General features: G+C 44.6%; 1 protein-coding gene across 1 annotated transcript; it reads left to right on the plus strand.

Annotated features, from left to right (window-relative positions):
* The first annotated feature begins 8,478 nt into the window (after positions 1-8,478).
* Positions 8,479-46,695, plus strand: LOC121557104 (uncharacterized protein C16orf52 homolog B). Its single transcript, XM_041870973.2, has 3 exons — positions 8,479-9,518; positions 31,192-31,404; positions 43,188-46,695. Exons 1-3 carry the CDS (start codon positions 9,413-9,415, stop codon positions 43,370-43,372), a joined length of 504 nt encoding a protein of 167 aa, XP_041726907.1. The 5' UTR covers positions 8,479-9,412; the 3' UTR covers positions 43,373-46,695.
* The last annotated feature ends 17,368 nt before the right edge of the window (positions 46,696-64,063 follow it).

The following is a 64,063-nucleotide window of genomic DNA, read 5'->3' on the forward strand; positions in this document are numbered from 1 at the left end:
GAGCTGCTACATCGGAAAAAATGTTGCATCTAGTGTAGCAGCCAGGTATGTTAGAATGAGGGGAAATTGTGGGGTATTGTTTTTTATACTGAACAAAAATATAAACTCAACATGTAAAGTGTTGGTCTCATGTTTCATGAGCTGAAATAAAAGATCCCAGAAATTTTCCATATGCACAAAAAACGTATTTCTCTCAAATGTTGTGCACAAATTTGTTTACATCCCTGTTAGTGAGCATTTCATATTTGCCAAGATAATTCATCCACCTGAAAGGTGTGGCATATCAAGAAGCTGATTAAACAGCATGATCATTACACAGGTGCACCTTGTGCTGGGGACAATAAAAGGCCGCTCTGAAATGTGCAGTTTTGTCACACAACACAATGCCACAAATTGGGGGAGGGGGCTGAGGAGTATTTATGTCTGGAATAAAGCCATTTTCTGGGGAAATACTCATTCTGATTGGCTGGGCCTGGTTCTATGAACTGTAACTAAATCAAATCTTTAAAATTGTTGAATGTTGCGTTTATATTTTTGTTCAGTATATTATGCAGAAGTGATCTGGAGTTTGGTCAAACACGTTATCAAAAATATGGCACAGCAAAAGCAGCCAGGAAGAATAACAGCTATGGCTAGAGAGAGAGAGAGGGGCAAAAAAGGCCTTGATGACTAAACATGACAAATCAACACAGATAACGACTGGATCGCAGTGCTAACTGTGCCACTAGAGATCCTGGTTCGAATCCAGGCTCTGTCGCAGCCGGCCGCGACCGGGAGACTCATGGGCGGCGCACAATTGGCCCAGCGTCGTCCAGGGTAGGGGAGGGAATGGCCGGCAGGGATGTAGCTCAGTTGATAGAGCATGGCGTTTGCAGGGTTGTGGGTTCGATTCCCACGGGAGGCCAGTATAATTATTTTTTTTTTTAATTCACTAACTGTAAGTCGCTCTGGATAAGAGCGTCTGCTAAATGACTAAAATGTAATGTAAAATGATGTCAGTAGTGAGAGAACAATAATAGCTACATATCCATGTGGTTCTATTTAGGTTCAAAATGCATTGCCCATTGGACATGGTGGAGTGGTGCTTGAATCAGTGATTGACTGCCTGTGTGGTAACAGGGAAATGAACTAACATACCTCCTGTGCCATAAATGCCATGAAGGCTATAGTGCACTTATATCAGTGGTTCCCAAATGTGGGGACCCCTGAGAAAATCAAATTAATAACTGTTTTCTCTTCAAATGGGTATAGATTGTATTTTATTTTGTTAGGATCTCTTTTAGTCCTCATTTGGACTAATCTTCCAAGAGTCCTTAAACATTAATACAATTTATAATACAATCACATTTTCACATATAACACACTGTCAACTAAGGACCTCTTACACTATTAGAATGCGTGTTCATGTCATTATGACTGGTCAGCCGGTGGGACCTACAATTGAGTGAATATGAACACACAGCATTAATAACTAAGGGATATAATTTTTCTTAAAGTTTTTTTTAAAAAGTTGGGTCTCCTGCATATTCTAGTGTCAATTTAGGGCCGTGTGCTGTAAAAGCTTAGATCATACAGGCAAGCAATATGATATGAGGACTGGGTGATCTATATATTATCTCCAAAGCAGAAACCCATTGGGCAAAAACTGGTTGAATCAACGTTGTTTCCACGTTATTTCAACCAAAAAATTAAATGGGATGACGTTGTGGAAAACTGATTGGATTTGCAAAAAGTCATCAACTTAAAGGTATTTCGTATTTTTCACCCAACTTTTAACCTAAATTCAATGACGGTGACATTTTTGGTTGATTTCACATTGAATTCACGTTAGTTGACAACTCAACCAAATGTACATCAAAACTAGACGTTAAACTGACGTCTGTGCCCAGTGTGAAGACTCACATTGCTGAGACTGCTGTGTTGAGTGGGTGGGTGGTTACTTTCTGCTGATTGCTTTGCTGCTCTAATGGAAATAGTGGAAAGCGCTGACAAGCAAAGTACTGCTACTTTGCACACTCCCTTGTTAGATCAGAGGATTTGCTTTGACCATGAAACTACAGCATGTGTCTGTGAGAATGAACTAAGGCATCTACAAATGCCTTTGTTGGAAAAAATGTGTCACCAAAAGGTCATCATACAAACATTTCAGATTGTAGTTTTTTTCACCCCCGTAAAAAAATAATAATAATGTAATGACCTGACTAGATCATAAAAGAACAACTGTCCAGACAGAGGATTGAGTTTACGAATGGACGGTTTATTAAACCAACTTTACACAGGCTACTGTTTGGCCGTAGCCCACGCCAAATAAATGAAAGATAACCCACAAGCCAATCGCGACCTTCTCTTGTGAAGCCCAGACGTAAAAAGAGAGAGAACAAAGGCTAAACCTGGTCTTAACTTCCAATGCTCCATCCCCCTGCCCAACCCCCCTCCACGCCACTCCGCCAACCGCCAGGATGCCCGGCATCAGAACATTCCAGGCATTCCCGTGATTGGCAGATAGCAGGTTGATTGACATGTCGGACCCCGCGAACACTGGGTACTGGTAGGTACAACACAACCATCTACTAGCCTAACACATAACACACAGCTGTCTGTGCGGGTCGCTACACAGCCCCCACCACAAAGTCCCTCGTCCCCGAGGGAACAAACAAAGTCTCTGAAGCGACCCGGAGGTCTCCTTTGCCTGCGTGGCTGTGATGGCCGCAGAGTGCCCCTCTGGGAACCAGGGGATGAAGGCAAGGACATGGGGGACAAGGAAGCGGGAACGGGTAATACAGTCCGTGGCTCTGGGGAACCACGCGGTGACACAGGGGGAGTGGGCTGTCTGGAGCCTTGTCTGCGGCACCTGGGGGGTGGGTGCCTGGAGAATGTCATTGCCAGAGAGGGGAATTGTGGGGGTTCCTGGGGTTTGAGGAGAAGAGGCCCCTCTATATGGGGCTAACCTGTCCCGGTGCAGTGTCACCTTTCTCCCCCCTGGGAGGAAGCTGCACCCGGTAAACAACCTCCCCTACCCTCTCCAGGACACTGCAGGGTCCCTCCCAGTGACTGTCCAACTTGGGGCATCTGCCTTTTTTTCCTTAGCGGGCTGTAGACCCAGACCAGCTCCCCAGCCACAAAGTGCCTTCCCCGGGTGTGCACGTCATAGTTCCTCTTCTGCCTCACACCTGCATTCAGCAGCTGCTCTCTGGCGAAGGTGTGGGCTGTCTCCAGGCGGTCCTGGAGTCTCCGGGCATACTCCGGCCCTGGGGAAACATGAGGGCTATCCAGGGGCCGACCAAACGCCATCTCCGCAGGGGTACGGATCTCTCTCCCCAGCATGAGGAGGGCAGGCGTGCAGGAGGTGGAGTCTTGGACAGCGGAGCGGCATGCCATGAGGACCATAGGCAGGTGCTTGTCCCAGTCACGCTGGTGTTTGGAAGAGACGATGGCCAGCTGCTGTCCAAGCGTTTTGTTGAAGCGCTCCACAAGGCCATCACTTTGAGGATGGAGAGGAGTAGTGCGGGTCTTGTGCATACCCAGCCTCTCACACATGGTGGCGAACACACGGGACTCAAAGTTTCTGCCTTGGTCGCTGTGGATGGACTCTGCAGCTACAAACCTGCTGAACATCCCCGCTGTCAGGGCGTCGACGATGGTCTCTGCCTCCTGGTCAGGCAGAGCATAGGCCTCGGGCCATTTTGTGAAATAGTCCATGGCCGTGAGCACCCAGCGGTTTCCACTGTCTGTGGTGGGGGATGGCCCAACTACATCCACTCCCACCCTCTCCATGGGAGCCCCCACTGGGAACTGTTGGAGCTGAGCATGAGAGCGGCCTGGGGGGCCCTTTCTCGCTGTGCAGTTGTCACAGCGGCGGCAAAAGTCTTCCACATCCCTCTTGTGCTGCCCCCAGTAAAAGCCCTGACGGAGGCGGCGCAGTGTTTTTGTGACCCCAAAGTGTCCAGTCCCCACCCCCCCATGAGTACTCTGGAGCACAGCCTCCCGCAATGCTTTTGGGACCACCACCTGCCACCTCTCCTCCCCCGTAGCTGACTCCTTCCATGCCCGCTGTAACACGCCATCAGCCAGCCGCAGTCGCTCAAACTTTGACCACAACCCTTTGGTCGCGAGTGAGAGCGCTGTCACCTCTTCCCATGGTGGCCTCACCTGCGCCTCTACCCACTGTAGCACTGGCTGTAGGTCTGTGTCCCGTCCCTGCTGCTGCCCCTTCTCAGCCACGTCGACAGTCTGCAGCTCACAGCAGACAGGCCCGCTCGCCCGACACACTGTGGCACAGACCCCCTCCTCTGCACACAGCTCTCTCTCCCGTCCCTCTCTCCGTTCACAGTGGCGGCAGCCGTCTGCAGTACAGGGCCGACGGGACATGGCGTCGGCGTTGGAGTGGCGTGCCCCTGCCCTGTGCACCACCGTGAAGTCATACGGCTGAGTTCTCCTCCAACCAGCGTGCCACCTGCCCCTCTGGCTCTCTGAAAGACATGAGCCACTGGAGAGCAGAGTGGTCAGTCCTTACAGTAAAGGGCAGACCACCCAGGTAGTACTTGAAGTGTTTGACGGAAGCCACAACAGCCAAGAGCTCCCGCCGGGTGACACAGTAGCGGCGCTCATGTTTGTCAAATGTTTTGCTGAAGTACGCCACCGCTCTCTCCCCCTCTGGCCCCACCTGGGCCAGCACCCCACCCATGCCCACATTGCTCGCGTCTGTGTCCAGGATAAAGGGCAATGTGAGGTCAGGGGGGGCGAGCACGGGGGCCTCGATCAGTGCACGTTTGAGGGTGTTGAACGCCTCCTCACACTCCACTGTCCAAGTGAAAGCCTTGTCTTTCGGCAGCAGGCGGTTCAGTGGAGCAGCAACGCTTGAGAAGCCCCGTACAAACCTCCTGTAGTACGAGGCCAGGCCCAGGAAGCTCTTCAGCTGACGCTGGTCGGTGGGGGTGGGCCAGTCTCTGACAGCCGCTACCTTGTCCTCCATGGTGCTGATCCCCTCCTTCCCCACTCGGTGGCCCAAGAAGGACACCTCTCTCCTCATGAAGTGGCACTTCTCGGGGTGGAGCTTCAGACCTGCGGCAGCCACCCTCTCCAGCACACACCGTAGCGCCCCCAGGGCTGACTGGAAGGAGCTGCCATGGGCCAGGATGTCATCGAGGTATACCAGACACTGCTGTCGGGGGATGCCATCCAGCACCCTGTCCATCAAACGCTCAAAAGTAGCTGGAGCGTTGCACAGGCCAAAGCACAGGACCTTGAACTGCCAGTGTCCTCTGTTAGTGGAGAACGCAGTTTTGGCTCTGGCCTCTGGGGAGAGGGGCACCTGCCAGTAGCCACTGCGGAGGTCTAGTGAGGAGAACCAGGAGGACCCCTAACCAGGTCCAGCGACTCATCGATACGTGGTATGGGGTATGAGTCCTTCCTGGTTACCTCATTCAGCCGCCTGTAGTCCGCACAGAACCTCAGCTTGCCCCCCTTCTTCGGAACCATGACGACTGGCGCCGCCCAGGGGCTGTCTGAGGGCTCAATGAAGTCTGCCCGCTGCATCTCCAACACAGCCTTGTCTGCCGCCTCCTGGCGTGCCAGCGGGATACGGCGGGGACGCATCTTGATAGGTCGAGCATCACCTGTGTCGATCTCATGCTGCACCAGATGAGTCTGACCCACCTCTTCCTCACTCAGTGCAAAGCTGTCTCTGAATTCAAACAGCAACTGCCTCAACCGTTTCTGCTGCTCGGGGTCAAGACCAACACAGTTCCTCCCCCATATCTCCCTCACTGCAGACAGTGTCCTCTCCCCTCCCATCTGGGGTAGCTGGGCTGGGGGGCGCGGCCCGGGCTCACAGAGGACTGTGTCGTGGAGGTAGCTGGGGGAATGTAACGCAACGCCGTAGGTGACAGGGGGCTGGGGAAAAGTCACACCCAGATGTGGGGGGAGGGGGGCAGCCATGAGTCTCTGCTGCTTTAACTGTTGGAGTAAAGGGTTTGTTGGGTTGAGTGAATGTGACATTAGGGGCCATGGTGACCTCCGGCCCTCCCTGGAAGCTCAGTGTGCCCCTATTTAGGTCTAACTGGCAGCCTGTGCTCCTAAGAAAGTCCAACCCCAGGATACAAGGGTCCTGCACAGCCGCCACCCACACAGGATGACGCACAGTCCTGCCCCCTACTGTCAGAGTCATTATTCCCTTCCCTTTCATGGGTGCCAGCTCACCTGTGACTGTGCGGAGCTGCACAGTTGTAGGCTCACACTGAGTCCAACCTGGCACAATATCTGGCCTCACCAGGGTTACTGTGGACCCAGTGTCCACCAGGGCGGAGCAGGGCACCCCCTCCACAGTGACAGGGACATGACAAAAGTCCCCAACACAGGTCCGGCCCACCACAACAACAGGCTCCATCCGCTTGCCCTCGTCTGCTTCTGGGGGAAGTGGAGCCTTGCTTCCCCGTCTGTGCCGGTGGGCTCCTCCTGAAGAAGATGGTGGTTGGGATAGAAAGCCAGGGGTCCGCACTACCCGGTTTATGCGGACCCCGAGCCGATTTCCCTGAGCTCTGGGGACATGGGGCAATCTCGGCGCAGATGGCCTGGCTGGCCACAACCCCAGCAGACCCTGGGACCAGGGCGTGTGTTTCGTGCCGCCTGTAGCGACACAGCACGAATGAGTTCTGTCATTTCAGCCACCCATGCAGGCTTTTCCGGCTCCGGGCTGCTCTGCCCCCAGCTCGCACAGAGGGTCTGTCTCCCTGCACCCCCACCAAAGCCCCAGCTGAAGCCCCAGCCCACACCAGCTCCCTCTCCAAAGACATCTCCAAGGCTACCTGCAATGACTCAGGATGAGCCAGCTGGGTCTGTATGCGCAGCTCCGTAGGAGAGAGCGCCTGTATGAACTGGTCCCGTGCTAGCTCGCTCTGCACGGAGGGGGGCATGTGAGCATATGCCCGCCGAGAGAGGCTCTCAATGTCATTAGCTAGCACCCGTAGAGGCTCTCCAGGCTGCCTGCGTCTATTACTCAGTTCGGAGCGCAGTAGCCCGGGCTGTACACACTGTCCATAGTGCCTCCTCAGTGCTCCCACTAAAGCACCATAATCACGTCTGTCCTCGGGGCTAATCAATATCAAACAGGCCAGAGCTTCATCCGTGAGGCATAAAGCCAACTGCAGTGCCCTATCTTCATCCGACCACCCCCTAAAATGAGCTAACAGTTCAAACTGAGCATGAAAAGCTTCCCAATCCGCCTTACCGGAATACTTTGGGGTCTTAACGGATACGGACGCAGCCGGGAACTGGGCGCCGCCATGTTTGTTTACATCCTGAGCCCCAGATTCCTCGTCCCGCCGCGTCGACGTCACCCCTTCGGTCCGCCCACCAGAATCTGCGCGAAACACAGTCGACGAAGCACTCATGCCCGCTTCAGCCGCCATCACTCTAACGTCCTCCCTCAAGCGGCCTCTGGGCTCCGATGCCCTGGCGATCTCCTCAGCCAGAACCCCCGACGTCCATGCACACGCACCTCCTTGGCCATAATCGTCCCCTACCTCCACCTTCACTTTCGGATTCCCTCAAAGCATCTTCAACCCCCGTTCTCACCTACGGTAGCTAGCCACAGAAGTCAGCTAGCTAGCTGGCTAACTTTTATCAACGTTTTTACTTCTGACACCAATGTAATGACCTGACTAGATCATAAAAGAACAACTGTCCAGACAGAGGATTGAGTTTACGAATGGACGGTTTATTAAACCAACTTTACACAGGCTACTGTTTGGCCGTAGCCCACGCCAAATAAATGAAAGATAACCCACAAGCCAATCGCGACCTTCTCTTGTGAAGCCCAGACGTAAAAAGAGAGAGAACAAAGGCTAAACCTGGTCTTAACTTCCAATGCTCCATCCCCCTGCCCAACCCCCCTCCACGCCACTCCGCCAAGATGCCCGGCATCAGAACATTCCAGGCATTCCCGTGATTGGCAGATAGCAGGTTGATTGACATGTCGGACCCCGCGAACTGGTAGGTACAACACAACCATCTACTAGCCTAACACATAACACACAGCTGTCTGTGCGGGTCGCTACAATAATATACCATTTAGCAGACGCTTTTATCCAAAGCGACTTACAGTCATGCGTGCATACATTTTTGTGTATGGGTGGTCCCGGGGATCGAACCCACTACCTTGGCGTTACAAGCGCCGTGCTCTACCAGTTGAGCTACAGACGACGATCACTCCTATCTTGGGCACCACTTTTATCTGGTAGAATGGACACTTATTCTAACATGGGATAAGGAGCCTTTGAGTGTTAAAAGGAAAGGCGTTACTTCTTCCTCTGATGAGAATAATAAACGGTTTCATGAACGTCATGTCCTTCTAAATGATTGGTCTCATCTACCTCCTCTGCATGGTCCCATCTGGCTGAAACGTCCCCTCACCCCAACGATCTCGCGAGACGAGAGCGGATGCCCACTGAAAGTGTGTGTGTGTGTGAGTGGGATGTTGTATCTGTGGAACGCACTGCGTGAGGGACAGTGTTCGCTTGATATGGGGCAGAGCTAACGTTAGTGGGGTAACCGGGGAAAGCATAACCACAACCTTTCCTTCACTGTTCGGAGCGGCTTTATTAATATCGTATTTCCATATAAAGATTCTGCGAAAGCCACCGAATCTGCTCGAGCTGCCTTGGTTCCTACTTCGCTATGTCGGCGCCAGAGCTTGCTAGCTAGCGGACTCTTTACAGATGCCATTCCACCAGCGGAGAAGAAGGCGGCATGAATAAGCAAGAGGGAGGATGGGTTCTCGTTTTACTGACGGCTAGCTAACCTTAGAGCTTCGCTGAAAACAAGGACATATTGAAGGCACAGCATTCTTAGATTATTTAGCACCTCTGTCTGGCGGAGTTTTGTTCGTAAAATGGTTTAAAGTACTTATTCAAATGGGGGTTCGGCCGTCAAGCACCCTCTCTGGGTTGTTGTTCGGCACACGGAGTCAGAATGTGGGAAATAGCTAACTAGGTGGCTAGCTATCCTGCTAGTCGCAATAACCAAATGCTGCTGCTGCTACCGTGCGGATCCGAGCGAGAACACAAGCGGCTGGAGACTTGGGCCCTCACGTTGCCCGAGCTCCTCTTGCTTTATCGGAGGAATATTCGGGGCGAAAAGATTGTCGTTTGAGATGTGATTTTTTTTCTCCGTTTTTAGCCATATGTAAGGTTTGTTGATTTGCTGTTGCTGCGATGTCCAAAGGAATAATGACCGGCTGAACCTCCAAACCAGTTGAGTCTCATTTGAAGAGGGTGAGGTGGACTGATAACTATCTAACGTAAACGGATATCTAAAAACGGTATCTCTGAGGATTAAACTCCTTGGTCTTACCTGGAACTCGAAGCCACGTCTTTCATATCTACTAATTTAAAGCACCCAGACTTTAGCTGCAAATATGGATAAATTAACAATTATATCAGGATGTCTGTTTCTGGCAGCGGATATCTTTGCCATCGCAAGTATTGCAAACCCCGACTGGATCAACACAGGCGAATCTGCAGGTAATATGGGAATTATTTAACTCTTATCTTTGACATTGACCACTGTATTTTCATTTTAATGTTACAGCATTACTGATGCAATGATTCCCCTTTGCAGATTGTAGGGCTATACGTTATATATTAATTGAAGCCTTTACCTGCTGCTGCATTCATAATCCACCCTCTAGCAATGTTTACATATCCGCAGAGGAATATTTTACCCTATGCAACTCTGTTTGTTCTATGTTCCTCTGTGATTTGAAACACTGGGCTACTAATCCAAAATAGTGATGCATAATAAACATATAATTTATATATCACATGTAGATATGATTTTAGGCCTATATAATATTTTATTGCTGATATATTGGGGACACACAGAAATTATTTGATATATGTTCTATTCTCTACTTCACTCGTTTACGTAAGGGTAGTGTTGTAATATTCATATTTGCACTACTCAAGAAGCACTACTCAGTAATTTCTTGGCCGCAGTTGTTTATTTAGAAGATTGATCTGTCATCGGAGCAATTCACATTTTTGTAGTAGCTACGTCAGTGACCACTTCGAGGTCAATCATATGGGTCAATCGACAGACTTGATCAACTGTAACAAGTGTTGAATACAGGCTTCCCGCTTGCCTACCAAATACCAGTTGGTATTTTTCTGTTGACAATCCTCAAAACAGATCCACATGCCATTGATAGGCTGATGCTCTTCTTTGTCCCCCCCACGACAATGATGGCTTATAGTAAGAACTGGGTCAGGGAGGGTTCATCCACCAATGTGAAACCGGTGTAGCTTGTCAGCTGCTGCAGCAGAAGCGATTTGTTTGGCTAAATGTTGCATTGCCCTATTTTCTAAGAAGAAAAGGGATGGATGTTTTCAAAACACTGTTTATCATGTGTGTTCACTGTCTTTATCTTTCAATCAGACAGTAAGCCTCAACTCAAATAAGCCTTCTATGACAATAACATTCATGTTTTGGCTTCAAAAACTACTTGGCGATATTGACACCCTTACTGGAAATGAAGAGTAGCTAACTCATGTTAGACAGTAAATAACATTGTATGCCTACTCAGCAATGGCCTCAGTAACCTATTCCTGGTAGTAGTAGGCTGTGCCATCTGCCTCACTCCTGCTTTGTTGATAACGTTCACACCTGCAATTAGCCTACCACAGCAAAAGTGCTGGTAAGTGTAGGGTTGCATGCATTGCATACCACACATCATACAGTGTTTCCCCTAGGATTTCTGTTCAGCAGTGGTGGCAAGGGTAGTGTTAGGGCAATGACATGCAAGCTGTTCCCATAGACTTCCAGTCATTGAGCCAACGACTATCCATTTAAAAGCGAGTCTCAGCAGAAATATATATATAGACAACAACATTTTTTGCAGTCGTGGCAACAATTAACAGTGGTGGGCCACCACTGCTAAATGAATATAGGGGAAACAATGTCATAACCAATTCCAATTATATAATGTTTTAATCCTGGACAATTTATTAGAGTTTCCAAGTGCAACTCTGGCTGCAATTGAATGGAAACCTCTCATTTGTGCGTCCGGCTGCATGGCCAAAAGGGTTTGTTTTGGTTCGGCTGCTGGTTTTAGTAGAGTGGTGCAAACGACCAGCCTCTCATATCTCCCACTGCTCTCACTTCCTCTCCCCAGTCTCCCCTGCTGTTTCTTTGATGATGATGGTGGTTCTTTTGTTGGGCTGTGTTTATGAGATGGAAAGACCGTTCTTAACATCCCGCCTCTCTCCCCTCTCACCCAGGGATTTACAGTTACAAAGTCTGCCTTTGGTTTCCTGTGCCTTTCATCATGACCTCCTGGTTTTGTGACAGGTTGCGGGCATTATGCGTTATCAGTCCAATTCCTTATAGAAGTAACTCAATATAGAGAAGAAAATCGCCAGCACATTGGCAGTCTTTTAATGGATCGCAGAACAAGTCTTTTGGTCAGGGTTGGCCTTTGTGACACAACAGAAGAGTTTACCACTGTCATCATGGTTTGATTGTGATGTTTTTATAGGGATAGTGGTTAGCCTAATTGCTCACCACAGTCTGGAAGATCATTTTAGATCTTACACTCCCAACAAAAGTGATAATGTTATTTGTTGGGCTGATTATTTTTGGATGGCTTACAACAAGTGAAGGAAAAGCATACAGACTGCAAACATACAAATGCAGTTTGTTTTGTCAAATTTTTTCCTTCTGTTCTCTATTTATACTGGCATAATTGGCCTAACATAGCCTCACATCTATAATGCCAGTACAAGTAACAAATAGGCTATGCGCTATTTGCCCCAAACAACATTGCTATAGTAGAAAGATTTTAACATGAAAAAAACAGTAACAAGCAAAGAGCTCTGTCATCAGTCTTGGTTTTGATTAAGTCATCTGAATGTAATTTATGAGACTGAATGTATAAAGATGCACAGACATGAAATTTAGCAAAGCATTAAATCATCATATTTGCTAATACCAAATATCTCTGTAATTGTTAGTCATTTGATTACTCTTCAGAGAAGGCAGGTTCATTACTAAGTGATGGACAGATATGATTCTACCTGTTTGTCCATGGAAGACGTAAATGTTTGACAGGGTGGAATCTCTCTCTTCATCTCCTGCTGATGCTGGCAAGGCTACAGTGGGTGTATCTCAATAGTCTAAAGTGGCTTCCTCTCCTCGTCTCCTATCCTCGACCTGCATTGAACAGGTGAATTCCTGGATGGCTGTCTTCCCATATGGCTTTAACCTAGCCCAGAGGGTCCCAAACTTCTTTGGCCTGTGACCCCATTTTGATATAAAAATAATAATAATTGCGACCCCACCATGTAAAAAAAAAAGAACACAAACAAGTTGCCATTGTTTACTTTTTTAATCTGGGCTATGACAGTATGAAGTGACTGAAATGCATCAAAGGTATTGGGAAGTTCAGAAGATCATCAGGCAATAATGTTGTATGATCTTCTGTGTAGAAAAGAACATTGTCATTGATGATGTTCTTTACCCACAGTTGGATTTAGTGCTTGGTCTTGTCCACTCGGTTCTAACGGCTTGTGGGCATAGTACAGGGAAACCGTACGTAAGTGTTCCTGAGAGTCTTATCTTTTAGTGACAGGGTCATAATATTTAGTAGCTTAAACCATTCAAAAGAAAGAGCCACATTACTAGGAAGAAAACATAAACCGCTCTGTTTATTAAAACCGCATCTAGGTTAATGACGTAACCCTGGTTCTATGAACCAAGCACACATTTTCTCTTGCGACCCCATTTTCAAATCAGGCGACCGCACATGGGGTCGCGACCCCTAGTTTGGGAAACCCTGACCTAGCCAGTGCTCTCAGTAAAGATGAGGTAGAGGAGACCAGCAGAATTGGTCACTTTAGACCAGGGGTGTCAAACGTCCGGCCCGCGGGCCGGATCAGGCCCGCAAACGGGTTTAATCCGGCCCGCGAGATGATTTTGTAAAGTATAAAAATGCGCGGCAATTTTTCAATAAAATAAACTGCTGTTCCAATTGCGTCCACTGGATGGCGCAATAGCAATTGTGTTAAGCAAGCAAACTGTTTATACCGGGGCAGAGCAAGTAGGTCAAGTCTGTGTTTACTCACAGCCGAGACATCAGTGAAGCTGCAGTGAAAGCTAGCTACCTCATTGCTAATGAAATCGCAGTGGCTTCAAAACCATTTAGTGAGGGTGAATTTGTAAAAACATGCATGATGAAGGCAGCTGAGATTGTGTGCCCTGAAAAGCGTCAGGCTTTTGTAAATATCAGCCTGACAAGAAACACAGTTGCAGACAGGATTTCCGATCTTTCAGTGGATTTGGACAGCCAGTTGAAGCAAAAAGTAAAGTCATTTATTGCGTTTTCGGTTGCAATTGATGAAAGCACGGACATTACAGATGTTGCACAACTGGCCATTTTCATCCGCGGAGTTGATGACACATTGACCGTCACGAGGAGTTCGTGGAGTTGGTGCCGATGACAGATACAACGACAGCAGCTGATATTTTTACCGCACTCGTCGGCGCGCTGGACAGGGTCGGAGTGGACTGGTCCCGCGCTGTCAGCCTGGCTACAGATGGTGCGCCGTCATATGTTTGGAACCACATATCTTTGTGAGCAAGTTTTCTCTGTAATGAGCATAAATAAAACAAAACTGCGCTCAAGGCTCACGCACAAGCACTTGAATCACATCCTGAAGTTGGCTGCCACTCAGGATGTGACGCCTGATATTGATGCGCTGGTGAAAGCTAAAAGATGCCAGGTATCAGGAGTCAAATAAACTATGCAACCCCACTTAAAGTGCTACATGAGACACCCTGATATAGTTCTGTGATCTGTGATATACTTCTGTGAATCACTGAGGCATTGTGTGTTTGTGTGTTCTTTGTCCTCAGAACTTTCAAATAACTTGAGGTGTTTTATGATTAATAGTGATGTTGTGCTTTTGGACACTGTCCTCAGGCTCCGGCTTTATGTTATTATGTTGATGTGCTATTGTTTTTAATTGATTTTATTTTATTTGTATATTTAACCTATTCTTGACTCTGTGGTTCTTGCACTTGTTTGGGGAACAGGATTTCATTCTTTTTATCTACATTTCTGCCTGAGAAATGACCCCCTGATATAGTTCTGTGATCTGTGAAACAGTTCTGTTAATCACTGAGGCATTGTGTGTTTTTTCTTTAGAATTTTCAAATAAACTTGACGTGTTTTATGATTAATAGTGATGATGTGCTTGTACTATTTTGGACACTGTCCTCAGGCTCCAGCTTTATGTTGTATGTTGATCGTATTAAAACAAAGAAAACAATCTGAAGTTGTTGTTTTTAAGTTATATATATACCATGATTTTTCCGGTCCGGCCCACTTGGGAATAGATTTTCCTCCATGTGGCCCCTGAGCTAAAATGAGTTTGACACCCCTGCTTTAGACTATTGAAATGCACCCTTTGTGTGTTACCCACACACATTCCTCAACGCGGGGAATTATGGATCGGGGTGAAATGTCACCCAGACACAATCCTTGCGGAACTTGCCCCTAAGCTCAGATCTAGGATCAGATGACCCTACCCCACCCGTAAATCTGAACCATTACTATATAAAGACAAAAGGCAAACCTGATTTGGGATCAGTGGCTGAGGACCTCCTCATGGCGTCTCTCTAAGGTCAAAGCGTAGAGAAACAGACATGCCACCCAGGCCAATTAGTAGGGATGAATGAAGAGGTTGCCCATAGAAACTGATCTTAGGTCAGATTTTTTAACCTTCTAATTAAGTTAGCTGTACCTACATCAGTTATCTGTTTTAGCGTTAATGGAACCAGGGTTTAGATTTTGAGCTACTCATTGACTCTTGGGGTGGTGCCCTTATTACGGTGCCTTAATTTGCTACGGGAGAGCTTGGCAGCTCTAGGCACCCCTGTAATTCGAACCTTGAGTCCGATACCTTGAGCGTATAATATACAGAAGAAGGGTTGAGTCTCCTCACTCAACACAATGCCACAGCAGTGTTTCCTAAATGGGTTACTGTACACCTGTCTTTGGTCACGGCTAAAGATGATTCTAACGAAGGAGATAACATTATAGATTTGTTGTTGAACAAGACCAATTGAAAAGCCTGTAGGTGAATAAGTCATAAGTAGAGCCTGGAGTTTCTCCAATCCTGACTACATGGCCCAGGACAACACAGAGGCGCTTGGGGACCACGACAACCACTGGCACAAAAGGAGGAGAAATGTTGGCTCTCCAGCTGAAAAGACCATGTCCTCACCTCTGTGTTACGCCCCCAGTTCCCAGGCAATCACAGCTAAGTTAATTTCCTGCCTGGGCTTCTACACAAAGCCCATTATTACTGGCAGTGGCAGTGTCACAGAGACAACTGTGAATCTGCCCGCAGCCCTCTGCCCTCCTGCAGATCCTGTTGTCTTCAGAGTGTCTCTGTCACCATCTGAATGAAAATAGACGCACACACAGGGAGAGACAATGAGATTAAAAAGGGTCACGGTTCAATGTTTGGTGTTATTTTGTTTTCTTGACTGATTAGCAAATGCGATATGCCATCTCTCACCATGTTATCCTACAACTAGACTTAATTATGAGATCCTCGCTTCGCCTTCCAGCTGTCAGAAATACATAGGACTATCATTTCATGCAGTAAGCATATTGTGTCTTCTTCTATACATTTCTATCCAAGACAAAAAGCGTGGTCAACTAGATTATAATTTCAGCACCGTTTTGATTGGGACAGCGCCATCGCGCTGCTTTGAAACAAGCGTGGGGACATTATTTATCTGAATCTCTGTTTGCGTATGCTTTTGAAAATATAGATTGCTATTATTTTTCTATCGGTATCATGATGAAGATACTTGAAATGTAACAGCCTACACCTGCTCCCTAACAAAGCAGAGTCAGGGTAGGAAAAAAAGAAAGCGTGCATAAAATTATATAGTTTCTTTTCAAATCATCCTACAGCGGTTCATCCAGGTCAGATTTTGTATTTCTTTACATGTTCGGAAAGAGCAGATTCTAAGGTTTTCTAAAGCACATACAGGGCCTAGAGAAAGTATTCACACCGGTTGACTTTTTCCACATTTTGTGTTACAGCCTGAATTTAAAATAGATTACATTGAGATTTTGTGTCACTGGCCTACATACCATACTCCATAATGTCAAAGTGGAATTATGTTTTTAGAAATGGACAAATTAATAAAAAATGAAATGTCTTGAGTCTTTATGTATTCAACCCCTTTGTTATGGCAAGCCTAAATAAGTTCAGGAGTAAAAATGTGCATGAGTCACATAAATTGCATGGACTCTGTGTGCAATAATAGTGTTTAACATGATTTTTAAATGACTACCTAATCTCTGTACCCCACACATACAATTATCTGTAAGATCCCTCAGTCGAGCAGTGAATTTTAAACACAGATTCAACCACAAAGACCAGTGAGGTTAGGGCACTGATTAGTAGATGGGTAAAAAAAAAAAAAAAGCAGACATTGAATATCCCTTTGAGCATGGTGAAGTTATGAATTACACTTTGGATGGTATATCAATACACCCAGTCACTTACACCCAAACCTTTCAGGGAATTTACCGTGAGGCCAATGGTGACTTTAAAACTGTTACAGAGTTTAATGGCTGTGATAAGAGAAACCTGAGGATGGATTAACAACATTGTAGTAACTCCACAATACTAACCTAAATGACAGAGTGAAAAGAAGGTAGCCTGTACAGAATACAAATATTCCAAAACATGCATCCTGTTTGCAACAAGGCACTAAAGTTAAACTGCCAAAAATGTGGCAAAGAAATTAACTTAATGTCCTGAATGCAAAGTGTTATGTTTGGGACAAATCCAACACAACACGTCACTTCATATTTTCAAGCATGGCGGTGACTGCATCATGTTATGGGTATGCTTTTCATCGTCAAAAACTAGGGATTTTTTGGGGATAAAAATAAACGGAATAGAGCTAAGCATAGGCAAAATCCTAAAGTAAAACCTGGTTGTCTGCTTTCCAACAGGCACTGGGAGACAAATTCACCTTTCAGCAGGACAATAACTTAAAACACAAGGCCAAATATACACTGGAGTTGCTTACCAAGATGACATTTAATGTTCCTGAGTGGCTGAGTTACAGTTTTGAATTAAATCGGCTTAAATCTATGACAAGACTTGAAAATGACTGTCTAGCAATGATCAACAACCAACTTGACAGAGCTTGAAGAATTTAAAAAAGAATGTGGAAATATTATGCAATCCAGGTGTGCAAAGCTCTTATAGACTTACCCAGAAAGACTCTCAGCTGTAATCGCTGCCAAAGTTGATTCTAACATGTATTGACTCAGGGGTGTGAATACTTACACTACCGGTTAAAAGTTTTAGAACACCTACTCATTCAAGGGTTTTTCTTTATTTATACTATTTTCTACATTGTAGGATAATAGTGAAGACATCAAAACTATAACATAACACGTATGGAATCATGTAGTATGTGGAGGCCAGGTCATCTGATGCAGCACTCCATCACTCGCCTTCTTGGTAAAATAGCCGTTACACAGCCTGGAGGTGTGATGGGTCATTGTCCTGTTGAAAAACAAATGATAGTCCCACTAAGCCCAAACCAGATGGGAGGCGTATCGTTGCAGAATGCTGTGGTAGCCATGCTGGTTATGTGTGCCTTGAATACTAAATAAATCACAGACAGTGTCACCAGCAAAGCACCCCCACACCATAACACCACCTCCTTCATGCTTTACGGTGGGAAATACACATGCGGAGATCATCCGTTCACCCACACCGCTTCTCACAAAGACACGGCGGTTGGAACCAAAAATCTCAAATTTGGACTCCAGACCAAAGGACACATTTCCACCGGTCTAATGTCCACTGCTCGTGTTTCTTGGCCCAAGCAAGTCTCTTCTTCTTATTGGTGGCCTTTAGTAGTGGTTTCTTTGCAGCAATTCGACCATGAAGGCCTGATTCACACAGTCTCCTCTGAACAGTTGATGTTGAGATGTGTATGTTACATGAACTCTGTGAAGCATTTATTTGGGCTGCAATTTCTGAGGCTGGTAACTCTAATGAACTTATCCTCTGCAGCAGAGGTAACTCTGGGTCTTCCATTCCTGTGGCGGTCCTCATGAGAGCCAGTTTCATCATAGCGCTTGATGGTTTTTGCGACTGCACTTGAAGAAACGTTCAGTTCTTGAAATGTTCCGTATTGACTGACCTTCATGTCTTAAAGTAATGATGGACATTTGTTTGTCTTTGATTTTTTTAGCTGTTCTTGCCATAATATTGACTTGGTCTTTTACCAAATAGGGCTATCTTCTGTTTCAAAATATAACTTTTTTGTTAGATGACAGCAATTTTATTAAAATAGACACCCACAAACATCTGCACACCCCTACTCCCACTCGTCACCTGTGCCGGCATGCGCTAGGGATATATACATGTAAAAGGCTTATGCCGGCAAGAATGTGGTAAAAATGGGCATGTTTGAAAGGGGGTCATATAAACATTGCAAAAAAATTACATGTAAAATTACACTGTAAATCCTATGTGAAAGGGATATTAGTGACACTTACGTGAAACAGTTTACTGTATACTCCTGCCCAAGTCCTTTTTTCATAGCAAGAGTCGAGCGCTACTATTGGTGATACGAACACACACAACACATATTGATAAGACAACAGATTTGAACATTTTTCAGATTCTCTCTGTATTTTCACGCTGCTCAGAGATTCTAAGAGGCATAAAGACATTGGATTAACACTGCCATTCCACAGATCCATGCCTAGAACCGAGTGGCACAACATCACCCTGAAAACACAGTGGAGGAGAAGCTTTGACGTGAGCTATGAGAGAGAACAAAGTCCACCATAGAAGAAGACCACGAGGTGATAGTCGTGACATTTTCAGAAAAGAGAAAACAGCCAGCAAGGCCGTCATGGCGTGTATAAATTCTGTGTTTGATTGTGTGTACAGTATGTGTGTTACAGCTGTGAAGGGAGAAAATGATTTATCTGTCTCTTTCTCTCTCCCTCTTCTGTTCTATTCATCGGTGTGTTTACATGGAGGGCTGATTGTCTCTCTCAGCGATAGGTCATGTCGGTGGCTGTTTTTAGAGTAATTTCTGCTCTACTTCTAAATTGCAAAGCCAGCAAGCGGTGCCAAGCCCTCCCACTGCTGTGAAAATGTTCTGTTCTGATAGTTGAATGAAACAACCTTTGCGCCGAGGAATAATTGAGGAAATTGTTTTTGTTGTTGTTTAAAATGTGATATTTAAAAGCGTACATCTGGAAATAGCTCTTAAATTTGCCTCGTCGTTGTATAGCCTGTTGCTTCCTTGCGTGCTATTGGGACCTAAGGTTTGGATAACTGTCTTGGTTAGCCTTGTTTTAGTAGAGCAAGCACAGTTACAGTGGACAAACTGTAGACTGTATGTGTGAATGTAGCAAGTTCATATTTTATCATTAACCCTTACTTTACCAGATACGTTAACTGAGAACACATTTTCAACACCCTGCCCAGGGAAGAGTTGCAGGGGAGTGCAGAGAGATTGAACGAGCCAGTTGGAGGTGGCCATGCTAGTATCAACAGCCACAATAACATCACCTGTTTCTCTGTACCGGCTGTACCAGAGAGCAGAATACTCCTCCACCATCTTTGTCTGCACTGACTGGGCGGCATCCTGTTTTAGTACATGGTCAGGGCATGAGGAACTAGAGGGAGAGAGAAGTGCTTGGCTGTTGAAAAGTATACTACCAGCTTCCTGCCCTCTCCTTTAACAAGTGCTTTTATGTTGTTGTGTTCAGTAAAACTGTGTATGTAAGCGTCTGTCCTTTTTTCATGGAACGAATATGAAGAAACTTGTCTTCTGGAAACGTTGTTTTTTCTAAACTTATGCAGTGGTAACTAACTTCAGACCTTGGCTATGTGTTTTCCTACCTTTTGAAGTCCACCTTTTTATAGACTGTATGTAGTGTTTGTTTGTGTACGGATATTGAATATGCAGACCAGTTAGTGTGTGTGTTGTTTGTATACTGTACGTCTCTGGAATGTTTGTATGCGTGTCTTTACCTGTGTGTGTAGCTATGTAGTCTGTACAGTGCCTTGCAATATTATTCATCCCCCTTGGCGTTTTCCTATTTTGTTGCATTACAACCTGTAATTTAAATTGATTTTTATTTGGATTTCATGTAATGGACATACACAAAATAGTCCAAATTGGTGAATAACTTGTTTAAAAAAAAATCTAACATAAATAACGGAAAAGTGTATTCACCCCCTTTGCTATGAAGCCCCTAAATAAGATCCGATGCAACCAATTACTTTCAGAAGTCACATAATCAGTTAAATAAAGTCCACCTGTGTGCAATCTAAGTGTCACATGATCTGTCAATTGATCTCAGTATATATACACCTGTTCTGAAAGGCCCCAGAGTCTGCAACACCACTAAGTAAGGGGCACCACCAAGCAAGCGGCACCATGAAGACCAAGGAGCTCTCCAAACAGGTCAGGGACAAAGTTGTGGAGAAGTACAGATCAGGGTTGGATTATAAAAAAATATCAGAAACTTTGAACATCCCACGGAGCACCATTTAAATCCATTATTAAAAAATTGAAAGAATAAGGCACCACAACAAACCTGCCAAGAGAGGGCCGCTCACCAAAACTCACGGACCAGGCAAGGAGGGCATTAATCAGAGAGGCAACGAAGACACCAAAGATAACCCTGAAGGAGCTGCAAAGCTCCACAGCGGAGATTGGAGTATCTGTCTATAGGACCACTTCAAGACGTACACTCCACAGAGCTGGGCTTTACGGAAGAGTGAAAAAAAATAAGCAAACACATTTGGTGTTCGCCAAAAGGCATGTGGGAGACTCCCCAAACATATGGAAGAAGGTACTCTGGTCAGATGAGACTAAAATTGAGCTTTTTGGACATCAAGGAAAATGCTATGTCTGGCGCAAACCCAACACCTCTCATCACCCCAAGAACACCATCCCCACAGTGAAGCATGGTGGTGCTAGCATCATGCTGTGGGGATGTTTTTCATCGGCAGGAACTGGGAAACTGGTCAGAATTGAAGGAATGATGGATGACGCTAAATACAGGGAAATGTTTCAGTCTTCCAGAGATTTGAGACTGGGACGGAGGTTCACCTTCCAGCAGGACAATGACCCTAAGCATACTGCCAAAGCAACACTCGAGTGGTTTAAGGGGAGACATTGAAATGTCTTGGAATGGCCTAGTCAAAGCCCAGACCTCAATCCAATTGAGAATCTGTGGTATGAGTTAAAGTTTGCTGTACACCAGCGGAACCCATCCAACTTGAAGGAGCTGGAGCAGTTTTGCCTTGAAGAATGGGCAAATATCCCAGTGTCAAGATGCGCCAAGCTTATAGAGACATACCCCAAGAGATTTGCAGCTGTAATTGCTGCAAAAGGTGGCTCTACAAAGTATTGACTTTGGGGGGGGGGGTGAATAGTTATGCACGCTCAAGTTTTCTGTTTTCTTGTCTTATTTATTGTTTGTTTCACAATAAAAACTATTTTGCATCTTCAAAGTAGTTGGCATGTTGTGTAAATCAAATGATATAAACCCCCCAAAAATCCATTTTAATTCCAGGTTGTAAGGCAACAAAATAGGAAAAATGCCAAGGGGGATGAATACTTTCGCAAGCCACTGTATTTGTGTGTGTGGGTGTGTGTAGTCTACTTGCGTTTTGTGTCTGGGGACAGTCAACACTACAGTATCCCTTCCCCTGCAGCCCTGTGATGTAAGTACAAACACGGCCAGGCTGTTACAACCTGCAGTGGCTGCCGGCCGCCTCCTCCTCCATACTTCCACCCACCAGAGTTTAGAGGCGTCCTGCTTGACTCATCCCTCCAGTGCTGCCTGCTGTCTGGCTAACAGTAGCTAACACCTCTCTGCACCTACACTAATGACAGCATTGTCATGCTCTCCCATGATCAGGACCAACTCACACAGCCCTCATTTCCTCTCATTGAGACACAGACTGGGCGAGAAGCAGAGATCTAATGAAAAGAAAAGAGAGAAAGAAAGAAATGGAGATAGAGGGAGGGGGTGAGAAACAGTGATCTCACTCAGAGAAGAGTGAATACGGATGGAGGGAAAGAAGGAACAAACATATAGAGAAGCTGTGATAAACAGTGAGACGTCAGGACGGAGAGAATACAGAGGGAGGGGACGGGGATCAATAGAACACATGCAGGGACACAGAGAGGGGCGGAGAGAAACAGAAGATGATGAAAAAACAGACATGACAGGGAAGAGTGAACACACAGGGAGGGTGTATGACTGTGTGGGACAGTGTGTGAGAGAGCGTCTGTGTGTGTTACTGGTTGTTGTGCTCAGTGTGTGTATCTGGATGTCTGTCTCTGTACGCAGCAGCAGCAGTGGTGAGTCTTGCTGTACCCTTCACCAGCCTGAGCCAGCTCTGCTCGACTCTGCTCTGTGCTGGGGGGAAATGAGGCGTCGCTCCATTGCGCACACTTTTCATTTTAGATTCCAGGTTTATTTATCCATATGTGTAGTGTAGTCTCACGGGTGGGTGTATGTGTATGTGTACGTTTGTGTAATTTGTGTCGGATTACCATGTTTTTACATGCCATGTGTGTGTGTCGTGTCCAGTGGTGTGTGTGCCATGACGTGCCTGCCTGTTGTAAGGCAGGAATTCCACTGAGAGCGAGTGAATCAGCAGGAGGCTGGAGGATCCAGGGGGAAATGGCCATAAAACAAGACTATTAGTGCTATCAGAGCCCGCTAATGTTCCACACACTCACACACACACTTCCCGTCCTCAGACAGGTTCAAGGTTACAGTACCCAGGCAGGAATATATGGCCTACTTCACTTCAGAAATAGGCTCTAGTGTGCGTTCCAGGTGCCATTTTAGTCTGCCTCGCTCTGACCACCTCCTTTCTTTACTCTAAAGGCTGAGTAGTTCTGACTTCTTCTGGTTGACAAGAACACGTTCTCAAGATATGGCCCCAGTGCAGACTGCACAAGGCAAGGCCTTCTAGAATGTTGTAATTCTTGGATGTAGCCTATTTTACAATTTTTAGAATTGTAGAATATGTTGATTCTAGAATTTGTTGATTCTAGAATCTAGAATATGTTGATTCTAGAATCTAGAATATGTTGATTCTAGAATATGTTGATTCTAGAATATGTTGATTCTAGAATCTAGAATATGTTGATTCTAGAATCTAGCACATGAAAGCATTATCCACCAGAGGAGCATAGGCCTACATAGTGTTTGTACGTGTGGTTAGGGAAGGGTTGAGGCTGTGTTTGGTTGTTATTGTAGAGGCTGTGTTATGCTGGCCTGCTTGCTGTTATAAAGGGGACAGGATTTCCTCTGGACTGATGGCCAGTGGACTGTTTGGCTCGCTGTGGGATACCAGAGTAGAGGAGACCCGCCCTGCCCCAGTGCAAGAGGAGATTCCCAGGCCAATCTGTCTTTCAGCATCTCCGCTGTTGGACCACCAATATGTATTTTATCATCGTTTTAAACATCTTTCCCATCATGTCTTGCAACACGTTTTAAACATGTTTTTCCAAGTTGTTGTAAAAGAGAATGTGTTGTCGATAGCCTACCTGGTAAGATGAAGGTAAAGGTGGTAGTAAAACCCACTCTTCATAACCGAGCCCACCTTTCATGAAAAAAGACTACAGGAGCCTACCATCTAAACCTTTCATGCATAATATGATACCATTTTGCTTACTCGGGTAGAAATCCCAATGAAGACGAACACACACTGATTTAGTGTCTCTCCTATGGTTCTCCTCAGTGGTCTGATCAGATCGTGGTGTGTGTGTGTGTGTGTGTGTGTGTGTGTGTGTGTGTGTGTGTGTGTGTGTGTGTGTGAGTGGCCTACGTGACTTTACAAGTGTATGTGTGTGCTCATGAGCTAGTCTATCTCTGGCAGACGTCATCATGGCTCAGTCCAGAGGCTATAAATCCTCTGTGTGTGTCTGATCAGTGATAGATGGCTCCAGTAGACTCTCCGCCATAGGCTAGATATTATCTCCTCTCCTCCGTGTTCCAGACCAACAGATGTGCATACTTACTGACTGACTTCAAGATCAGGGAAGAAACTCTCAACTGGAGATGGGGAGAGAAAGAAACCTCTTCAATTTGAAGTGAGAGAAAGTTAAGTAGGAAAAGAGAGGACAGGAAGGTGTGTGTTTGGTAGATAAATCAAAGGGAGAAATACTGTACTATGTCTGATGGGAGAAGTGAGATGAAAGATATAGTAGCGATTAGCTAGCAGCATTTTAGACTTTTTCACAGCCTCTGCTTCTTAATGAACTGACACATTATACAGGGAATGCTGAGGTGTCAAGACAAACATCCGGATGCAGTGTATGCGCGTGCCTGCGATTGGAGAATTATTTATAATTGTTGCTGTGTGTACGTGCACCTGTGTGTGAGAATAACTATTAAAATCGGTTGCATTCATGTGCGTCCGTGTGTGTGTGTGTGACAGAGCAACAGCCTCAGCCTCCTCTGACATAATTGGACCCTGTAGGCTGCAGAGAGGAGCTCCTAGCAGGCATTGAGTCACAGACAGATTAAAGGGGCAATTCCGCAGTAACGGAATTACAATTTGAATACGTTTTATTCACTTTAAAATGTATGCCAAACAAAAACCATTGATTTTCAAAGTTCGTTTTTGTACATTTATTTGTGGAAATTGTTAAAAGTAGTCCATGTGCATAGAGTTGTATTGTTTGTTACAGTGAGGGAAAAAAGTATTTGATCCCCTGCTGATTTTGTACGTTTTCCCACTGACAAAGACATAATCAGTCTATAATTTTAATGGTAGGTTTATTTGAACAGTGAGAGACAGAATAACAACAAAGAAAAACGCATGTCAAAAATGTTATAAATTGATTTGCATTTTAATGAGGGAAATAAGTATTTGACCCCTCTGCAAAACATGACTTAGTACTTGGTGGCAAAACCCTTGTTGGCAATCACAGAGGTCAGACGTTTCTTGTAGTTGGCCACCAGGTTTGCACACATCTCAGGAGGGATTTTGTTCCACTCCTCTTTGCAGATTTTCTCCAAGTCATTAAGGTTTCGAGGCTGACGTTTGGCAACTCGAACCTTCATCTCCCTCCACAGATTTTCTATGGGATTAAGGTCTGGAGACTGGCTAGGCCACTCCAGGACCTTAATGTGCTTCTTCTTGAGCCACTCCTTTGTTGCCTTGGCCGTGTGTTTTGGGTCATTGTCATGCTGGAATACCCATCCACGACCCATTTTCAATGCCCTGGCTGAGGGAAGGAGATTCTCACCCAAGATTTGACGGTACATGGCCCCGTCCATCGTCCCTTTGATGCGGTGAAGTTGTCCTGCCCCCTTAGGATAATGTTTCCACCTCCATGTTTGACGGTGGGGATGGTGTTCTTGGGGTCATAGGCAGCATTCCTCCTCCTCCAAACACGGCGAGTTGAGTTGATGCCAAAGAGCTCCATTTTGATCTCATCTGACCACAACACTTTCACCCAGTTCTCCTCTGAATCATTCATATGTTCATTGGCAAACTTCAGACGGCCCTGTATTTGTGCTTTCTTGAGCAGGGGGATCTTGCGGGCGCTGCAGGATTTCAGTCCTTCACGGCGTAGTGTGTTACCAATTGTTTTCTTGGTGACTATGGTCCCAGCTGCCTTGAGATCATTGACAAAATCCTCCCGTGTAGTTCTGGGCTGATTCCTCACTGTTCTCATGATCATTGCAACTCCACGAGGTGAGATCTTGCATGGAGCCCCAGGCCGAGGGAGATTGACAGTTATTTTGTGTTTCTTCCATTTGCGAATAATCGCACCAAGTGTTGTCACCTTCTCACCAAGCTGCTTGGCGATGGTATTGTAGCCCATTCCAGCCTTGTGTAGTTCTACAATCTTGTCCCTGACATCCTTGGAGAGCTCTTTGGTCTTGGCCATGGTGGAGAGTTTGGAATCTGATTGATTGATTGCTTCTGTGGACAGGTGTCTTTTATACAGGTAACAAGCTGAGATTAGGAGCACTCCCTTTAAGAGTGTGCTCCTAATCTCAGCTCGTTACCTGTATAAAAGACACCTGGGAGCCAGAAATCTTTCTGATTGAGAGGGGGTCAAATACTTATTTCCCTCATTAAAATGCAAATCAATTTATAACATTTTTGACATGCGTTTTTCTGGATTTTTTTGTTATTCTGTCTCTCACTGTTCAAATAAACCTACCATTAAAATTATAGACTGATCATTTCTTTGTCAGTGGGCAAACGTACAAAATCAGCAGGGGATCAAATACTTTTTTCCCTCACTGTAACAAACAATACAACTCTATGCACATGGACTACTTTTAACAATTTCCACAAATAAATGTACAAAAACGAATTTAGTGTAAGAACTGTGCAGATGCAAACTTTTGTAACAGAATTACTGTGAAATATCCCTCAGGTTTTTATGCGACCACGTTTTCCAAAAACTGGTAAATATATGCTCAGAATTAAAGATGCACTATGCAGAAATCGCTCCTTCATTTCCTGGTTGCTAAAATTCAAATAGTTTGCCTAATTTCAGTTTGTGACAAAACAAGCAAGTATAGTGTAGAGAATCATTGTACCATCTAAACCGCTGTGAAAAACTGTATCGTTTCCATAACCAAAAATATTGTATTTTCAGCTGTTTGAAGCTGGTGTACAAAACCGAAAGTAAAAGACACAAAAATGAAACTTAAGAACAAGAAGTATTGAAATAGCGCACATAGAACAAATATACCGCTTCTTAGACTTGTTTTCAATGTAAATGACCAACCTACAGTGGGGAAAAAAAGTATTTAGTCAGCCACCAATTGTGCAAGTTCTCCCACTTAAAAAGATGAGAGAGGCCTGTAATTTTCATCATAGGTACACGTCAACTATGACAGACAAAATGAGAAAAAAAATCCAGAAAATCACATTGTAGGATTTTTTATGAATTTATTTGCAAATTATGGTGGAAAATAAGTATTTGGTCAATAACAAAAGTTTCTCAATACTTTGTTATATACCCTTTGTTGGCAATGACACAGGTCAAACGTTTTCTGTAACTCTTCACAAGGTTTTCACACACTGTTGCTGGTATTTTGGCCCATTCTTTCATGCAGATCTCCTCTAGAGCAGTGATGTTTTGGGGCTGTCGCTGGGCAACACGGACTTTCAACTCCCTCCAAAGGTTTTCTATGGGGTTGAGATCTGGAGACTGGCTAGGCCACTCCAGGACCTTGAAATGCTTCTTACGAAGCCACTCCTTCGTTGCCCAGGCGGTGTATTTGGGATCATTGTCATGCTGAAAGACCCAGCCACGTTTCATCATCAATGCCCTTGCTGATGGAAGGAGATTTTCACTCAAAATCTCACAAAACATGGCCCCATTCATTCTTTCCTTTACACGGATCAGTCGTCCTGGTCCCTTTGCAGAAAAACAGCCCCAAAGCATGATGTTTCCACCCCCATGCTTCACAGTAGGTATGGTGTTCTTTGGATGGAACCCAGCATTCTTTGTCCTCCAAACACGACGAGTTGAGTTTTTACCAAAAAGTTATATTTTGGTTTCATCTGACCATATGACATTCTCCCAATCCTCTTCTGGATCATCCAAATGCACTCTAGCAAACTTCAGACGGGCCTGGACATGTACTGGCTTAAGCAGGGGACACGTCTGCCACTGCAGGATTTGAGTCCCTGGCGGCGTAGTGTTACTGATGGTAGGCTTTGTTACTTTGGTCCCAGCTCTCTGCCGGTCATTCACTAGGTCCCCCCGTGTGGTTCTGGGATTTTTGCTCACCGTTCTTGTGATCATTTTGACCCACGGGGTGAGATCTTGCGTGGAGCCCCAGATCGAGGGAGATTATCAGTGGTCTTGTATGTCTTCCATTTCCTAATAATTGCTCCCACAGTTGATTTCTTCAAACCAAGCTGCTTACCTATTGCAGATTCAGTCTTCCCAGCCTGGTGCAGGTCTACAATTCTGTTTCTGGTGTCCTTTGACAGCTCTTTGGTCTTGGCCATAGTGGAGTTTGGAGTGTGACTGTTTGAGGTTGTGGACAGGTGTCTTTTATACTGATAACAAGTTCAAACAGGTGCCATTAATACAGGTAACGAGTGGAGGACAGAGGAGCCTCTTAAATAAGAAGTTACAGGTCTGTGAGAGCCAGAAATCTTGCTTGTTTGTAGGTGACCAAATACTTATTTTCCACCATAATTTGCAAATAAATTCATTAAAAATCATACAATGTGATTTTCTGGATTTTTTTTTCTCAATTTGTCTGTCATAGTTGACGTGTACCTATGATGAAAATTACAGGCCTCTCTCATCTTTTTAAGTGGGAGAACTTGCACAATTGGTGGCTGACTAAATACTTTTTTTCCCCACTGTATAACTCACATTTCTATATGAATTTGGTGGGGGTCGCCCAAGAAGTTACATATTGCAGCATTAAGATTCAAAGAAAGAATGTGGTGTCAGCCATGGCATCTTGAGTTTAACAAAAATCTATTTTGGTTATTGAAGTGGATTTACACCCGGTAACGGAAATACATCATGGGTTCCTGATCTGTACTACACAGAAATGCATAGTTATGGATATGAATGTCATTCTCCTCATGTTTTACAAGTTTGGACATCACAGCGCAGCACAGCAGAGTAGAGTTCTGTGCAGTAGAGTACAGTACAATATTACTGTACTATACACTACTTTTACTTACTGTACTGTACTATTCTATTGGACTGTACTATACTGTGCTCTACTCACTGTACTGTGCTGTGCTGTACTGTACTCAGTACCAGAGGTTGGAACCCAAATTATTTTCCAATCCGACCAGCAAAATAAAGTTCTGAACTGGTTCGAACCCAAAAAAAGTAATGGTTTATATTGTTCCTTTCTGTTCCTTTTTAAACCTCTGCAAATCAGTGTGGATAGAGCAGCTTGCTGTGGAGCAGGCAAAATATTTACATGCATTGGACAGATGAGTTTGCGACTTAAATTCTGCGGGTGGGGAGAGAGCGAGAGAGGGTGGAGGAGGCTTGGCTTGAAGCGCTGGGCATCTTGTTATGACATGCATTATCTGAATTAGGCCCACAGGACTATACCTACGGAGGAGTGGCTTCTATGAAGGAACTTTGAATGTCTTTGAACTTCAGAGTTGGCTTAACGTTGGACCAGCTAGCTAGCTAACAAGCTTGTGTGTGTGCGCAGAGCGGCGCCAGAATGAAAATAAAAACACATCTTACCTTTTTGTAAATAATAAATCCAATGTGAAACGTTATAACTAGAGTATCCTTAACTACCATTGAAAAGGTTAATTCATTCTTCTCTAATTAAAAATCTATCTCCCTAATTTCTGAATCACGCTTGTAATGTCAGTAGGCTACTAGACTATGGTTCAGAGGGGGAGGGGCCTACACACGCACACTCAATGGCAATGATTTTCAGGTGGCAGGCCGGCAGACACTGGAATAAGTTTGAGTTTATGCTTTGCATAGGCACTTTGTTGCGTTTTTTTTGTGGCACTGGAAAAAAATGCCTGGAGCATAAAGTAACGTTATTAACCAGTTCCTATGCTTTTAAAATAACTTTCCTTCGCAGTTCTGAATTTCGTTATTTCCCGGTTTTGTGTTCTGTTACCTGAACCGGTTCCAACCCCTGCTCAGTATTGTACTGTGCTCTACTCACTATACTGTAATGTGCTATCCAAACTTTTGAAACATACATCTACAATGGGTTCAGATTTGGTCCGGTCCATCTGTGGACGTTAACATCAATGCCAGGTTGGACTAACCAAATTTCAACTACTTTTCAACATCCATGGAGGTGCTCAGTGGGTGAGGATGCTGGTTAAAGTAAATGGAAAGAGAGGGGACTCATGGGTAGGTGTCAGTAAGAGCTGGGAGAGGTGACATTAACTGGAAATGAGAGAAAGGCAGAGAGAAAGGGAGGGGTTGTCCAGACTCGGACTGTTTTAACACTCTTGGTTTGACCACCAGACGACAGAAAGAAAACCGTTATCAGCTGAACATAACAGTATGCCAGTGTAAGGGAGGACCCAACTGGTTTGTGACTACTATGATTTCCCATTGTAGCCAGTTTCATTTGCAGTATTTCTGTTACAGATTTGTTGGTAATTCCGTTACCAATTTGATAACAGTTTGGGTGTTGTGAAGCTAAGCAATTTTTTTATATAAAGAATCTGATTGGTTAGTCAACAGAGTGTGTGTTCCAGCTGCCCTGACATGGATGTAGGGCTGGGTGATATGGCCACAATATCAAATCGCAATATCTTTCTAATTTATGACAGTATGACGGTATTTGACAGTATTTTATGTTTATGTTTATGAATAATAAAAGTTCTAAATATGCTTATGAGTAGTGCATGACCCTAGGGTGGTAACAAATACTTTCTAAGTGTTTTTAATGAGGCTTTCTCTCTTCTGATTTGTTTTATACTGTTCAATCAAACTTCAACCCCCCCAAAAAAAATCTGAATTTGCATCTGTTTCTGCATTTCCTTCACTCATTTTTATCATTTCCACACTGTACCACATTTGTTTTGTCTTTGTATGCCTCTAGTTTGTGAAAGTCACTTTTTCTTTCCTATGGCAATTATTTTAAATGGATTCAATGGCAGTTATTTCGCCACAAGGGGCATTGTGCCGATTTCTATAGTGCTTTTGGCACCCGCACTGCCTTTATGGCAAAAAAGTATATTTGCACACCTTTGGCTCCAGTGCTGCCTCACAGGCACTATTCATGTCAAAAAAGTACACGTGCGCACCAGAAGCTCTTGCTAGCAAATTAGCAGTTCTCAACTGTTAGCAGTCTCGTACTGGCAGTAAAAACAGACGATTACCATAAGCTTTTGAGTTTCATCACTCAGTTATTACATTTCAATTACATTTAACAAACCAAACATTGAAATACTGTTATGTAAAGTTAAAATGCAAACCGGTCCATGCATCAATAACTGTATATAGTAAAATACTGTTTACAGCCCTACAAGGATGTGCCCTAACAGTGTGGCTGGTGTGTGTATTTAAATGTGTGCATGATCTAACACCTCTCTCTCGCTCTCTCTCTCCTCTCTCTTCTCTCCTCTCTTCTCTCTCTCTCTCTAGGTGCCCTGACGGTAGGCCTGGTGCGGCAGTGCCAGACCATCCACGGACGGGACCGCACCTGTATCCCCCCGCGGCTACCCCCCGAGTGGGTCACCACGCTCTTCTTCATCATCCTGGGTATCATCTCCCTCACGGTGACCTGCGGTCTGCTGGTGGCGTCCCACTGGCGCCGCGAGGCCACCAAGTACGCCCGCTGGATCGCCTTCACCGGGAGTAAGGGACTCTAGTGACCATGAAATGACCGTACCTTAATGACGGTTGAGTGTACTTCCGAGCTCAACCGAGTGTACCTTTACTGATAGACGTTACTCAGACACACACTACACTTGACCACTAAATAGTTGTACTTGGTCACTCAAACGTTAAGAAAACACCCTCCCTATCACCCTGTTAAGTAGCTTGACCAAACAAGCTGTAGGCCTAGGGACAGAGTCTCTCTCTTTCACTCCCCACTCCTCCCTCCAATCTCTCTCCCCTCTTTTTCATGACATTATTTACTTCGAATAACACTCCCCTCAACACCAGTGCATCCGTCTACGAGCAGATGTACCCTCTCTCCTACACGAAAGGAGGGGTAGGAGTAGAGGGAGAGAAGAGGAAAAGGGGAGGAGAAGGAGAAGGGGGGCTGTGAAAATATTGGTTTAGCTTTGCATTCATGTCTAACATTTCAGTGGTGAAGTTGATTCAGGTAAACCAATGGAACCTATGTGTGTGATGTTTGCGTCTTTTGTGTGGGCGGTGTGTGTGCGTGTGCTTGTATGCTGTGTGTGTCTTCTCTATTCTCCATGCCTCCAGATCATCCCTTTCCCTTCCCTGCAGCTCTTCCACTGAGAAGTGCATTCTATGGTACCTGTGTGGGCGTCATAGAGTACCACTCAATCGCTTCCTTTTGTCTTTCGACACTCATCCCCCTCTTTTTAGACAGGAATTCAGAGGAGACACTTCTTAACTCAATACCAACCCAAAATTCAGCAGCCCTGCTGAGCTGGGCTGTTTCGTAAGGCTGTGTAGGTGTTCATATTCTGATTGGTTGTTTAGCAAAGAGAAGAGACAGCCTCCCTCTCTCTCACTCAGTCACTCACTCACTCATACACACACATACACACACACACGTAGATACAGAGTTTTACTAGCACACAGCCACAAGTGAAGGAATTGGTGCATCACAGTCATTATCTGTTAGTCGTATTTAGAGATTAAGAATGATTCTATTTCTATGGTGTATTTACCCCGTGAATCACCCAATAATCAATTTCCCTCCAACCCCTCTAAAAAGAGGCGTTGTCAATGTGTTCATTGCAAATCTGTGTCACGTGCTAAATGTGATTTTATTCAGTAATGTTTTACAATCACACATCGCTCTGAGGCAAGTGATGAGGTTGCCCTGGCAACAGGGAGGAAATAGTCACAATCATCCAGGGTTCCGTTGGCCGTATCGGGTCCTCAGTGACACTCTCTCTCTCTCTCTCTCTCTCTCTCTCTCTCTCTCTCTCTCTCATGCTTTCACACTCTCCCTCTCTGTCTCTGCCGCTCTCCCTCTTGTGCTTTCACATTCTATCACTTTCTCTCCCACTCTCTCTCACTGCAGTGCAGACTACCACTGATGGCTTCTCTCAGACAAAGAGATGCATTTTAAAGAAACAGGGAAAGGGGGATACCTAGTCAGTTGCACAACTGAATGCATTCAACTGAAATGTGTCTTCCTCATTTAACCCAACCCCTCTGAATCAGAGAGGTGCGGGGGGCTGCCTTAATCGACGTCCATGTCATTGGCGCCCGGGGAGCAGATGATGTTGGGGGGTTAACTGCCTTGCTCAAGTGCAGAACGGCAGATTTTTCCACCTTGCCGGCTCGGGGATTCGAACCAGCAACCTTTTGGTTACTGGCCCAACGCTCTTAACAGCTAGGCTACCTGCCTCCAGAAAGAAAGAGTTTGAGAGAGAAGGAACGGGAGAATGTGTGTGGGGAGGGGGTAGAGATTGAGATGTGTGAAGGGGAGACTAGAGAATGACACTGAGCTACACTGGACCAGGAAGAGTGGGAGAGGGAGATGAAGAGAAAATGAGAGCGGGATTGAGAGACTGGAGAGGTAGAAAAGCATCACTTGTAACCTGAGAGCCAGCTATGGGTGAAGGAAAGGGGGAGGAGGAGAGAGGGGTTCTAAAGGGGGTGGAAAGTAAGAGGGCCTTGAGTATTTCCCTGACAGTGCTGAACACTGCACCTCACAGGGTTGCTGCTGCTGCTGTGTAATGGTTTGTGGAATGGGCAGGCCGGGCTTTCTCCTTTCAGGAAAGAGGGAGAGGGGAGGGAGAGGTAGAGTGAGGAGAAGGGTGGGAGACAGAAGGGGGATTAAAAGACAGATAGAGTTAAAGTGAGGGAGAGATTGATGAAGAAGAGCGAGAGTGAGTATGTGGTTTGGGATAAGGAGCATCCTGGATTGGCGCTCTGTGTTACAGAATGAAAGGTGCAGGGAGAGGGGGGGAGCTAATAGGGGGCTAACAGGTGATGATTGCTGGCTGGGGAAAGGAAGCTACCAGTAGACGTAGCTGGCCCAGGGCCACTGCCACCTGAAAGGACCGCTTTGTACAGCCAGCACAGGCCCCCTTCTGTCTCCTGTGCACTACACTCTTTACACTAGGCCCTAGCCAGGCCCCCTTCTGTCTCCTGTGCACTACACTCTTTACACTAGGCCCTAGCCAGGCCCCCTTCTGTCTCCTGTGCACTACACTCTTTACACTAGGCCCTAGCCAGGCCCCCTTCTGTCTCCTGTGCACTACACTCTTTACACTAGGCCCTAGCTAGTAGGCTTGGGCGGTATACCGTATATACCGGGGTATTTGGAAATAGCCACTGGATGGTTTTTAAATACCATCAATACTGTTGGAAATATTTCTTTGAAGTTATTTATTTCTTTGTTTTTTAATATTTGTAGCTACTTTTTAAATAAATACCTGCAGTCAACTTGTGCAATACATTAGGAGAGAAAGAAGATTGCATTCTTCATTTCACCTGTCACATAATTTTTCATTATGAAGCTTACTGGTAGTCCCCAGTCATGTGATGTTTGTTTAGATGAGAGAACAGAGCCTTGTGAGTCACTCACTGTTGTGCAGCACGCGCCAGGTGATCTAGTTACAGTATGGAATTCACAACTAAATATTTGCCAGCTATATACAGTTGAAGTCGGAACTTTACATACACCTTAGCCAAATACATTTAAACTCAGTTTTTCACAATTCCTGACATTTAATCCTAGTAAAAATTCCCTGTTTTAGGTCAGTAGGATCACCACTTTTATTTTAAGAATGTGAAATGTCAGAGTAATAGTAGAGTGATTTATTTCAGCTTTTATTTCATTCATCACATTCCCAGTGGGTCAGAAGTTTACATGCACTCAATTAGTATTTGGTAGCATTGCCTTTTAAATTGTTTAACTTGGGTCAAACGTTTCAGGTAGCCTTCCACAAGCTTCCCACAATAAGTTGGGTGAATTTTGGCTCATTCCTCCTAACAGAGCTGGTGTAACTGAGTCAGGTTTGTAGGCCTCCTTGCTCGCACACGCTTTTTCAGTTCTGCCCACACATTTTCTATAGGATTGAGGTCATGGCTTTGTGATGGCCACCTCAATCCCTTGACTTTGTTGTCCTTAAGCCATTTTGCCACAACTTTGGAAGTATGCTTGGGATCATTGTCCATTTGGAAGACCCATTTGCTACCAAGTTTTAACTTCCTGACTGATGTCTTGAGATGTTGCTTCAATACATCCACATAATTGTCCTTCCTCATGATGCCATCTATTTTGTGAAGTGCACCAGTCCCTCCTGCAGCAAAGCACCCCCACAGCATGATGCTGCCACCCCCGTGCTTCACGGTTGGGATGGTGTTCTTCGGCTTGCAAGCGACCCCCTTTTTCCTCCAAACATAACAATGGTGATTATGGCCAAACAGTTCTATTTGTGTTTCATCAGACCAGAGGACATTTCTCCAAAAAGTACGATCTATGTCCCCATGTGCAGTTGCAAATCGTAGTCTGGCTTTTTTATGGCGGTTTTGGAGCAGTGGCTTCTTCCTTGCTGAGCGGCCTTTCAGGTTATGACGAAATAGGACTCGTTTTACTGTGGATATAGATACTTTTGTACCTGTTTCCTCCAGCATCTTCACAAGGTCCTTTGCTGTTGTTCTGGGAGTTATTTGCACTTTTCGCACCAAAGTAAGTTAATCTCTAGGAGACAGAACGCATCTCCATCCTGAGCGGTATGACGGCTGCGTGGTCCCATGGTGTTTATACTTGCGTACTATTGTTTGTACAGATGAACATGGTACCTTCAGGCGTTTGGAAATTGCTCCCAAGGATGAACCAGACTTGTGGTCTTGGCTGATTTCTTTTGATTTTCCCATGATGTCAAGCAAAGAGGCACTGAGTTTGAAGGTAGGCCTTGAAATACATCTACAGGTACACCTCCAATTGACTCAAATGATGTCAATTAGCCTATCAGAAGCTTCGAAAGCCATGACATCATTTTCTGGAATTTTCCAAGCTGTTTAAAGGCCCAGCCAACTTAGTGTATGTAAACTTCTGACCCACTGGAACTGTGATACAATGAATTATAAGTGAAATAATCTGTCTATAAACAGTTGTTGGAAAAATTACTTGTGTCATGCACAAAGTTGATGTCCTAACCGACTTGCCAAAGCTATAGTTTGTTAACAAGAAATTTGTGGAGTGGTTGAAAAAAAAGTTTTAATGACTCCAACCTAAGTGTATGTAAACTTCCGACTTCAACTGTATCTTATAACTAATATGTTAACTGTCTAATATGTGCTAAATGCTCTGCAGTTGTGTATTTGGTTTGCTAATATAGAAGCTAGTTAGCTATCTAGCTAAGTGGTTAGCTTCTTCCAAAATCAAGTTTAGCTTGGTAACAGCAGAGAACCCCCTCCTGGATCGAGAGCCTTGCTGTCTAATATTTGTTTTGTGTGTACAGTATTTACACTAGGCCCCCTTCTGTCCCCTGTACACTACACTCTTTACGAAAAAAAATTACTTAAATATATAAAAGTATAAATCATTTAAAATTCCTATTATTTAGCAAAGCAGATGGCACAATTGTCTTGTTTTTTTAAATTTCGGATAGCCAGGGGCACACTCCAACACTCAGACATTATTTACAAAAGATGCATTTGTTTTTAGTGAGTCCACCAGACCAGAGGCAGTAGGGATGACCACGTGTTCTCTTGATAAGTGCGTGAATTGACTATTTTCCTGTCCTGCTAAGCATTCAAAATGTAATGAGTACTTTTGGTTGTCAGGGAAAATGTATGGAGTCAAAAGTAAAATATTTTATTTAGGAATGTAGTAAAGTAAAGTACAGATACCCCCAAAAACTACTTAAGTAGTACTTTATAGTATTTTTACTTAAGTTACCAGTGGTGTAAAGTACTTATCAGCTAAGGTAGTTTGAGAAACACTGAGCTAAGGTAGATTTACCTAATCCAGTCCCTCTCCTGTCATTGCCAACGGGCCGGCCGCTGTGGTTCTGGCGTGTGGTGGGTAAACACATGGCCGTGGCAGTGAGGACAGACGTAAATATTAGCCATGTCTGCCCAGCCCGGCAGGTTAGCCAGACAGCACTCTCCTCGCTAGCTGGCAGGACAGACAGGACACATTCAGCCAGCCTGCCTGCTAGCGTAGAGAGGGCCATAGAGAGCCAGCAGCATTATCTGAGCTGTTTTAGCTAGGCTAAATCAGTCCCTTTCTGAGTGGGAAAAATAGCCTGTTTGGGCTGGAGGACATGATGTGTAGCTGTAGTGTTGTGGAAGCATATGAGGAGTTATTGCCCCAGGCCTCTTTTTGGATTTCCATCTACCTGCGTTTAGAAAATCTGCCCAATGATTGAAGCCTTAGTTACGGCACTGTGTGAATGGAAGAAAGTTTCATATGTAAGCCTTTGATTGTGTCTGGCAAAGCAACTTGATTCGATTTAGTCCGTTTCCAGTTTGTCTGTTCAGTGGTAATTCACAGGAATCCGAGAATTACCTTGTTTGACTTTCGATTGACAGTTGCACTTATAGACAAGACCCAGCTAACACTTCCCTAAATGTTCTCCTTTCACTAGTTGACATACAGTGCCTTCAGAAAGTATTCACACCTCTTGACTTTTTCAAAATGTTGTGTTACTTGCCTACACACAATACCCCTTCATGTTAAAGTGGAATTATCTTTTATTTATGTATAACAAATTAAAATCTGAAATGTCTTTAGTCATTATGTATTCAAGCCCTTTGTTATGGCAAGCCTAAATAAGTTCAGGAGTAAACATTTGCTTAACAAGTCACATAATAAGACTCACTCTGTGTGCAATAATAGTGTTTAACATAGTTTTTGAATGACTACCTCATCTCTGTACGCCACAGATGCAATTATCTGTAAGGTCCCTCAGTCGAGCAGTGAATTCCAAACACAGATTCAACCAGGGAGATTTTCTAATGCCTCGCAAAGAAGGGCACCTATTGGTAGATGGGTACAAATTAAAAAAGCAGACATTGAATATCCCTTTGAGCATGGTGAAGTTATTCATTACACTTTGGATGGTTTGTCAATACACCCAGTCACTACAAAGATACAGGCATCCTTCCTAACTCAGTGCCAGAGAGGAAGGAAACCACTCAGGGATTTTCAATGGGCCAATGGTGACTTTAAAACAGTTAGAGAGAACTGAGGATGGATCAACAACATTGTAGTTACTCCACAATACTAACCTAATTGATAAAGTGAAAAGAAGGAGGCCTTTACAGAATAAAAATATTCCAAAACATGCACCCTGTTTGCAACAAGGCACTAAAGTAATACTGCAAAAAATTACCTTTTTGTCCTGAATACAAAGTCTTATGTTTGGGGCAAATCCAAAACAACACATTACTAAGTATCACTCTCCATATTTTCAAGCATAGTGGTGGCTGCGTCATGTTATGGGTATGCTTGTAATCATTAAGGACAGGGGAGTTTTTCAGGATAAACAAAATAAACAAAAGGGAGCTAAGCACAGAAAAAATCCTATAGGAAAACCTGGTTCAGGCTGCTTTCCACCAGACACTGGGAGATTAATTCACCTTTCAGCAGGATATTAACCTAAAACACAAGGCCAAATCTACACTGGAGTTGCTTACCAAAAAGAGTGGATGTTCCTGAGTGGCCTAGTTACAGTTTTGACTTAAATTTACTTGGAAATCTATGGCAAGACCTGAAAATGGTTGTCTAGCAACGATCAACAACCAATTTGACAGAGCTTGAAGAATTTGGAAAATAATAATGGGCAAATGTTGTGTGTGGGAAGCTCTTAGAGACGTACCCAGAAAGACTCAGAGCTGTAATCGCTGCCAAAGGTGATTTTAACATGTATTGACTCAGGGGGTTGAATACTTATCTAATCAAGATATATTAGTGTTTTATTTTTCCTGAATTTTCCACTTTGACATTGCTGGCAAAAAATGACAATTATATCTATTTTAGTCCCACTTTGTAACACAACAAAATGTTGATTTGTAGGGGTCCAGATTTTGCAGCTCTTTCAGAACATCAACTGTCTGAATTTGTGTGAAGGAGAAGCGGGGGGTGCATGGGCAAGTTGCAGTGGAGGGTGCAGAGCTGGTGACCGGGGTAGTGGTAGCCAGGTGGAAAGCATGGCCAGCCGTAGCAAAATGCTTGTTGAAATTCTCTATTATTGTAGATTTATCGGTGGTGATAGTGTTTCCTAGCCTCAGTGCAGTGGGCAGCTGGGAGGAGATGCTCTTATTCTCCATGGACTTTACAGTGTCCCAAAACTTTTTGGAGTTAGTGCTACAGGATGCAAATTTCTGTTTGAAAAAGCTAGCCTTTGCTTTCCTAACTGCTTGTGTATATTTGCTCCTAACTTCCCTGAAAAGTTGCATATCGCGGGGGCTATTCGATGCTAATGCAGTACGCCACAGGATGTTTTTGTGCTGGTCAAGGGCAGTCAAGTCTGAGGAGAACCAGGGGCTATATCTGTTCTTAGTTCTGAATTCATGCTTATTTAAGATTGAGAGGAAAGCACTTGTAAAGAACAACCAGGCACCCTCTACTGACGGAATGAGATCGATATCCATCCAGGATACCTGGGCCAGGTCAATTAGGAAGGCCTGCTCGCTAAAGTGTTTTAGGGAGCGTTTGACAGTGATGAGGGGTGGTCGTTTGACCGCGGACCCGTTACGGACGCAGGCAATAAGGCAGTGATCGCTGAGATCCTGGTTGAAGACAGCGGAGGTGTATTTAGAGGGTAAGTTAGTCAGGATGATATCTATAAGGGTGCCCATGTTTACGGATTTAGGGTTGTACCTGGTAGGTTCCTTGATAATTTGTGTGAGATTGAGGGCATCTAGTTTGGATTGTAGGATGGCCGGGGTGTTAAGCATATCCCAGTTTAGGTCACCAAGCAGTACGAACTCTGAGGATAGATGGGGGGCAATCAATTTACATATGGTGTCCAGGGCACAGCTTGGGGCTGAGGGGGGTCTGTAGCAAGCGGCAACAGTGAGAGACTTATTTCTGGAAAGGTGGATTTTTAGAAGTAGGAGCTCAAACGGATAGTATGATAGAGCTCTGCAGGCTATCTCTACAGTAGATTGCAACTCCACCTCTTTTGGCAGTTCTATCTAGACGGAAAATGTTGTAGTTGGGGATGGAAATGTCTGAATTTTTGGTGGCCTTCCTAAGCCAGGATTCTGCTAGAACATCAGGGTTGGCGGAGTGTGCTAACGCAGTGAATAACTCAAACTTAGGGAGGAGGCTTCTGATGTTAACATGCAGTTGGGTTGGGTGCCAGAGCAGTGACTTATTATCAGAGCGTTATATCACTTCTCTCAGCAGGAAGTCTAACACAGTAATTGGTGTCTTAATATTGACGCCAAGTGCTTGTCTCTTCAGAAGTATATACACTGCTCAAAAAAATAAAGGGAACACTTAAACAACACAATGTAACTCCAAGTCAATCACACTTCTGTGAAATCAAACTGTCCACTTAGGAAGCAACACTGATTGACAATACATTTCACATGCTGTTGTGCAAATGGAATAGACAACAGGTGGAAATTATAGGCAATTAGCCAGACACCCCCCCAATAAAGGACTGGTTTTGCAGGTGGTGACCACAGACCACTTCTCAGTTCCTATGCTTCCTGGCTGATGTTTTGGTCACTTTTGAATGCTGGTGGTGCTTTCACTCTAGTGGTAGCATGAGACTGTGTCTACAACCCACACAAGTGGCTCAGGTAGTGCAGCTCATCCAGGATGGCACATCAATGCGAGCTGTGGCAAGAAGGTTTGCTGTGTCTGTCAGCGTAGTGTCCAGAGCATGGAGGCGCTACCAGGAGACAGGCCAGTACATCAGGAGACGTGGAGGAGGCCGTAGGAGGGCAACAACCCAGCAGCAGGACTGCTACCTCCGCCTTTGTGCAAGGAGGAGCACTGCCAGAGCCCTGCAAAATGACCTCCAGCAGGCCACAAATGTGCATGTGTCTGCTCAAACGGTCAGAAACAGACTCCATGAGGGTGGTATGAGGGCCCGACGTCCACAGGTGGGGGTTGTGCTTACAGCCCAACACCGTGCAGGACGTTGGCATTTGCCAGAGAACACCAAGATTGGCAAATTCGCCACTGGCGCCCTGTGCTCTTCACAGATGAAAGCGGGTTCACACTGAGCACGTGACAGACGTGACAGAGTCTGGAGACGCCGTGGAGAACGTTCTGCTGCCTGCAACATCCTCCAGCATGACCGGTTTGGCGGTGGGTCAGTCATGGTGTGGGGTGGCATTTATTTGGGGGCCGCACAGCCCTCCATGTGCTCGCCAGAGGTAGCCTGACTGCCATTAGGTACCGAGATGAGATCCTCAGACCCCTTGTGAGACCATATGCTGGTGCGGTTGGCCCTGGGTTCCTCCTAATGCAAGACAATGCTAGACCTCATGTGGCTGGAGTGTGTCAGCAGTTCCTGCAAGAGGAAGGCATTGATGCTATGGACTGGCCCGCCTGTCCCCAGACCTGAATCCAATTGAGTACATCTGGGACATCATGTCTCGCTCCATCCACCAACGCCACGTTGCACCACAGACTGTCCAGGAGTTGGCGGATGCTTTAGTCCAGGTCTGGGAGGAGATCCCTCAGGAGACCATCCGCCACCTCATCAGGAGCATGCCCAGGCGTTGTAGGGAGGTACGTGGAGGCCACCCACACTACTGAGCCTCATTTTGACTTGTTTTAAGGACATTACATCAAAGTTGGATCAGCCTGTAGTGTGGTATTCCACTTTAATTTTGAGTGCGACTCCAAATCCAGACCTCCATGGGTTGATAAATTAGATTTCCATTGATAATTTTTGTGTGATTTTGTTGTCAGCACATTCAACTATGTAAAGAAAAAAGTATTTAATAAGATTATTTCATTCATTCAGATCTAGGATGTGTTATTTTAGTGTTCCCTTTATTTTTTTGAGCAGTGTATTTATTTTTACTTGATGGTTTTTTTATCTAATGATACTTGTTGCTTTTTTCTACACAGAGGATGCCACAGTAAGTCAGTGGTGGCCTATTATCAGGGTCCATACGTCTGTAATGACTGTAACTCTCTGCTAGCTTTAGCTAGTTTTCAGTAGATAATACAGAAACTATCTCTCAGTATATTCTACAGTAGCTAGCTATCTGTTTATGTATGGTACTGTAGCCAGTAGCTAGCTAGCTCTCAGTAGACTGTACAGTAGCCAGTAGCTAGCTAGCTCTCTGTATTGTTATATTAGCTAGCTAGCTCTGGTATATTAGCTAGCTAGTGCTTAGTAGGACATGCCTGGGGAACATGTCTGCAGTCTCTCTCCTATAGCTCCTGGCATGTCTCATACGGCCCCTTCATGATGTGACAGTGTTTGTGATGGGAGGGCCCTTCAATGGCTGCTGAAATGGAGAGAACACGGATACTCTACCATGTAGGAGAGAGGAGAGCAGAAGTCCTTTTACGGCAGACCGACAGCATGTCCACTGAATTAGCGTTAGCCTAAGTGATTAAGTTACAGTATATTAAATTAGCTTTTAAAGTAATTCAACTCTATATTTATACTACCTTTGAGTACATTTTATAGAGCATGTGTAAGTCCTTGGCTCTGCCTTTTCAGAGCATTAACTGCTTCAGATAGACAGATACAGAATCTATGCTATGTGTGGGTGTTCAGTTGGCGTTTGTGTCTCTTGATCAGGTCCTGAGTCCCTCTCTACCTGCTGCCCTGACTGTCTGAAGAGAGAGAGATGCTCCCTGGTCTCTGCTCCCTCTAGCTGAGTGGATTATGAAATTGCCTCAACGGGGTGCATCGGAATCCATTTAGATGCCTCCGTTTGTTACGCCAACTCACTTATTGCTTTCGCACACACATACACACACACACACACACGTTCTCTCCTCTCTCTCTCCATCCCTCCCTCTCCATCCATCCATTCTCTCACTCTGATCATTGTGTTCACCATGAGGCCAGTGTGTTTAATTGCTGCTCGGAAGCCCACTGAAAGGCCCATTATCTCTCTAATGGCCTTTACTAAAATTGAATTCAATCTGTGCCGAAGAGCGTCCCGTCTGCCTGCCTGTCGTGTTTGGAGCTCTTCTAAAATCCTGCATGGTCTGGTTGGTGTGTTCGTGGCCTTGGTAGATTCACGGTGGTGAGACTGGAGTGTTTCTCCACAGCTAAGGTCTATTTATGTAAAAGAGTTGAGGCGTAGTGTGTCTGACGTTGTGCGGTAGTATGTAGAGTGATGATTCAGTCATTAAATTAATCAATTAACAAATCAAGTCAATCTTTATTCTCCCAGAGGGAGATTTGGTTCACAAGCATCAAATCATCCCAGGGTTCATCCTAATTGAAATCGGAGCCGTCTCCACTGTAGCAAACACCACAGGAAATAGTAAACAACTCCAACATGTCTAACAACATTCTCCCCCCCCCCAGTGATCCTGTTCTGTATGGCAGCGCTCATCTTCCCCATCGGCTTCTACATCAATGAGGTGGGTGGCCAGCCATACAAGCTGCCCAACAACACGGTGGTGGGCTCCTCCTACGTGCTCTTTGTCCTCTCCATCTTCTTCACCATAGTGGGACTGCTGTTCGCAGGCAAGGTGTGTCTGCCTGGCTGACTGCGGCTACCGCTCCGCCACCTGGACTTTAAGCTGGGGCTGAGGAAAAACATACAAAGGATATAAAGAAAAAGGAGGGAAAATAAAATGGACGACTAAAAAGAAAAACACTGGCCAGAAAGCAGGGATGGGATGTCTCTGACAGACGGTGTGACGATATGCAGCTGGGACGGTTAACGCGGAATAACGAACTAACTGAGATGAATAGACATGGACGAATATGGACGCTGTCGAACTGACTCAGGCTCTTTTTCCCTCTCTGCCTTTGCTTATTTAAAACATGTTATTTTTAAGTTGTTGTTGTTGGGGGGGGCGAGACAGAACGACAGCCGTCCTTTCCCCAAACCCCCTGCTGTTGCCATGGCGACAGTAACTATGACGTCACACCTTTCGGAGGCATTCCACTTCACCTTTCCTGCCCAGCGAGAAAATAAAACCGTTGTCATCTCAACCGTTGCTATTTCTGGCTTCTTACTTTTTCAGTTGTTGTTGTTTTTTTCCCATTTGGTGTTTTTTGGGGTTGTTGCTTTCTCCTTTCCACCCTTTTTCACTGAGGTGGTTTGAGGTGAAGTTAGGGCCAATGAACCTCTGGAGGAGCTGGAAGGGTATATTAAGAGGCTGCTTAGGGGGTCATTGTCTCTCTGCCTCCCCCATGTGTGGCCTGGGTCAAGAGTCACCTCAGCCATGGTTAGGTAGGAACTAGGGAGGGAGCTATTGGGGGTAGAGGGGGAAGGTTGGTTAAGATGACATCCTAGCTGGCTAGGCATGAGCATGTCCCCTTTGGAAGAGGGAGGGTGGACTGCTACATTGGCCTTTCCATCTTCACCCTAACCTTAACCCCAGCACCATGACCCATAGAATCCATGAGATTTAGACAGGTGCACTGTTCCAGAGAGGGGAGGGTAGGACCCCAGGCCCTGAGGACCAAGGTTCCTTAACTGGCCAGGCACCACACAGTAAGTCAAGCACCTACCAGCTGCTCTACAGGAAAGGAAAAAGGGAATGAAGACTGAGAGCACCTGGATTATTATGAAACATAGATGGGATCAGGCAGGAGTGATGTTTGTTTTGTTTTTGCTTTGTAATATAGTAATAAAAGGCACCAGGGACTGCAGGTCAGGTCATTGTGTGGGGCTGTGCCTCACTACTGTGCTGTGCCCAATGCCTGTGAAACACGCACACACACACACACACACACACACACACACTAACAGATTCACAAACACACACATGTGTTTCGGGCTCATTCTCTTGGAGATTGTTTGTTATTTGTTGTCCATTTCCATTCCTGCTCAGCTTTTCTTTGTGTTGGTCTGTATAATATGGATTGTGAAGAAACCCTTTCTGGTTCCTAGTTTGATTTGCTGTTGTGCCATGATCAGTTGTTCTCTTCACAACAAGGCAGAATTTCTGTTTTAGGAAGCACTGTGCATTCAACGGTAGAGCCAATAGCAGAAGAGGCACCACAAATGTGTAAAAAAGAGAACTTCTTACCTCATATTTTTTTCTTATTCAAAACTGCTACTATTATGTTTTCCAAACCATGGCGATGCATCCCTAGAAATGGTCTTGCCTTGATCAGGCAGCTAGGCATAAAGCTTATGATCAATGCAAATGATTTATCTTTCACTGAATAAAAAGAGAAAAAAGACTGTGTTTGAGGCTGATACAATCACTCTACATACTGTATAAGGTTTATTCTGTTTAAAGATGTTCAAGTGTTCAACTCCAGGCCTCGAGGGCCACCATGTCAGCTGGTTTATGTGTTGCCTGGTTTGTAATTGATCAACTAGTGTTGTTGACTGGCTAGGGAGTAGCCAATCACACCTGGTTGGCCTTGTAGAAACCGGTCTCTGATAATAGGCAATGACAAAAACCAGGGCGATGTTCAGTAGGATAACTTTTGAAACAGGGAGGTTATGTAAAATTTTATATAAAAAATATTCCAGAGGACCTCGTTTTATTTATTTATTTTACCACAAAAATAGGTTAATTTTGGGGGTGTTCGGTTAGATTATTTCGGTTTCTTATGGAATAATCTGTAGAAGAATGTGCTGTCTCCAAATGGCCTTCCCCTTGGAACGGTTTAAGACATTGCACTTTTTTCAACCGATGTGTTCACACAGACACAAACCTATGTAGAGGACAGAGGCCACCAAGGTGCATCTCAGTTGAAGGGCTACATGTTTTCAGTCTGCCTGTAAAATGCTTATTGTTTATGTGGAAATGAGCGCCAGTGAAGTTAGTGAAGAACAAAATGGACAGTACCTTCCCAACCCCGTGACTATTGATTAAAGTTGTTTATTTTTCAAGACATCTTAACAGTGCTTGCCATATTCACCTTTTGAATTGACTTAATCTCCAGTTAAGTTTTACAGTCAAACCTATGAGTGACCTTTCATTGGTGTTCATACTGCATTCATGTTTCTGTTAAATGTCTATTTTGTTCATAAGTCTGTTTGCTAAGTGTCCAGCCAAGATTGGACAAAGATTTACATCATGCAACTGATTTAGTTTTTCCTTCCATAATTTACAAAAGCTAATTATTTATAGTGCAAAAAGGAAAGACTGGGAGTTGGGAGAGATGTATCCACAGCAAAATGATCATCTGATTATGTGGAAGTGCACATTCACTGTTTGGGTAAGTTATTAGCAAGACACTAACATCATCTGACTGTATAGAATAAAAGGTGCCAACTATGCAACCGAAAATACAGTGCAAATAAAGACATGAGCTCTACAGTTGTAATAGTCTCCTCTTCCATCTAATTACAGTATATTGTCTGTCAACCATCTTGAAATGAATCAATGCCTGTGATGTGATCCATACTCTCAATTAAATCCAAAAGAAGGGAACTAAAGGGCCACATTTACCAAGCACTTGCACCAGTCCAAAGTTTGCACCTGTTATTTTCTGAGAGAAAGGAATTAGTATTTTAAAATGAAGTTAAACCATGAAAGTGTCTTTAGTAACACTTGCTTCACTCCCCTTGGATAACAACAGATGGAGCAACCTTCGCACCAGAGAAAAACATTTAAACTGCATCCCAAGTGGCACCCTATTCCCTGATCTGTTGGTATATAGAGTATAGGGTGCCATTTGGGACACAGTGATTTTACAATGCGGAATGTCCTAAATCTGGTTGTTTGGATAGAGAGAGCTGGTTCTTGTTTGGGTATTAGGTGAAGTCTGCCACTTTGCCATTCAAATGAATTTACCAGCTAGATTGACCCCCCTAGAGGCTATGTCCGTGCCCCCGTGGACATCTAATTAGCATAATAAACAAATCCTCATCAAAATCTGTCTGTTTAAAATGGAGCATCTGCGGTGGAAGGTGGCCGAGCTACAGCAGTGTTTGTCAGACCATGAGACATCCCGGTCTTCTCACGAAAATGTCTGTAGCGTCCAAACAGTTTGGCCTCCAAAATAATAGAGCCCCACAGTGGAGGTGTCATAATACCCATACAACCTAGCGGTCAAACAGGGAAATGGTTCCAATCGTTTTTCCACCATTCATTTTTCATATAGGGAATTTTAGAAACACTTTAAATAAGGGCTGTGTTTCATGTAGACTTACACTGGCGTGACGTTTTGATAACCATGTAAATCTCTCTTGGACAAGGGGATTTTTATCAATATATTCGGCTCTGTTTACTCTCAGATTCAAAAAATGCTAATTAGCATCAAAGTAGACATCATGCAAGACTACAAATCACTGCAAGCTCCTGCGCGTCATCTTTAGCTGACACCTTTGCTAACAGGTATTGTGTCAATTTAAAACTTGCACAAGACAGTTCACAGACTTGTCAATTTAAAGAAATGTAACCAATTTATTAATTACTAAATGTAGCTAACATTAGATAGTTAATCCAGAGATTCTTACCTTTGCCTCGATTTGGCAGTTTATTCCAGATCATAATGGCATTTTTTTTTTGGGGGGGGGGGGTAAATACAGGCGAATAGATTGATAATAGTCACCTTATCCTAGAGAGATTTACACAGTTATCAAAACATCACGCCAGTGTAAGCCTACACGAAACAAAGCCCTTATTTTAAGTGTTTCTAAAATCTCCTATGGGAAAAATTGGTGGAGAAACTATTGCAACCATTTCCTTGTTTGACCGCTAGGTTTTATGGGTATGTCACGCCCTGACCTATAGAACTCTTGTTTGTTGAGTCAGGGTGTGGAAATCTATGTTAGATATTCTATGTTTAGGTTCTAGTTTTTCTATTTCTATGTCTGGCCGGGTATGATTCCCAATCAGAGGCAGCTGTCGCTCATTGTCTCTGATTGGGGATCATACTTAGGTAGCCCATTGCCTACTGTGTCTTGTGGGATCTTGTTCCGTTTAGGCTTGTATGTATATAGCCGAAGGACTTCACGTTACGTTGTTTCTTGTTTTGTTGTATGTTTATTGAGGTAATAAACATGTACGCTTTTCACGCTGCACCTTGGTCCGACCCGTCTCTCAACGATCGTGACAGAAGATCCCACCACTAAAGGACCAAGCAGCGTGCCGAGGAGGAGCGAATAGCTATGTCACAGGTGGGCAAATGGTGGTCATGGGAGGAGATATTCGCTGGGAAAGGACCCTGGGCGAAGGTACAGGCCCGGGTAGGAGAGGATCAACGACGACGCCAACGGGACCAACCGCTGAGGAAGCCAGAGAGGCAACCCCAATAATTTTTTTGGGGGGATAGAAGGGTGGTTGGGGATCGAGAGAGAAGAGCCCCGACCACTGCACCCTGTGGGGTTCCAGTTGGAGTCCCTACGACCATGGGAACAGGAATGGGAACAGTTTTACACGGAGGAGTCGGAAGATGACGACGACGATGAGGTTCTGTTCCCTAACTCGTGGGGGTTTCCTGAGGAGTCCTCACTGGAGGAGGATTGGCGAGAGAGAGAGAAGGACTGGAGCTGTCTGAGAGAGGAGGCTACCACGTTACAGGGGCTGTTAGCTCAGAGGGAGCAGGAGTTATCCGTTCAGAGGGAGGCGCTACAGGTGGCTCAAAGGGAGAAGGAAGTAGGGGCGGCACAGAGAGAGGAGCTGGTCAGGCAACAAAAGGAGCGTATGTTCATTGAGGAACCTAGGTATGCGGAGATACGCACTGTGTCGCCAGTGCGAGTTCACAGCCCAGTGGGTCCTGTGCCAGCGCCCCGCACGTGTTGTGCGAAAGTGGGCATCCAGCCAGGACGGGTTGTGCCAGCTCCCCGCACCAAACCAGTGGTGCGTGTTCCCAGTCCGGTACGGCCCGTACCTGCTCCTCGCACCAAACCAGTGGTGTGTGTCTCCAGTCCGGCCCGGCTCGTTCCTGCTCCTCACACCAGACCTGTGGTGCGTGTCTCCGGCCCGGCCCGTTCCTGCTCCTCGCACCAAACCAGTGGTGCCTGTCGCCAGCCCGGTACGCCCCGTACCTGCTCCCCGCACCAAACCTGTGGTGCGTGTATCCAGTCCAGTACGGCCCGTACTTGCTCCCCGCACCAAACCAGTGGTGCGTGTCGCCAGCCCGGTACGCCCCGTACCTGCTCCCCGCACCAAACCAGTGGTGCGTGTATCCAGTCCGGCACGACCCGTGCCTACGCCTCGCACCAAACCAGTGGTGCGTGTCTCCAGTCCGGCACGACCCGTGCCTGCTCCTCGCACCAAACCAGTGGTGCGTGTCTCCAGTCCGGCACAGCCCGTGCCTACTCCTCGCACCAAACCAGTGGTGCGTGTCTCCAGTCCGGCACGACCCGTGCATGCTCCTGCACCAAACCAGTGGTGCGTGTCTCCAGTCCGGCACGGCCCGTGCCTGCTCCTCGCACCAGACCAGTGGTGCGTGTGCCCAGACCAGCTCCGGTCAACGGCTCCACTCCGGAGCCAGAGCAGTCCGCTCCACCGGTGCCTAGTCCAGCTCCGGTCAGCGGTTCCACTCCGGAGCCAGAGTAGTTTGCTCCACCGGTGCCCAGTCCAGCTCCGGTCAGCGGCTCCACTCCGGAGCCAGAGCAGTCCGCTCCACCGGTGCCTAGTCCATCTCCGGTCAGCGGATCCATTCCGGAGCCAGAGCAGTCCGCTCCACCGGTTTCCAGTCCAGCTCCGGTCAGCGGTTCCACTCCGGAGCCAGAGCAGTCCGCTCCACCGGGATCCAGTTCAGCTTCGGTCAGCGGCTCCACTTCAGACCCAGAAGTCAGCCCCTCTCCAGGGTCGGGGCCTCCCACACCAGGGTCCAGACAGGGCTTGATGCATCGTGGGAGGAAGGAGAGGGGAAGCATCGCGCCGAGGTTCAGACCAGACCAGGGGCGCAACGGGAAGGCAGAGAGGGAGAGGTCGTCACACCCGGAGCCGGATCCGCCTCCGAGGCTGAAAGCCCACCCGGACCCTCCCCTGTCATGTCAGGTTTGTGCGGACGGAGTCCGCACCTTTGGGGGGGGGGGGACTCTTGTTTGTTGAGTCAGGGTGTGGAATTCTATGTTAGATATTCTATGTTTAGGTTCTAGTTTTTCTATTTCTATGTCTGGCCAGGTATGATTCCCAATCAGAGGCAGCTGTCGCTCATTGTCTCTGATTGGGGATCATACTTAGGTAGCCCATTGCCTACTGTGTCTTGTGGGATCTTGTTCCGTTTAGGCTTGTATGTGTATAGCCGAAGGACTTCACGTTACGTTGTTTATTGTTTTGTTGTATGTTTATTGAGGTAATAAACATGTACGCTTTTCACGCTGCACCTTGGTCCGACCCGTCTCTCAACGATCGTGACAGGGTATTATGACTCATACTGTGGTACTCTATATGACCACTCTATGAAAAGATGAGACTCTCACAAACACGATGGTGTTCTCCGTTTTGTGTTCTCTACGACCTCCACAAGCGTCATGGGACTCGTCAGAAGTCAGAACCGCAGATCTGCCAACTTCTGTCTGTAGCGTCCAAACAGTTTGGGCTACACACTAATATGACCCCTCTATAGAAAGGTGAGACTCTCACAAACATTTCAGTTGTTTTGCTCTATTAACCTCACAAGACTCGTCTGAAGGTAGCCGGTACCAGTTAAAAGTTTAGTGCCAAAAAAAAAAGGTTAAATATAGGCTTAGATTCTTAAGGATTAAGTTCAGTCAGCCAGAGACAGGAAGCTTTTCCTGACCATGTGACCTGACCAGGAACAACTCTGGGCCTAGTCTACACTCTTAGAGAAAAAAGGGTTACAAAAGGGTTCTTCGGCTGTCCACATAGGATAACCCTTTTTTGGTTCCATGTAGAACCCTCTGTGGAAAGGGTTCTACATGAAACCCAAAAGGGTTCTACCTGGATCAAAATGGGTTCTACCTTGACCCAAAAATGGTTATTCAAAGGGTTCTCCTATGGGAACAGCCGAAGAACCCTTTTAGGTTCTAGATAGCACCTTTTTTTCTAAGAGTGTATAGCCTAGTCTATAACTTAGGTCCAGAGTTTTTCCAGGTGACATCACGTGATCCCCCCAAAATTCCGGACCCTGATTCTGTTATGGAGTGATCTGACATGGTTGCCTTCAGACTAGACCATTTCTTTGTTGCAGAACAGCTTAACATGCATAGAGAAGAGCAGCCACATCTCTTCCTCCTCAATGGTGACTCATCTACATACATTACGTGTCTAATTTGTTTATCTGCTCTGTCTGAGCACATACTCTCTTTCCACCCATTCCCTCACCGTCTGAGGTTCTTCCCCCCTCTTTGTGTACTGATCTGCTCTGTTGCTACAATGTTGTTGTTTTTCTCAGTAGCTTGAGCTAAATGACAGCTGAAAGCCTTCACAGAGCCATATCGGGGGGTGTGTGCATGTATGTGTGCGCACTAATGTGTACGTTTACGTGAACGCGTGTGCGCATGCATGCATCTGCGCATGTGCCGGTACATTATGTATGTCTATGTGTGTGTGTGTATGTTTTAGTGAAAGGTTATGAAGTTTGAGGATAGTCTCCCAGCCTAGAATTACATGGGCTTCCCTCTGGGCCCTGGCTGATGAGCCCTGACAGATCTGAGAGCAGTGTGGGTGTGCTGGCTGGATCCAGACGGTCAGAGGCTCTCTCTGGTACCTCAGCTCATCTGTGACTAACCAATCCATCCATTTGCCACCACTAGGAATTATATTTCTATGTTTGCCACATTCTAGTGCTTGGAATGAGTCATTGGTAAAACAGTTTGCAGAGGAGATCTTGATTCACGCTGACACCATTTTGACACAATTTTATTTGATTAAAGCCAGCAGGAGAAATGTATTGAGTTGTTGAGACCGTTCTTGAACACAAATTAGTTATCAATTAAGATTATTTGTTTGTAGTTAACGTTAATTAAGAATTAAGATAAATCAGTTGCCAACTTGACTAAAAGCGTCACGGTCGTGTGGTGATGAATTGAACAAAGAGCTACTCTTAAATTGACCACTCAATCGCAATTAAGAGCTCAATTAATTAAGCTTGATTAATTGAGAGCTCAGTTAGAACGTAATCAAATTGAAACCCTGCAATCAGATTGGCCTGAAGCGACACCATGCACACATAATAATGATGGGTCCTTTTTCATATTGATGAATCTATAGCCTATTTTTCTCCACATAATGTTACATTTTAAGTAGGAGCACAACCTGTGATCATATTAGGATACCCAATCACCAAGAACATGTTATGGATCTGTTATCAAAATCTGTCCGTGACCCCACTCTGAGTGTCTCAGGGAGAGGGGATATACAAAAAACACATTTCCAATTTACACATGCATGTAACACACACTTGTACATGTGTGAATAATAATAATAATATAATATGCCATTTAGCAGACGCTTTTTACAGTCATGCGTGCATACATTTTTGTGTATGGGTGGTCCCGGGGATCGAACCCACTACCTTGGCGTTACAAGCGCCGTGCTCTACCAGCTGAGCTACAGAGGACCAATATGAGCACCCATCAAATTATTATTATAAATATGTATAATTTATAGAGAGCTAAGAGGACTGTGGAATAATAGCTGACTTATATGATGAGTGATGATTCATTCTACTGATGAAATGTTCAACGAGCCATATCATCTACACAGTCCCTTCATATTGTCTGTTGTCTTTACTTATACCCACTCCCACACACACACACACACACACACACACACCACCTATAGGCCTATATCAATGAAAATGGTACATTGCTTTGATGATGGAAACAACCTGCATCTTGTCTGTATAGTTTTGTTAGCAGACCACACTGAGGTTATCAAGGAGAGAGATGTTCACTGGACAAACAACTGACTCCTCAATGGGACTAAAATGTATTTAAAATGTTCTACAAGCAGCCTGTTTGTTGGGGATTTATTCCAAGGATGTCGATTTTGTACATTATTTGGCATTTCTCTGCGGAAATGCTGGGGAATTATTGTAATAATCGCCAATGTATGTTTTTTTGTGGTGTATGTCTGGGAAATATCACAGGTTATAATTGTTCATGTATTTTTGGATTTTAACTTTTCAGAAAATTGTTTTATTTGTATTCTTCTGTTGATTTGTGGTTTATGGACAAGGAACCCATTTTTATCACCTGTACTTATGTTATTGAGCAAATGAACCAAAATAAATCCTCTGCTTAAGGATTTCATGAACTGACTGTTTTAATTCCTACATACTCTACATTTGTCTACATAAAGGTAACATTTTTACATTATGCCTAACTCTATAATATAAACCATTAATAACACATATATAGCCTAAGCACATCATTAATATGACATTATAGAGCTAGATAGAGGTTAATGTATGTAGGTACAGTGAGGGAAAAAAGTATTTGATCCCCTGCTGATTTTGTACGTTTGCCCACTGACAAAGAAATGATCAGTCTATAATTTTAATGGTAGGTTTATTTGAACAAGATTTCTGGCTCCCAGGTGTCTTTTATACAGGTAACGAGCTGAGATTAGGAGCACACTCTTAAAGGGAGTGCTCCTAATCTCAGTTTGTTACCTGTATAAAAGACACCTGTCCACAGAAGCAATCAATCAATCAGATTCCAAACTCTCCACCATGGCCAAGACCAAAGAGCTCTCCAAGGATGTCAGGGACAAGATTGTAGACCTACACAAGGCTGGAATGGGCTACAAGACCATTGCCAAGCAGCTTGGTGAGAAGGTGACAACAGTTGGTGCGATTATTCACAAATGGAAGAAACACAAAATAACTGTCAATCTCCCTCAGCCTGGGGCTTCATGCAAGATCTCACCTCGTGGAGGTGCAATGATCATGAGAACGCTGAAGAATCAGCCCAGAACTACACGGGATAATCTTGTCAATGATCTCAAGGCAGCTGGGACCATAGTCACCAAGAAAACAATTGGTAACACACTACGCCGTGAAGGACTGAAATCCTGCAGCGCCCGTAAGGTCCCCCTGCTCAAGAAAGCACATATACAGGCCCATCTGAAGTTTGCCAATGAACATCTGAATGATTCAGAGGAGAACTGGGTGAAAGTGTTGTGGTCAGATGAGACCAAAATCGAGCTCTTTGGCATCAACTCAACTTGCCGTGTTTGGAGGAGGAGGAATGCTGCCTATGACCCCAAGAACACCATCCCCACCGTCAAACATGTCAAACATGGAGGTGGAAACATTATGCTTTGGGGGTGTTTTTCTGCTAAGGGGACAGGACAACTTCACCGCATCAAAGGGACGATGGACGGGGCCATGTACCGTCAAATCTTGGGTGAGAACCTCCTTCCCTCAGCCAGGGCATTGAAAATGGGTTGTGGATGGGTATTCAAGCATGACAATGTCCCAAAACACACGGCCAAGGCAACAAAGGAGTGGCTCAAGAAGAAGCACATTAAGGTCCTGGAGTGGCCTAGCCAGTCTCCAGACCTTAATCCCATAGAAAATCTGTGGAGGGAGCTGAAGGTTCGAGTTGCCAAATGTCAGCCTCGAAACCTTAATGACTTGGAGAAGATCTGCAAAGAGGAGTGGGACAAAATCCCTCCTGAGATGTGTGCAAACCTGGTGGCCAACTACAAGAAACGTCTGACCTCTGTGATTGCCAACAAGGGTTTTGCCACCAAGTACTAAGTCATGTTTTGCAGAGGGGTCAAATACTTATTTCCCTCATTAAAATGCAAATCAATTTATAACATTTTTGACATGCGTTTTTCTGGATTTTTTTGTTGTTATTCTGTCTCTCACTGTTCAAATAAACCTACCATTAAAATTATAGACTGATCATGTCTTTGTCAGTGAGCAAACGTACAAAATCAGCAGGGGATCAAATACTTTTTTTCCCTCAATGTACATTGATACATGCATATCCTGTGTGGCTCAGTCGGTAGAGCATGGTGCTTTCAACACCAAGGGTCGTGGGTCCAATTCCTGCTGTGGTCTGCCGTACGTGAAACGTATGCATACATGACTAAGTTGCTTTGGATAAAAGTGTCTGCATATATTATTATTAATATCCAAAATGTCGGTTAATTGCTCCGCACTACTCTGTAGGTGTTGTAGTCTACACACTGACAGGTGCTGACATCTCTGTAGGTGTTGTAGTCTACACACTGACAGGTGCTGACATCATCTCTGTAGGTGTTGTAGTCTACACACTGACAGGTGCTGACATCATCTCTGTAGGTGTTGTAGTCTACACACTGAGAGGTGCTGACATCATCTCTGTAGGTGTTGTAGTCTACACACTGAGTGGTGCTGACGTCATCTCTGTAGGTGTTGTAGTCTACACACTGAGAGGTGCTGACATCATCTCTGTAGGTGTTGTAGTCTACACACTGAGTGGTGCTGACATCATCTCTGTAGGTGTTGTAGTCTACACACTGACAGGTGCTGACATCATCTCTGTAGGTGTTGTAGTCTACACACTGACAGGTGCTGACATCATCTCTGTAGGTGTTGTAGTCTACACACTGACAGGTGCTGATGTATAGGGGCATACGTTAAGTGGGTGTAGGAACACAATCACACAGGAAATAATATTGTATATGGAAACATTTCATTTTCAAAGGTTGCAATTGAATGGCTATAATGTTTTTTTCTTGCTAAATGCATGCTTTTTATGCGGTATGGCTTTCACGTTTGTTGACTGTGATAGATTACTGTGTCAGTGCTGCCAAGTGCACTTAGATGGAAACGTGGTGCCCATCTGCTCATTTGATGGCCTTCCAACTCGATTTAGTTCACCTGAGCAGATAATACCAGCCAGAATGCAGCAGACTCTCCTTCTCCAAGCAGCAGTGAGGAGAGAGGTCACTGTAGTGAATTTGGCAGGAAGCTGTAGCCTATGTTCACTTGGTACAATGCATAGCAAGCACCCTGTGGAAATAAGAGTATATTATATTTAATGCAATAATTGTGCACAATGACAGGGTTATAGACTTGTATGAAAAATACCAATAGGCCTACTAGAGGGGATGGGGAAAACCTAGGCTATAGGAACCCTCTGGGCCTACACATCTTAGTGGAAGCCCATCAGAATAGATCATGCCTGCCAAGCACAGCAACCTGGTCTCAGAGCCTTTCGTATTATTCTGTATGTAAATTGGAGACACTCCATTTAGTATGATATGTTACGTTTCATATGGTATGTATTAATTTGTGGATGTCCATCACCCATTTCTTATAATATATTACGAATTACAATTCGTATTATATGTTACGAATTTGCAAAATGTACAATATGTTACAAATTTGCTAAAGGTATGATATGTTATGATTTCTAGCTAGATGGCTAACGTTAGCTAGCTGGCTAAAGTTAGCTAGAGCTAGGGGTTAGGATTAAGTTTAGGAGTTAGATTAAAGGGTTAAGGTTAGAGGAAGGGTTAGCTAACATGCTAAGTAGTTGCAAAGTAGCTAAAAAGTAGTAAGTAGTTGAAAAGTTGCTAATTAGCTAAAATGCTAAAGTTCTCTTTGGGTTGCTAGACGTTTGCGTTATACACCCATCCTGACCAACCACCCTACATTCGTTTTTGCCTTAAGTAACCATCTGTCTTATTTAACACTACTAAACTTAACATATACTAATTATAGTGTCCCGGATTGACATTTACTATGTTACATATAGTATATGAGACCAGGCTGAGAACAGTGTTATTAGGCCTGCCTAGGCCTACCCTACAGGTAAAAAGTTATTCATAAATGAAATATGACGTTTATGATTAAGATGTGAAATCTATAAAACATTTTCCTGTCAATACAGTTACAGGTGTCTTATGTTCCATGCCTTTACCTGCCTGTACGTCTTTATGTGCTCTCTTTCAAACATGCTCACTCACACGCACAGATCCGAAGTTGCTCGGTCACCTTGGAGATGAGAAACTGTTGGTGCTGTCATCTTCAGGACAGGAATACCGGCTTACTTAACGGAGGAATAAACACACATGTTCATCGTTGGTGTTTCAACCAGAACGCGGGAAAATGCCCTCTCTTTATTTTCGCACATGCGCAGTTGTACATCTCTCATAGGGCATAACTGTACCAGTGTAAGAACACAATTTATAACATATTAGTCTATATGTTAACACCCCCACTTGCTCTTATACTGTACAAGTCGTATTCAACCTAACTATCAACACATTTAGCTTACAGTTATACATCTCACAAATGTCAGTTTACATTCCAAACATATAACCCAATAATTTTTCATTTTTGAACTTCGTTACAGGTTTAGTCAAAACATCTGCAACCATGTCTGCCGTTGGACAATATTCAATACTTATTTTGCCATCACTGAGCGCAGATCGAATGAAATGATATCTGATGTCAACATGTTTACATCTCTGACGACATACTGGGTTCTTTGACAGAGCAATTGCACCTTGGTTGTCTTCAAAAAATTTTACTGGTGCATATTGGCACTCACTATCCATCTGGACCAATAACTGTACAAGGTACAAACTTTCTTGTGTAGTAGCAGCCAGTGCCATGTACTCTGCTTCACATGTAGATAAAGCTACTGTTGGCTGCTTCTTAGACCTCCATGAAATAACAGGTCCACATTTAGTTAAACTAAAACAATACCCTGTTATGCTTCGTCTGTCACTTTGATCTGCTGCCCAATCAGCATCACTATATGCTACGAGGTTGAGTTTTTCCACCCCCTTTTTTTAACACAACTCCTGATTCATTGTCCCCTTCAAGTACCTCAACACATGTTTAGCTGTTATCCAGTGTTGCTCTTTTGGTTCTGATAGGTATTGTGACAGCTTGCTGACAATCCAACTGATATCCGGTCTTGTACATGACATAACATATATCAAGCTGCCTATCACTTCACGATACCTTTTTGAATCAATAGGTTCACCATCACCATCAAAGTTTGTTTTTTGTTCACATGGTGTTGACCTTGTTTTACAGTCTGACATACCAAACCTTTCCAGTATCTTGGTTATGTACCTTGTTTGGCTCATCTTTATTTTCCCTTCACTTTGTGTAAAATCAATGCCTAGGAAATGTCTAAGCCTCCCAAGATCTTTCATCTTAAATTTTTCACTTAACATTTCTTTTACACTTGTGAGTGAGTCACTATCACTAGCAGCGATAATTAGATCATCGACCCAAATTATCAAAATGATCCTTTCTGTTGCAGTTTGTTTGTTGTAAACACAGTGATCAGCTGGGTTCTGTGTAAAACCATTTTCACTAAGGTGATCATGCAACATTTTGTTCCAGTTCCTTCCTGACTGTTTCAGGCCGTACAGTGACTTGTTCAGTTTGCAGACTAGTTGCTCACCTGTATCTGACCTGACTTCAAAACCCTCTGGTTGCTCCATGTACACTTCACAGTCAATAGGAGCATGTAGATATGCTGTTTTGACATCCATCTGATGTAACTCTAAGTCATACTGAGCTGCTAGCTGCATCAAACAACGTACTGATGTCATATTTGCAGTTGGAGAAAAAGTATCCTTATAGTCTATTCCTGCCACTTGACTATATCCCTTTGCAACATATCTTGCCTTGTATGTCTCAGTCTCATCTGAATTGTTTTTGACCGCATAGACCAGGGGTGTCAAACGTGCGGACCGGATCAGGCCCGCAAACGGGTTTAATCCGGCCCGCGAGATGATTTAAAAAAAAAATAAAAATAAAAAAAATAAAAAACATTTGTAAAGTATAAAAATGCGCTGCAATTTTTCAATAAAATAAACTGCTGTTCCAATTGCGTCCACTGGATGGCGCAATAGCAATTGTGTTAAGCAAGCAAACTGTTTATACCGGGGCAGAGCAAGTAGGTCAAGCACGTGCAGCCAATGAGCTACTTTGTTTTGCCCTCGATATTTATTACGGCTTCTACTTTTAACATTATGTGCTTTGGCACCCTCATTGCCCCAATATGTCTCTGTCAAAAAAGAGAAAAGTGGACGCAGAGTGCAGAGTGTTCCAAGAAAAATGGTCATCCTATTTAATCACGGAATTGAATGGGAAAGCTGTATGTTTGGTGTGTTCACAGCATGTTGCAGTGCTGAAAGAATATAACCTTCGTCGCCACTATGTGAGTCTTCATGCCGACAAATATGACAACTTTCAAGGACAGCGGAGATGAGAGAAGGTGAATGAACTGTTGGCGGGTCTGAAGAAACAGCAGTCTGTGTTTACTCACAGCCGAGACATCAGTGACGCTGCAGTGAAAGCTAGCTACCTCATTGCTAATGAAATCACAGTGGCTTCAAAACCATTTAGTGAGGGTGAATTTGTAAAAACATGCATGATGAAGGCAGCGGAGATTGTGTGCCCTGAAAAGCGGCAGGCTTTTGCAAATATCAGCCTGACAAGAAACACAGTTGCAGACAGGATTTCCGATCTTTCAGTGGATTTGGACAGCCAGTTGAAGCAAAAAGTAAAGTCATTTATTGCGTTTTCAGTTGCAATTGATGAAAGCACGGACATTACAGATGTTGCACAACTGGCCATTTTTTCATCCGCGGAGTTGATGACACATTGACCGTCACCGAGGAGTTCGTGGAGTTGGTGCTGATGACAGATACAACGACAGCAGCTGATATTTTTACCGCACTCGTCGGCGCGCTGGACAGGGTCGGAGTGGACTGGTCCCGCGTTGTCAGCCTGACTACAGATGGTGCGCCCTCAATGATCGGGAAAAAAGCAGGCGTTGTGACAAAGTTCAGAGAGAAAGTGCAATCTGCAAATGGAGGACGTGATTTTTGACTTTTCACTGTATTTTGCACCAGGAGGCTTTGTGTTGCAAGTCATTAAAGATGGATAACGTCATGTAGGTGGTCATCCAAACTGTTAATTTCATCCGATCCAGAAGCCTGAATCACCGTCAGTTTGACAGCCTTCTCAGAGAGAAAGACCACATCTATGGCCTGCCATACCACACTGAGGTAAGATGGTTAAGCCGAGGTGCTGTGCTGAGGCGTTTCTTTGATTTACGAGAAGAAATTGAACAGTTCATGGAAGAAAAGGGCAAACCAGTGTTAGAATTTCATTCCGCAGAATGGATGCAGGACCTTGCATTTATGGTGGATGTTACAGAGCACCTGAATAACTTGAACAAACAGCTGCAAGGGCGCAACAAAGTTGTCACGCAGTATTATGACAGCATACGTTCTTTCAAGTTGAAGCTGTCATTGTGGGAGACGCAACTTGCCGGTGGTGATGCAGCTCACTTCCCCTGTCTGAAAAAATGTGTGCGCGACCCAACATGTGGCAGACATGAAGCGGTTCAAAGATAAAATAACGGGACTGTTACGGCAGTTTGAGCAACGCTTTCAGATTTATGTTTATATGTTTTTATGTTGATGTGCTATTGTTTTTAATTGATTTTATTTTATTTGTATATTTAACCTATTCTTGACTCTGTGGTTCTTGCACTTGTTTGGGGAACAGGATTTCATTATTTTTATCTACATTTCTGCCTGAGAAATGACACCCTGATATAGTTCTGTGATCTGTGATATACTTCTGTGAATCACTGAGGCATTGTGTGTTTGTGTGTTCTTTGTCCTCAGAACTTTCAAATAACTTGAGGTGTTATGATTAATAGTGATGTTGTGCTTTTGGACACTGTCCTCAGGCTCCAGCTTTATGTTTATATGTTTTAATGTTGATGTGCTATTGTTTTTAATTGTTTTTATTTTATTTGTATATTTAACCTATTCTTGACTCTGTGGTTCTTGCACTTGTTTGGGGAACAGGATTTCATTATTTTTATCTACATTTCTGCCTGAGAAATGACACCTGATATTGTTCTGTGATCTGTGAAACAGTTCTGTTAATCACTGAGGCATTGTGTGTTTGTGTGTTCTTTTTCTTTAGAATTTTCAAATAAACTTGATGTGTTTTATGATTAATAGTGATGTTGTGCTTGTACTATTTTGGACACACTGTCCTCAGGCTCCAGCTTTATGTTGTATGTTGATCGTATTAAAACAAAGAAAACAATCTGAAGTTGTTGTTTTTAAGTTATATATACCATGATTTTTCCGGTCCGGCCCACTTGGGAATAGATTTTCCTCCATGTGGCCCCTGAGCTAAAATGAGTTTGACACCCCTGGCATAGACCCACCTGCCCCCCACTGCATTTTTACCCTCTGGCAGTGTGGTCAATGTGAATGTATCATTTTCCCTAAGGGAATCCATCTCCTCCTTCATAGCAGTAGCCCAAATCTCTGATTTTGGTGAAATCATTGCTTCTTTGAAGGTTTGTGGTGCATTGCACATTACTCTGTAGCAGTAGTCAACACTAGGTGGTATCTGGTCATCACACTTCACTTTACACTCATAGTCTTTTAAGTACTGGGGCGTCTTCCTCTCTCTGTCTGGATAGCGTGGACTCTGACTATCTGAAGTCTCGATTTGCACATCTTGTGTCTCTTCGGAATTTTGATCTGCCATCTTGGCTTTTGGCATGGGGGATTGAAATTTCTCCCCATGAAGATCATCACTCATTTCCAAATCTGTCTGAGTTTGGCGTTCGACTACACCTTTTGTAACGAACTTGACTAATCTGTTTTTAAGAACTTTTCCAGTGTCTGGGTAGTAGACTAGGTATGCTGGACTATTTTTATCATACCCGACAAAAATACCCTTTTCACATCTTGAGTCCAACTTTTTCTTGTTCTGTCTGTATGCATAGCAAACAGATCCAAATTCTTTCATCTTTGAAAGATCAGGCTTTCTCCCAGTAAACATGTAGTGTGGAGTCTGTCCTACACGCTTATTGTAACACCTATTGCGAATTACTGCCGCAGTCATTACAGCATATGTCCACAATTTCTTTGGTAGGTTGCTCTCAAGTAGCATGCATCTTGCCATTTCAAACAGTGTTCTCCAATTTCTCTCAGCGGTCCCATTTTGATGGGGTGAGTAAGGGGCTGAAGTTTCATGTCTTATGGCATTCTTACTGAGCAGTGACTGGAACTCTTTGGCTGTGTACTCTGTGCCATTATCTGACCTGACACACTTTATTTTTCCATAAGGGGCCACATCAGCAATAAACTTCTCAGTAGCTTTTACAGTATCACTTTTTGCTTTTAGGAAATACACATAAACTGCCCCTGAATAATCATCCGTAAATGCTAGAGTATATCTGAACCCATCTTTCGCCTCTGGCTCAATAGGGCCAGCCAAATCAGTGTGCACAAGCTCAAGAGCTGCTTTTGCCTTTTCATCAGGCTCTCTGTTTCTGCTCTGAACAAATTTTCCCTGTGTGCAGATTTCACAGTTGAGGGTAGATTTGTCAATCTTACCTGTGATTTTCATTCCCTCTGTCACATTTTCTAACTTTGACACATCCTCAAAATTACAGTGGCCAAGAATTTTGTGCCATGTGTGAATATCATAGCACCCATGACATCCATCATAATTTTCATCACTTACAGTGTTAAGATAGTAAAGTCTATCGTACTCCTCGATGTCAAAAGTGGTACCGTTCTTGTGGATGAGCTTGTTACACCCCTGTCGAAAGTTGACTGAAGCTCCGTTGGCTGTCGCTGCTTTAACAGAGAAAATGTCCTGTGGAAACGACGGCACGTACAGCGCCTTGCCGTCAGCGTTGTTTTCACCCGACGACCCGTGTTGTCTCTCAGGTAAACCTCCGCTGCACCTCTCCTCTCCGCGACACCATTCGTTCTTGTTCCGTCAGCCAGCTCCACGGAATGTTTTTCCGGTTTGAAAGTCTCGTCAAACTCCTTAAACTTCCCGATGTCTGTGACTATATGTGACGTTGCTCCCGTATCAACCATCAGCCCTTTTTGTTTCAGTCCACGAACCTGACAGTCACTTATTTTGAATGCAAATGTGTGGCCTTCAGCATCTGTTGCTTGTTTCACATTGTCTCTTCTTTTTCGTCTGCAATTTGCGTCAGTATGAGTGGAGCGCTTGCAAAAACTACACCACTGTCTCCGTTCTCTGTGCTCTCCAGTAACGGTACATTCCCGGGCCTTGTGCCCTTTCTGGCCACAGTTGAAGCAGGTTATCTCGGTCCCTTTATCTCTTCCTCTTGGCCAGCTAACTTTAATGTTACTTGCCTTCATCGCGTTGTCGTCAGTGGAAATGGCGCTAAACTTCTCGGTGCTTTCATAGCTCCTCAACTTGGTTTTGAACTTGCCATAAGTTGTCGGCTCGTCACTCTGCGTTATGTGGATGGCAAACGGCTTAAATGATTCGGGCAAACCTTTCAGAATCATTGCAATCAACAGCCCGTCACTTAAAGTCTCTTCAGCATTCCTCAGTGCTGTAATAGCCGTCTCAGCACGAATGATATAATCCGTAACACTTTCGTCACTGGCTTTCTGAAGAGAAGTTAGCTCAGTGTAGAGGCTAATCACACGTGGCTTCCCTTTACCTGCATAATGTTCCCTCAATATCTTCAACGCTTTTCTCCCATCATCTGCTGCTTCTCTCATTATCAGGGAAAGACTTTTATCATCCAAAACCTGTATCAATTCGGCGTAGGCTTCTTCATTTTTCTCTCCGTCTTCTTCATCTTCATCCACGCTCAATATGGTGGCCTTTAGCCCTAGCAAACGCAAGTGTCCCAAAAACTTCGTCTCCCATAACTCGTAGTTTTTTTCATCTCCGTCGAAACATAATCTATTCCATCGGCTTCCATGTTCCCTCCTGGGCCCATAACGTGTTGGTGCTGTCATCTTCAGGACAGGAATACCGGCTTACTTAACGGAGGAATAAACACACATGTTCATCGTTGGTGTTTCAACCAGAACGCGGGAAAATGCCCTCTCTTTATTTTCGCACATGCGCAGTTGTACATCTCTCATAGGGCATAACTGTACCAGTGTAAGAACACAATTTATAACATATTAGTCTATATGTTAACAGAAACATTGAAGAGTGGAGGTTACGACTGTCTCAGCCTCCTCTTTCCACACGAAAACTCTCAGCGAAGCACCGTCAATATATCTGTACGATTTATGAAGTCTTGGGGAAAAAACGATGATTGCATAAACTGTTTTGCGCCTTCATAATGTCTTGAGAAAGAAGTCGCTCTGATTGTCCATCGGTCGACCACTTTGCAAGCAAAGGTAAAACGCGCCAGTGAAATTGTATCAGTTTACAAATTATAAGATTCTGAAACTCTGCTGCATCCTATCTAATTCAGATATGATCTAATTTAATTGCATGTTTTCAAAACCCTATAGTATTCTTCTTGAAATAAGGAGTTGTCAAAGAATATGATTCCTTAACCAATGAGGTTAAAAAAGGGCCATCCTGGGATTATGATA

Source organism: Coregonus clupeaformis, unplaced genomic scaffold (assembly GCF_020615455.1).
Source record: "Coregonus clupeaformis isolate EN_2021a unplaced genomic scaffold, ASM2061545v1 scaf0145, whole genome shotgun sequence".
NCBI lineage: Eukaryota > Metazoa > Chordata > Actinopteri > Salmoniformes > Salmonidae > Coregonus > Coregonus clupeaformis.

Bases quoted from the DNA above. Each gene is read 5' to 3' on its own strand.
- LOC121557104 (XM_041870973.2), top strand. From the start codon at position 9,413: ATGGATAAATTAACAATTATATCAGGATGTCTGTTTCTGGCAGCGGAT. The intron at 9,519-31,191 runs GTAATATGGGAA...CTCTCTCTCTAG, and splicing joins CAACACAGGCGAATCTGCAG to GTGCCCTGACGGTAGGCCTG. The intron at 31,405-43,187 runs GTAAGGGACTCT...CCCCCCCCCCAG, and splicing joins CTGGATCGCCTTCACCGGGA to TGATCCTGTTCTGTATGGCA.